Source organism: Aethalodelphis obliquidens, unplaced genomic scaffold (assembly GCF_003676395.1).
Source record: "Aethalodelphis obliquidens isolate GAN/ISIS:26980383/991018 unplaced genomic scaffold, ASM367639v1 scaffold47, whole genome shotgun sequence".
Taxonomy (NCBI): domain Eukaryota; kingdom Metazoa; phylum Chordata; class Mammalia; order Artiodactyla; family Delphinidae; genus Aethalodelphis; species Aethalodelphis obliquidens.
The window spans coordinates 4,868,251-4,939,406 of NW_020837991.1; the positions used below are offsets into that span (position 1 = coordinate 4,868,251).

General features: G+C 49.2%; 1 protein-coding gene and 1 long non-coding RNA gene across 3 annotated transcripts; one reads left to right on the forward strand and one right to left on the reverse strand.

Moving 5' to 3' along the window:
- Window positions 1-10,769: 10,769 nt before the first annotated feature.
- GYPC (glycophorin C (Gerbich blood group)) lies at window positions 10,770-54,522 on the reverse strand. Its single transcript, XM_027082568.1, has 3 exons — window positions 54,361-54,522; window positions 13,517-13,567; window positions 10,770-11,456 (listed from the first exon to the last, which is right to left on the reverse strand). The coding sequence occupies exons 1-3, from the start codon at window positions 54,401-54,403 to the stop codon at window positions 11,260-11,262; spliced, it is 291 nt and encodes a 96-aa protein (XP_026938369.1). The 5' UTR covers window positions 54,404-54,522; the 3' UTR covers window positions 10,770-11,259.
- LOC113607305 (uncharacterized) lies at window positions 18,418-26,881 on the forward strand. Of its 2 annotated transcripts, none has more exons than XR_003427871.1 (3): window positions 18,418-19,486; window positions 20,133-23,956; window positions 24,202-26,881. It is a non-coding gene; the product is annotated as an uncharacterized LOC113607305 (long non-coding RNA). The 2 variants fall into 2 exon arrangements; XR_003427872.1 differs by lacking the exon at window positions 18,418-19,486 and having other exon boundaries at window positions 20,086-20,240; window positions 22,618-23,956.
- Window positions 54,523-71,156: the final 16,634 nt, after the last annotated feature.

Sequence of the window (71,156 nt, forward strand, 5' to 3'; positions counted from 1 at the left end):
CTTCCTTGAGTCCTTTGGAAACTTCTCTCATTGGTCTTAACCCTGAGCAGTTACTGTTAATGTGCAGGTGAGTTTTCCCATCTTTTCTGTGCCTTTTTAGTGTGCTTGTGTTTGCACTGGGTATGTTGTGTATTTTAATGTTTTTCACGTAATGTCACATCACGAACATTTCCCCAACTTATTAAACATTCTCTGCAACACCATATCATCACTGCAGAATATCTAATTGCAAGTCTGCCTCATAATTATCTTAACATTCCCCTAATGGTAAACACTTAAACTGTTCTATTTTTTTCCTTACTGTAAATAGAGCTATTATGGGCCTTTTTAAACTGAAATCTTGGCCTGTATTTCAGGGTATTTTCTCAGAACAGACTTTTAGAGGTAGAGTTTCTGGGACAAAGAATGTGAACGTTTACAAGATTCTTGGTGCACTGCCAAAGGCATTGCCAGAGAAGTGATGGGCAGGTCTGCACTCACCAGCGTGTGCCCATTGGATGCTTAGTGGCTTTGGGTAAGCTTCTTTTAGGTAATCTCTGTCTTAATTAATAAGATAAAATGTGATATATATGCATATATATGTAAACGTGTGTGTATATTTTATATCTATATATCTATATATATATCTATATATCTATATATCTTTGATTAGTAATGCAGCTGCACATTTTTTTTCCCTCTTACAGTCATTTTTTAATGGCAGGTGATTAGTAGTGGGTAGAATAAACAAGTTAGAGAGCTTACTTCTCCTTCCCTGGGGGGTAGCTGCTGTTAGCTACCAAGAATTCCAACTCAGCTTGGCTGTTTAAACTCTCCAGCTTGTTTTTTTTTTTTTTAATCAAACTTGTCTGTAGGGGGAAAATCCCTCTGTATAAGCAACCAAAAATAACTTTGTGATGGCACATTTCAACAGGCTGTTGACAGGGGTGAAAAGACCTCTTCATCCTGAGCATCTCCATGTCCCAGGGCACTGGCTCATTGTAAAAGTTTCATGAAGAAAGGATGGTAGGACTCTTCATCCCCTTTTAACTAATGAGGAAATCAAGGCTCCAAAAGGGGAGCCTCCTGAATCTGCCCCATGTCGTCTCCTAGGAACCAGCTCCTCTTCTTCAGTTAGTAACAATCAACTGAAAGACCCAACGGGTCCCTTCCATTGTCAGACCATGGCTGGATGTAGGGAGCGGGGCAGGGGTGGGAAGCCCAGTCTGGCTTCAGTGGAAGAGTGTCATCCTCAACTGGCAATGCCTGCCAGGGACACAGGTGTGGGAGGACTTTCACAAGTACCCAGTGCCGCCTAGATGCCCAGTACCACCCAGGTGCCCAGGGCCACCCAGGTGCTGGTATTTACAACATAGGTGGAGCCTGCCCCTCTTGTGTCTCTAGGATCCCATTTTTTCTTCTAGCAGAGAAATTAGAAGGTTGGACATAAGTACCCCTATTGGTTTCTGTGACCTTATCTGGACCATGTCCAGTCATTTTGCCTGACTTCAAGCATAGCCTCTTTTCTGTATCCTAGTCCTATGTGGCCGGGATGGTGTTCTGAACTGAGAAGGGTGTAAGAGCTGAGCCTTTGCAAATTAATGAAATGAGAGACATCTCCCTTCTGTGCCCTCTTGTCTCCACCGTGCCCTCCACCACACAAATATACCTCATCACCTTGTGCTGCTCTCCTGCCTCCAGGCTCTGGTGCCCTGAGTCCCCCACACAGGGAAGAGGGGATGTGTACAGCCTCGCTTTCCCCTGTTTCCCCCATGCCAGAAAGGATACGTGTGGCAGAGAGATTTGCAATGTTTCTTCCTAAAGAATAAAACTTGAATTATGGCATTTCTGACTTCCTTGGGATTGAAAGTTTAGGTAGAAGGCCTTCTGTGGGCATCTCCAATGCTGTATAGACAGGCTTTAAGAGGTAGCCCTTCTGAATCCTTTGTTTTTATTTCCCCTCTGGGGTTCTAGCCAGGTATCTTTTGTCCCAACGGAATTGCAAACATGTCTTTAGGAAGCTGAAGACCTTGGTTCTTTCTGTGCAGATTTTAGCGACAAAGGTGGATGAAGAGTCTTCATCCATAAACCCAACGCATATCTTTTGAATTTTTGTTCTGGGGTCCATAGTGTTCTGTACACGTTGCAACCTACAAAGCAATGCAGAGACAGGTAGATTCATAGTTGTGTCCAAAGAGGATTTTGCTTCCATCCTGAGGGATCTGTTATAACGTGCTTCTCCTTATTCAAGCCTCGACAATTTCTAGGCCATCTTTCTCCTCACAGTACACCTCTAATTCACCTCAACATTGGCCACCAAAGTGTTCTGCAAACCAGACCATATCCACACCCTGTTCCCTCCCGTAAGTACCTCCGAGGGCTTTCCACCACCTTTGGGGCAATAACCAGACTCCATAGTACGGCAGCCAGGCCCCTCATTACCTGGTTCTTTGCAGTCTCCGGGTCCAGCCTCATCCCTGGTCACTTCCACACATGCCTCAGCCTCCAAAAATAGCAGCTTACTTGAAGTTTCTGGAACTCACCTCTATTTCTCTGTATCTTTCATCTCTGCATTTGGCTGACTCCTTCAGAAGCAGGCTCAGAAGTCCTCCTTCAAGAATCCTTCTCTCAAGGACTTCCCTGGTGGTCCAGTGGTTAGGACTCTGAGCTTCCACTGCAGGGGGCATGGGTTCGATCCCTTTCGGGGAAGTAAGATCACGCAAGCTGCGTGGTGAGCCAAAAAAAAAAGAATCCCTCTCTGACCTCCCACAGGCCTTTTATTTTCTAATTGAAGTATAGTTGATTTACAATGTTTTGTTAGTTTCAGGTGTATAGCGAAGTGATTTAGTTATATATATATATGTATTCTTTTTCAGATATTTTTCCCTTATAGGTTATTACAAGATACTGAATATAGTTCCCTGTGCTATACAGTAGGTCCTTGTTGTTTATCTATTTTATATATAGTAGTGTGTGTATGTTGATCCCAAACTCCTAATTTATCCCATCCCCCCTTTCCCCTTTGGTAACCATAAATTTGTTTTCTAGGTCTGTGGGTCTATTTCTTTTGGTAGCCTTCCACTGTGGGCCCTTCACAGCTTGAGCCGATTCAACACGCTTCCTGTGGTGGTGGGCGTCCTCCAGAGCCGTGGGGTCCTGATAGCCTCAAAATCTCTGGCATTGTACCTGCAGCGTAGTATAAACTCAGAGAACATCTGTGGAATGAATGAAGGGGTTTCCCTCCCTGGATGGTGGGGTCTGGGTGCTCACCATCATTTTGTCCTAACATCTCCACTTGTCACCCTTAGAAAACAGTATCTGATGAACAACGGCCGTGGACTAAACGGTCCTTCCCTAGATCACAGTGTATTTGCCTCTGAGGCATCGAAGGGGCCCACAGGGTGCATTCTCTTGACAGGGTGAATGCAGAACTCTTCCCTAAGTCCTTTTGAGAGAAAAAGAAGAATTCCAGCTAGTTGAAAAATAAGAGTTGGCTGAAGTGTTTGGCTCGAAGTTAGAGACGGGAAGGTCTGTATATCTTAAGCATCCTTGGAGGTCTAGCATGTTGGCAAGAGAGACCTCTCCATCACAGGACGACCTCAGAAATAGAAGCTGGCAAATTTCATCCAAGTTCATTGCCAGGGCTCTGGATTTATGAATTCACCCATGAACTAAGACTTCCCACCGTGTCTGCCTCTATTTGTGATAGCAAAGCAGCGAAAGCAATCACACCCTCAGCCATCTCCCTCATACACTAACAAAGAGGGGCAGAAAAGTCTTCTACTTTAAACTCCCTCACGTGTCTCAAGAAGCAGAAGATGCTTTCTGGGAATCCCCTGGTGGTCTGGTGGTTGGGACTCCATCATGCTTTCACTGCTGTGACCCGGGTTTGATCCCTGGTTGGGGAACTAAGATCCCACCAGCCACGCAGCACGGCTTGGGGGGGAAAGAAAAAGAAGCGGAAGTTGCTTTCTGATTTGCTGCTGAGAAGGCAGCAGTCCAGCGGTTATTTAGCTCGTTGCTAGGGGGTCATGGATGTGCACACTTATTCAACAGGTGTTTACGGAGCACCCTCAGTCCCAGGCACGGGGTTAGGCAGTGCTTACCATGTTGAGAGACAGTTCTCCATGGGTCTCTCTCATTCCTCACTTCGTGTCAGTGAGGCACAGGCTGTCCTTTGTTCTGGACCATCTTTGCAAGGATGTTTGTGGAACAAGTGGTCTGGGAGGATGGAGAAAGTGTTTCCCTCCAGAGCGGAGGGTGGGCATGCTTACTTCCCATTATAATGGACTCAACTTCTCCTAGCCAGCACTTGCTTCCAGAACTTAACCCACTCATGTGGACATGCAGCCATCTGGGACCATTCACATTGCCATGTGGGATTTGGGGACAAAGAGAACTGATGAAAAGATGCTGGAATTCATGTCCCGGTTGTGCCATGAGTGATGAAGCCCTCAGTCTCTGAACCAGGACTCCTGTGCCTTCTGTCCACACTCCTGGAAGTGTTCCAGAATGACCTGTTAACTCGAAAGCAGGTAAAATCTCAGCGCCTTCACCGTTCCCGACAAGCTTATTGCCATATTGAATTTTATATTTAAAACACTATAAAATTAAAATATTTTTATCTTCACTTTGTTCTTTCGAACTGAAACAGAGAAGTTAAGTAACTCTTCCTGGGTCGCAGAGCTAGTTTGTGTCACAGGGGAGATTTTTGTTCAACTCTCTCTGATTCCAGAACCACTCTCTCTCCATAACATGTGGAGCTGTTACACTGAAAACATTAAAGTGTCTGTAGGTTCATTGTGGCCCTGGGCCAGTTAAAATCCTCTTGGTCCCTTAAAGCATCCCTGTTGCCATGATGATAAAAAATACTCAGAGAGGAACGGCAAACAGTTGAGCAGCCTCTCCTCCAAAGGAACGTAAACAAGATAAAATCATCATGAGTTCCTTCCATGGCAGAAAAAGTTCTCCTCTAATATTTACATAACGATTGGCTCGAAGCCCTGACCTACTGCCCTTTCTTCTGGTGAGAGGATGAGATCCATTTCCCACCCAGCAGGATGGGTTGAGTCATGTGAAATTCAGACTAAACAACAGCGTAGCCGGAGTGAAGGGTGTGCTCAGGGTGACGGACATCTCGGACCCTGGGCCGCATCCAGACCTTGATATGCCCTTAGAACCCTTGTACATTTCCACGGTGCATTGCCACATCCTTATGATGGAGACTGACCTGTTCCTTCAGTGGCTCCTTTTTGCCCATGGGACAAAGGCCACGGTCCATCTCTGGTCTACAGTGCAACTGACTCAAGCCTTGCTTTCCCTCTGAAGCCTTTCCTAAGTCCATGCCATCCCCCAAGTGGAACTGGCCCCTCCCCACTTGGTGTCCACATTGTCTATATCATTTCTCTTACAGCATCAGTAACACTTTTCCATGTACACTTATGGGCTTATCTCCTCCACAAAGCCACGCACCCTTAGAGCCAGGGCCTTCTATATTCAGCTGTGTCACCCTCACACTTAGATAGGTACCTGTTTGCGGGTCGCAGCTATACACTCTGACACATACAGACATATATGATCCATCTGTTTCTGGGTCTGAAATGTCATCATGAAATATGCTTATTTTTTAATTGAATACTTTTTAAAAGCACAGATCACCCAATAAGGGCGTGTATGAATGACACGATGTCATCTAGTTGGTCATTTTCCTCTTGATAAGAGTGACCTGGGTGGCAAACTTCGGGGATGCTTGAGGTGTGGGTGAGGTATGATGGACCTGAAAACACTTACTGTCTCTGTCTTGCTAATCGTCCTGCCCAGGGCCAGCTCCCATGGCTCTGAGCTGCCTCTGTCCTTGGCCAGTCCTCAGTGGGAATGGGGATGCTGGCACGGGAGCCCAGGCCGTGGCTGGTTGGGCCTGCTGGACGGCAGAGAGCCGGCCTGGGTGCCCTGGCCCCGTGGCATCCCTGAGTCCTGCTGCCACCTGCTCTGCTCCCAGGAAGAGCTCCCGCTGATTCACCTCAGCCTGTGGAGGGCAGGAGGCTCCCTTCCCCAGTCTACTGGCCAGACAGGCCTGCGTTCAGATGCTCCCTTGGCCTTTAGAAGCTGTGTGACCTCCAGCAAGTCCTTCCAGCTTTCTGAGACTCCGCTTCTACAGGTCTAAAGGGAGGATGAGGCGGCCCTCCTGTGAGGTTATGGTGAGGATGACGGAGGACCATGTGCAAAGAAGCTGGGGTTCACATAAGAGTGTCCCCTCTTCTTCCAGCCCTCCCCCCTTCTATCCCCCCTCTCTTCCTTCCCCCTCCACTTCCCTCCTTCTTCCTGGACAGCCCTTGGAGACTCGGGGTGTGCATACTTGTTCTTATTTGTCCTGATTACCATCTGTTGCAGGCCCGCTGCATGGAAGCTCCAGTGCATTGTTGGGGGATGGATCAGAGATAAAGCAAGCATTCTCCCTGCCCAGTGGGAACATTATTTATCTGCACATTCGTGTGTACTGGTTGCTGCGTGCACGTGTCCGTGTCCATGCGCTCACTAAGCTGCTCTGCTCCTTGGTACGGCAGCCTCACCTATGCAGTCAGCCTGTGACCTCTCCCTCCTGGGTGGCGTCTGCACTGAGCCTCCTTGGCCAATCCGGCCTTGCAGCTTCCATGTCACTGAAACAGGAGGGAAGGGGGCAGGGCACAACCTCTAAAAGAATGACATAGCCCTTGAGGACACGACATAAACTGGTAGAACCAATTAGGTCCAAGATGGCAGAAGATTTGACTTCCAGTGGACCTTGAGACTCATTTTACGCTCATTGTAATACATCACCATCTAAATGACACACCCACAGGAGCCATGACAGTTCTGATGCCGACCATAAAAGGCCAAAAAGTGGGTGGTGGCCCAGTTCCTGAAAATCTCTGCCCCTTCTCCAAAATAGTTGGAATACTCCTCCCACTCATTAGCCTATGAAATTACCCAGCCCGTAAAAACTAACCCCCCCCCCCCCATATTTTGGGGCCTCTTGCCTTCTGAGACAGACTGCACTCTGTCTGTGGAGTGTGTTTCTTCCAAGGCTGTTCTCGCCTTTTGAGATGAATCACATTCTGTATGCGGAATGTATATCTCTCTAAATAAATCTACTTCTTACTTATCATTTTGTCTCTCACTGAATTCTTTCTGTGATGAGACATAAAGAACCTGAGCTTCATTAAGTCCTGAGACCAGGTGTGTGATTTCAATTAAAAGACAGTGGGTGTAAGTCCCAATCTGAGCTGTGCAGTTCCATCACCACTGCATCTTATTCTGGCTGGGCCTGGGACCCGGTGGGCTGGGGAGCAGGCTGTGCTTCCATAAAGTTTTCCAGGACACTGGGTAGGCCAGGGGGATGAGGCTGAGGGGAGGGGAGGGAAGAAGTGAGGTGCCAGGGAGCCCAGCTTCTGTGGGCCAGTTCTCAGACTGCAGTCAGTACAGTCGGACCTGGGGCTGTGGAGGGAGGGAGGGAGGGAGGGGTGACCAGTATTCCTCTTCCCACACAGGTACCAGCCCTCAGGGAGGCCCAGGGGCTCATCCTCTCCCTGGAGCCTTTTTAAAGGAAGGCACTTCTGAAACTGAGCAGGACCCTGTGGGGCTCCTGGGCATGGAAGCTTTTCTGTGTCCCCCATTTCTTGTTGGTAGGGAATAGACTCCAGCCTCCATGACCTTCCCTGAGTTCCAAAGGGCAGTTTCAAACAGCTGCTAATCAGGGAAGGGAGGGGATGCAGAGACAAGGGAGGAGCGGGCAAGAAACAACAGTGCAGCCTTGGGGCAGGGTCCTGGTTCTGCCTCATGGGATACACACAACAATATCTTTGAGCTGTTCTGCAGAACTAAAACCCCCAACAAATGGAAGATGCTAACAACTTGATGAAGCATTCTTCATTCCAGAGAGAAGGTCACAGTTTGATATCCTTGAGAACCACAGAAGCTCATCAGGAGACCACCTGAGGCCAGATTAAAGGAATGCAGGCCCTGCACACACCCTGATCCTGATCAGCAACCCTGGCCTTGAACCATTGCTGGAAAACTCCTCACCAAATCCTGCCACACCCCCAGGTTGGGGCACACAATTTTTGAGGGCAGGAGCCCTCTGTGTCCCCCTCTGCCTGGCAAAGCAATACAGCTATTCTTTTCTACCTCACCCAGAACTCTGTCTCCGAGATTTGACATGGCACCGGTGTACAGAGGCCGGGTTTCCAGCACCACTTCTGTGTGTGGGCTCTGGGTGCTCCCTCTGTGCCCACTGGACAGTGATCTGTGTTCAAACTCCTTGCAGACGAGGCCACGTGCCCACGTAGCCTCAAAAACCTAAAGTGACGTCACAACAGAAAGGAACGTTAGAAGTCATTTAGTGTTTCCTAAATGTGGGGGACTCTCGGCCCACAGCTTGCAACAGGTATTCTGGGAAGAAATGGAGTCTTGGCCAAATACATTTCGGTAGCGCTATCTGACTCTCCCTGCCCTGCCATACACACACTGGGATACCGGAGATGCTGAGGAGACTTGGCATTAGTTTAACTTCCCTTAATAGGCCGTTTTCCAAACTTATTTGCACAGGGAACACCCTTTTGGTTTGGGCTGTTTATCGTCACTTTGCCAAACTGGTGTTCTATAGCATTTTGGGACACGGATACAGCCAAACCTTTTATGTTATAGATGAGAAAGCGGAGGGCCAGCGAGCTTGGTCCTCTCACCCCCACCCCAGGGAAAGGCCTCAGCTTCTGAACACGTCTCTTCCATCTCTGCTTCTTTCCTTCCCTCTGCTTCTCTCCCTGCGACTTCCGGCTCCCTTAGTTGGCAGCCATCCCTGCCTGAGCTTGGATCCCATTAGTTCTCTAAGGAGAGTCATAGGAGACCTTTTTGCTGACTCCTTGTATAGATGGCTCCGCCTCAAGGAACCTGAGCCCTGAGAAGTTCCTGGCCACCTGGGCTGCAGTCTTTAATCTTGGAACTGCTGGTCTCCAGGTGAGGGATCGCTGAGCTGCTGGGAGTCTTAGAAAGACTCTCATGCAAGAGGATGGTTAGTAAGTTCACTTTAGCTCACGGTTACTCCTGAGGAAGTGTTTAAATGTGACGCACTGAGGACATTTCATTGACTGATACATACCCACTATACATCCAACACCAGTTATTGACATCCGAAGACAATTAGTGCAGAGCACATGACACATTTGTTCCTGCCATCAACCCTGGGAGTTGGTCAGGGAGGTCAAGCGAGTTGCCCAAGATTCCAGGACGAGGACAGGGGGAACCAGGGCCCAAGCCCAGGGAGCAGGGCCCTGCAGTCTGCACTCCAGCCTCTGGGAGCCATTATCACTAATGTTAGCATGGGAAGGATGGGGTGACGCTGTGATTCATAAGAAATATATATTTCGTCATTCAGATGACCAAAATATATTTCTCATATGTATTTATTTGGTCTTTGTACACTGTTCCTGGCTCATAGCTTCCAAAACCCTTGGAATTTCCTAAGTGCTGAGAGTGATAAAGGTGTCTTTTGTTATTTGAATGAGGTGATTTTTGGAAGCCCCTAAGGTTGGGGGCTGGTTGTCAGGGGAACCAACCACCTGACTAGAGGTTTGTAACTTTCAGTCTCGCCCCCTTGACTTCCAGGCGGGAGTAGGGCTGGAGGTTGATGGTCAATCATCATTGACCAGTGATTTAGTTAATTATGATTATGTAATGAAGCCTCCATAAAAACCCAAAAGGACAGCCTTTTGGCCCTTTTTCAGAGAGCTTCTTGTTGGGGGAGCCAGAATGCTTCTGTGCCACTGTGCTGGGGCCCTGTTCAGGACCTCACCCTACACTATCGCTTTACCTGGTTGTAGATTCCTAACCTTTAATAACCTTACATATATATATATTTTTTTTAATTGAAGTATAGTTGATTTAAAATGTTGTGTTAATTTCTGTTGTACAGCAAAGTGACTCAGTTACACACATATATTCTTTTCCTCAGTTACACACACATGCTTCTTTGTATGCTTTTATGTGATGGTTTATTGCAGGATACTGAATATAGTTCCCTGGGCTATGCAGTAGGACCTTGTTGTTTACGCATTGTATACGTAATAGTTTGCAGTTTGGGGTTCAATAACTTTTGATAATAAATGGGTAATCTGTGAGTAAACTGGTTTTTCTGAGTTCTGCAAGCCCTTCTAGCAAATCAATCGAACCTCTGGAGGGGGTCGTTGGAACCTCAGTTTGTAGCTAGTGGGTCTGTCACTGACATCTGTGGTGAGCGTGATCCTGTAGGACTGAGCCCTCTACCTGTGGAATCTGATTCTGTCTCCAGGGAGACAGTGTCAGCATTGAGTTGAACTGCTTGTTGTTGTAGGGAAGCCTCCTCTGCACGTTAGAACTGGGCTTGGGAACCCTTTTCCGATGGAGTTCACTCGTATTTTTAGCAGGTCCATTCTTTCTAATACCAGGCATTCCGGAACCAATGCTTCAGCTAGTGCCCTGGGGGCTGGGGCAACCTATTTCTAGAGGGACACTGCACTCATGCATCTGTTTCCTGAAGCTGTGCGCAGGTGGGGAAGACGCATGCTGGTCACTGGGCCCTCCCTCTCTCCCTCCCTGGTGGGGGCCAGGAGCCATCTGTACAGACTGTGTTCTCTGACAACCGCCCCGTGGAGCCTGAAGTGGCCGTCCCAGTATCAGCGGGCGGAGTCGATCAGAGAACACAAAACTGCACGGATAACAGGTAAGCCCTGGGCAGCCTTTATCTTTCCCTAAACAATCACAGTCACGTCATTTGACTCTGAATGCTCCATTACGTTTCAGATTTATTTCCAATCACTGAGAGCTGCATCCATGGGAGACAAAGGTGCCTTTGAGCTCCGGCACCTGCTGTTCCCCCAGATGCCAAGGGCTGACGTTTGATGTCTTTATCCGCAGTCGGCGTGATGATGACTCACTCCTTGCTCCCCACTCCTAGGCCCACAGCCCCATTCACACCCAGCGAGGACTTCCATGCCCCACACGCAGGTGGCAACGTGCGCGGCCCAGGGGGAGCCGACCTCCTCCCTCTCTTCCCTCTGGCAGAGCCTGCCTGGGTCCCTGGGAGAGGCCTCTGCAGCTGGGTTCCTCCTTCGCTCCCTCCCCCACTGGGCGGCACCCAGTGTCCCAGGCGAGGTGCGTGTCTTGGGGTGCGGGGGGCGCTCGCGGGCTGCCTGGTGCTGCAGGTGGGGGGGTGGGCTTTCTCTCCTGGACGGGGAGGCGTTGGCGGGAGGTGAGTCCTGGTAAAGTCCTTCAGATGAAGTACTCCTTTCTGCTGCTGTCACCGTTGTCCTGGAGGGACGGGTCGTCCTGCAGGGCCGCGTCGGCGCTCTCGGCAAACTCCGTGCCCTTGGCCTCGTTGGTGTGGTACGTGCCCTTGTGCCGGTACATGTAGTGCAGCATGAGAAAGAGGAGGCAGACCAGCACGAAGGCCACGGCCGCGATCACGCCTGCAGGAGCGGAAGCACAGGGCTCTGTGTCGGGGGGAGAGGCCGGGCTGGGATGGGGGAGGACGTAGGCGGGACCCACAGGGTTGTGCTGGGACAGACACGCTGCCGGCCAGACACCAAACCCAGACAGGCTGGCTCCTTCCTGCCTCTCTCTTGCCCTGCCCAGGGCACTTGCCCCTCCCCTGTGCCCATCTAAGCTACCCCTGACCTCCCCTCTCCCTCCGGGCAGCATCCTCAGACTGAGGCTGGAATCTTATCCCAGCACTGACCCTGCTCCGAGGCGCTCCCCGTCCGCTGCGGGAGGCAGACCTAAGTGCGCCGTCCACCGAACGCAGCTCGCGGGTTTGCCTAAAACTGATAGGTTCACGGGACTTGGAACTTTCAGGGATTTTTTTTTTTTTTTTGAGATAAGTTTAATTCAAAGAATTAGGTATTTTATATATAGCTATTAAAAAGGTGGAAAAATTATTTTATAAAGACACAATCCTTTTTTAAAACCTGGCAAATTCAGAGAAACACAAATGGACGTTAACATGTCCTTAATCCTTCGGCTCAGAAATCACCGCAGTTAACAATCTGATATCTTTCCCTCCCAAGAAGCATTCATGTTTAATCGAAGGTCTCCTTCAATCTTCAAATGAATGGCCCTCTCTAAACCTTTGTAACACTTTAGCATTTAGAACTTGCAATCATTTTCAAACTCTTCTTACTGTAGTCCCTCTGGCCGATTTACGATTCTCCAAACACTTTTTATTTGACCAATTTTCCATGTCTTTGCACATGTTCTCTCTGCTGAAAATATTTTCCCCTCCCCTTGCCTTCCTGGTAAACTTGGATGCTGCCTTCAGAATCCAGCCTCTCCCACCTCCTCTAAGAAGACGCCTTTGCCTTACTCTCCTGGCCCTGCAGAGCAAATCACTCCATCCCTTAGCATTTCTGCTGTACTTTGTAAATCTGATAACTGAGTTTTAGAAGCAGGACAATCCCAGCTGAGGGGTTTCCTGGGCATGGGATTGAAGTGCGAAAACCGGGAAAGTGCCAGGAGTGGGAGGGGGCGAGGGCTGCCCCTGGAGAAGTGTGGTGTGTGTGCCCCTTAGCCCACAGCTCCCCTGTGCTCCGGGAGGTGGGGTCTGCAGGAGGGGCTGGGAGGTGTGGCTAGACGGCTGGTCAGAAGGAAGAGGTCACTCAGGCTTTGGAGTGATGGGGTGAGAGGGCAGGACCAAAGAGTTTGGGTAGGACTAACGGGTGGCGCTCTCACGTGGGGAGGTTCAAGTGCAGGTGTTTGCTTTGAAACCCCAGAACAAACCCTCTGCCTTGACTTAGAAGGTGGGTTTACTGGGGGAGGGGCCTTTGGAGAATATGTAGAGATAACAACCGTTCCCAAGTCCCAGCTTTGGGACAATTTCCTCAGCTCCCCGTGGCCTTTAGGGGACACTTTTGTCTGCATGATGTTAATGGCATTGTCTAAGAAAAAGAAGGTCCGGCCGTTCAGTGAGTAGGAGAACATCAGGGTGATTGCCTGCTTTTATTTATTTATGTCGAAACGTGAAGTTCCCTGAGCTAGGAATGAGCTAGGGAGAAGTGTGAAGGTCAGAAGGACACCGCAAGCTATAGCTCACAGACTTAGTCTGTCCTGAAACACAGTTTGGGTCACAGCTGTGACCAGTGGGGGCCAGTATGGGCTTCAGAGCAAGGCTAGGGCAGGGTTAGGATGGAGAGACAGGGGCGTGAGACCTACGACAAGAAGCAGTGTGGCTTGATGGAGCCGGGAGAGAAGTCAGGGAACCCTGGTCAGCCTCCAACCCCACCCCTCCCTTACCAGAGCGGCTCTCCCTCCAGCCCCGCTTCCCTGTGCATCTAGGGCCCTGACAGGCCCTGATGCAGATGCCTTGGCACCTCACCCACCAGGATGCTGTGTTGGACATTTTCTTACAGAGCCAGAGTCCCCCGGTCCACCTTCAAACCACCTTTGAGGGAAGGAAAGCAGGGCCATGGCAGGTCCTGCCCTTAGTGTTTCCTCTGACCCTCGTGGCTGTTTGAGGGGCCCCCGGACAGCGTACCTGCAATGACGGCGATGTCCATCTCCCTCGAGGCCATCCCGGGGTCGGGCTCTGTGGACAGAACAGAAGAGCCTGAGGTGAGAGAGGACGGCTGCCCATGCCCTGCAGTGTCTCCGCCGAGCTTGCACCCTCTGCTCACAGGTGCACTGGCCCAGGGTGCATGGGAAACTGCGTGGCACGCAGACAGGCCTCTGGCCGGGGCTGCACAGGGCCGGGCCCAGGCTCTCCATGTCCGCTGACCGTTGCTGGAGAGCATCGTGTCACTCCCAGGGCTATCAGACACCATTATGGCATCTCCAGGACTGAGCCAGCCATATGTGAGGGACCTCTGCTGCAACCCTGACCCAGACCCCTGCCCGCACCTGCAGGTGCTCACCAGACACCTGTGGGGGTGTGAGGGCAGGCACGACTGTGTTTAGTGCAGTGTCACCTGCCTCTTCAGGCCTCAGCTTTTCTCATGATGATGGTAAAAACAGACCACCTGTGGGGTGTCTACACATGTCAGGTGTTGGTTTAGTTGCCATCCATCTAGTATACCAGGTACATGGTATTATTAACCCATTTCACAGGTGGGACACTGAGGCTCAGAGACTGATGTGCCCACCGTCACACAGCTGGTCTGGTGGGCGAGCTTGAGGCCGGGACTTAAGGCTGTGCTCTCTGGGGGACACTTTCTCTCTTCTCACTTGAAGACGCCCTTCCCAGGAGGGCTCCTATCCAGGGATCTCTCCCTAAGACCCTCCACAGGCCTCTGCATCCTTCTTCTGAGGGTAGGGCTACTCTGTGGTGCTATCCAAGTTACTAAGTGCGTTTTTCAGAAGCTCAGTGGTCTAGCCAGAAGGCTACGATGTCCAGGAGAGCAGGAACCTCTCCTCTGGGATATGTGTGAGAGGAAGGATTTATTAGAGCACGGAAATATCAGTGTTCACATGGAAATCCCATGTTCCCATTACAAGGGCTCCACATATTAGAACAGAGAAGGCTGCTTCATAATAGTCATTTCCGCTCAGATATTCACTTTAATTATAGCGTGATGAGGTCATTCTCCCCAGCGCAGCTGCCAGATGCCTCTTTCTGATAAGAAGCTGGCTGGTGGTGGAGGGAAGTGGGGGCTCCAGGCTTGAGACCCGGAGGAGGAGAGCCAGGCTGGGGGCTCTGAGGCCAGCACAGAGCCTAGAGGTGGCGGAGAGGAGAAAACAAGGCCTCAAGTCAGCAAAGAGACAGAGCAGGTATCAGGGCAGGGAGAGGGAAGTACAGACAGGAGAAGGTCAAATGGATGCTGGACTTTGCAATCCAGGGTGGTCAAGTGCAGCCTGGGACTTAGTACTTAGCACACAGTAGGTACGCTAAACATTTACGGAATGCATGATCGAGGGGATAAATGCACACAGTAAATGAATGCATGCAGAGGCCAGAGTCCTAGAGCTTACTCCCTCACTATGCACCTCCCATTTCAGCAAGAAAGAATAGCCCCTTCCTTAAGCTGGCATGGATGGTTGTAGAAGCTCAAATACCCAGGATTGCTGTTAGGAATTTTCCAGGTGAAAGCAAACCTTTCTTAAGTCAGTTTGTCCAAGGCAGCCAGGATTAGAAAGTACTGCTATTTCTTCTTCTTCTTTTTTTTTTTTTTTGCGGTACGCGGGCCTCTCACTGTTGTGGCCTCTCCCGTTGCGGAGCACAAGCTCCGGACGCGCAGGCTCAGAGGCCATGGCTCATGGGCTTAGCTGCTCCACAGCATGTGGGATCTTCCTGGACCGGGGCACGAATGCATGTCCCCTGCGTCGTCAGGCGGACTCTCAACCACTGCGCCACCAGGGAAGCCCTGCTATTTCTTCTTTTAAAAACAATTAGCAATTGCTTACCATGTGCCAGGTACTGTTCTTAGCACTTAATGTGTTTTAACTCAAATAGTCCCTATGACAATGGCATTCAGTAGCAGTTATTATTGTCCCCTTTTTACAGATTTGGAAGCTGAGTTCCAGAAAAGTGTAATTGATTTCCCTGGGTCAGAATCTCTCCTGTTTGAGCCTGAGCAGCCTCAAGATGACATGCCTAACCCTGCAGGGCCCTGCTCAGTGGTGAGCCTGGGTGAGCTGGGTGAGGACCAGAGGCATTTGCCTTGGATCACTTGGGGTGAATTTCTTGGCTTGGGCGTAGGGACCAGAGCTGAATTTGTTCAAGTTGTACCATGCGACCGGACTCCAGGGTAGTGACACTTCAGCCTGGCCAGACCTGCCACCTAGGTCAGAACTGGCACAGAGGAGGAAGCTTGGGCATGTCTGGGAAGGTGGGGATGGTATAAGACAGTGGTTGTCAAAGTGTGGTCTCTGGAACAGCAGCATTTCCTGGGAGCCTGTTAGAAATGCACATTCCTGGGCTCCACCCCAGACCTACTGTACCAGAAGCGCTGGGGCTGGGGCCCAGTAATCTGTGGTAACAGTCCTGCAGGTGATTCTGATGAACGCTCAGGGTTGAGAACTGCTGGTGTAAGAGAAGGCTTCCCAGAGAGGGTTTATCAGGATGGGCCCTTGAAGGATGAATAGGAGTTTGTGGCACAAACAAGAGTATAAGCATTGGGTTTCCCTGGTGGCGCAGTGGTTGAGAGTCTGCCTGCCGATGCAGGGGACACGGGTTCGTGCCTCGGTCCGGGAAGATCCAACATGCCGTGGAGCGGCTGGGCCCATGAGCCATGGCCTCTGAGCCTGCGCATCCGGAGCCTGTGCTCCGCAGCAGGAGAGGCCACAACAGTGAGAGGACTGTGTACCGCAAAAAAAAAAAAAAAAAAGAGTATAAGCATTTCAGGCAGAGAGCTTAGCCCCTACAACAGCCCCTCACCTTTCTCTAGTTCTCAGTTTTCTCCCCAAATGACTGCTTGCCATCCATGGCACCTAGGGTCCTGAAACTTGGGCTTTGATCTCTTGCTTCTGGAGATGCTGCAGTGAGAGTCCTCACTGGCTACACCACCTCATGCTGTTTCAGCCAGCATCAATGATATGGGATATTTGCAGAAGGCTAGTTGGAGTAAGCTCGAATCCCTCCCAGGAAGTTGATGGGTTACTGTGCGATTGGATTACGAGCCTGGAATGAGAGTCCACCCCTTGCTGAGTTTCAAGGGTAAGTAGGAGCTTGGGATTAGAATCACTCCGAGTTCAGGAACTGGGATTGGGGGCCGATGAGCAGCTTGAGGCGGGTGGATTTTATGGCAAAGAAAGGTGTTATTTATGGCCAAGTGTGCATCTGAGATCAGAACAGACAGCGGTCTACTCCTGAGATTGGACAAGCATGAATGGCCTCCACCCTTTTTGTAGAGACCCAAAGTGCCCTGTGCGTTTCCGTCCTAGCTCTCCTCAAGATTGCAACGCCCCCGCCAGAGAGAAAGCTCTTCGAGTCCCAGGACCGCATCTGTCTTACTCACAGTCCTGCGTGGCTGGCACGGAGTAACAGTTGTTGAGAGTTATTTGAAAGCCTAGTCCTATCTGGGGAACAGAGGATGAAACTGCGCCCTGCACTGTCCACATCACTCTGATGACCCTTGGGTTCAAATCCTGGCTTGACTGACTTAATGGCAGCGTATTCGGTAAAATGCTTAATACAGACTGGCTTTAGTTTCTGTGTGTGTAAACAGGGATAACAAACCCACTTTGTGGTAAGTCTTAGAAATGATACACACACACGTGATAAATACTGTATATATGTTATATAGACAGTGACTATGTGGTACGTAGCTCAGAATAGGTGTTTCTCAGTTGTAGCCACCGCTTTGATTGTGAGTCATTATTACTCTGGTTTGCATGGAATTCAATGCCATTCACCTAAGGGACCAGTTCCCAGCTGCCGTGGGTCCAGGCAGATGCTGGATGCTGGTCGTGAATTCCCAGCATCGTCTGGCTGACAGTCAGAAAGCACCGGATGCTCAGTGCCTCTCTTTCCCGTATCACTGCAGGGACCAGGAGAGCTTCCAAGAAACAAAAAGTGAGTCTGTGACCCCAGGGTGCTTACAGTTTCCCTGGGTGGTGTGATTGTGATGGATGACTTATTTAGGGCAGTGTGTCCCACAGGAAGCCCCAAGTCACTGGTGGGTGACAACCAGCTAGAGAGAGAAAGAGGCAAAGAGAGAAAAAGGGAAGGAGAAATAAAGAAAGAAACCAAAACAGGAAAAGAGAGAGGAGACGGAGAAACTAGCATAGAAACCGCGAGGTCCGTCGTGGGCAGTCGGGATACTGTTTAGGGAGCTCTGACTCCTTTTGTGCACACACACCACAAGCATGTGGATCTGAGTCACAGTGTAAAGGGGGTTTCTTACTGAGGGCGGCATTTACCACGATTTTTGGAGACTGTGATTTAGACAACAACACGACAAGAGGGAATACACGAAACCCTTTGTGTCCTATAGTGTCGGGTTCAAGGGCAGCCCGTCTAAGAGATCAAGCAAGGAGCATGCAGATGGAGAACAAAGCACGGGCTCATACCAGTGAAAGCTGATCTAGGTGGTGGCGGCCGAATGGTCAAACAGCCCGATACCTCTGGGCTTCTGGACACCCCCGTGTGGCCACCCAGCTGCAGGCCTTGCCACAAGGCCAGGGCCAAGGGCAGGGACAACAGATGTTTCCCGTAGCTGTGGATCCGGAGAGGGAGAGGAAGGGAAGGGCTGTTCCTGCCCCCAACTCACATGCAGGGAAGTCACCACCTCCCATGGAGGCATGGTGGGGAGTGAGGGCAGGGATCGGGGGGGAGGCTGACGCTCTCCTAGAGGCCTTGGGCAATTTCAGGGGTGGGAAGAATGTTCCAGGACTAGGGAAGTTCTGACACAAGTCCTGGGGGCTCAGCCTCAGGGGGGGAAGCAGGGGGAGGACTTACTAGGCAGCAGGCTCTGGGTGAAGTAAGTGGCCACTTACATTCCTCACAGCAAGCGAGCCAGAGGGAAGTGTTTATCTCCAAAGAGCTTGAGCAAGTGGTCGACATCTCACAGCCCAAAGAGGCAGAATCTGTGTTGTAACCTGGGATCCCCGGCTCTAAAATGTGTGCTCTCTCCAGAGTGCAAGCTGCCATGGTTGGGAACGGCTTCTTTCCTGTGCCGTCTGCAACGCGGCAGCAGCCAGAGCCCTGCTGACTCTCTAGGTCTGCAGGGTGATCCGCTGCGTGTTTCCTGGTCAAAGGCAGCACCCCTGGGAGGTAGCAGGGTGCAGAGGTGCTGCCCCTCCGTGCAGGCGACAATCTCCACTCCAGCTGGCAGCTTGGGCACCGCTAATAGGATGCAGCACTTTAGCAGCAGCTGGATCCTCGGGGCTCCAGCGGTGCTTCTCAGATGTCAACAGAGAGCAGTGCTCAGGCACTGGCTCCAGGGACACAAGTCGACCCTCCTGTTGCCACCAAAAGCCTTGCTTCTCTTGTGTTTTCTGATGAAGCTGTGCAGGGAACTTCTTTTTCCTGCAAGGGTTTGTCTTCAGCACCTCCTGACCCACCTCTAATGGTTTTTCCTATTGCCTCAGGGGTCCTGGAGGAAGCACCCCATTCCTGTTTCCCATCTCCCACCTGGTCCAGCCAAGAGGAAGAATTCAGGCACGGGGCAGAAGACTCTGGGAAGAGTAAGATTATTTAAGCCTTAGTAGCACGAAGGGAAACACTTGTTGACCAACAGGTTTGTCATCAAGTCCTTGAAGAATTCATGCCATGACAACGGTGTCAATGCCAGCAATGAGCAGACGTGGCAACCACATCTGTTGCTTGATGGTTTGCTCTGTGCTACTTATACCGAGAGCCTTCTTTTTCAGGGGGCTTAGTGGGTGATGGCTTTGCGTGAGGCTGACTTGGGTTCAGAGGAAGGACAGGAACGTTTGTGGCCCTAGATAGTTCTCCTTGGCTCACACTGGAGTTTCTCCTTCCTTTTCTAGATTCTGGCCTCAAAGGCCTGATGCAAGTGAAATAGAAATCAGCTGACGATTGACGTTTACTAACTGACTTTCCTTTGTGGTAAGAAAAAGGTCAAAGACATTTACTTTTCTTTGATGGTCTGTTGTTATCTCACTGTAGCATTCAAGCTACAACAGGGGAAGAATGGGTCTCAGAATATAAGAGGCCCAAGGAAAGAAACGGATAGCTCGGTATCCACTGTCCATCTCTCTTGCAAGACAGCCAAGGTCGGCCGGGCAGTTAGCATTTGCCCAGCCCCAGGCTTCACCGGATGCAGAGAGGATGAGGTCTGTCCCCAGAAGGTTTAAGACTTGGTTGAGGAGACATGACACATTTACATGAAAAGTTAGACTCTGTGTGTTTAAGTGTCAAAATGAGCAAGAAAGACGTGCCCGGGAAACAGAGTCACAGATGGAGAAACCAAACTTATGGTTACCAAGGGGGAACAGGGGGAGGGATAAATGGGAGATTGGGATTGACATATACACACCACTATATGTAAAATAGATAACTAATAAGGACCTACTGTGTAGCACAGGGAACTCTACTCAATACTCTGTAATGGTGTATATGGGAAAAGAATCTAAAAGAGAGTGGATACATGTATATGCATAACATATTCACTTTGCCGTACACATGAAACTAACATAACACTGTAACTCAACTATACTCCAATAAAAATTAACTAAAAATAAACTTCCTTTAGCACCTACTACATCCCAGCAACGTGGTGGATAGTTAAGGCAAGGCCCCTGCCTTCAAGGAGCAGACCGTACAGCAGAGACAAGGACGTCTGTGGGTAACTTTGGAAAGGGTAGGTTTCTGGGTTCTCCCGAAGGCTTCCTGGAGGGGGTGGTCCCCAAGGCTGGCCTGCTGAGATGCTGAGTGGGTGATGCCAGCAGCAGTGGTAAGAGAAGGACGTGGAGGGAAAGCTCACGGTGGGTCATCGGGTGTCGGGGTCTGGGCTCCCGGCAGCTGCAGGTTGTATGCTGGGGAGGGGCGTTACCTGCCTGCAGCTTCCAGCAGGTCACCCTTCCTATCTGTGCAGAGAGCCTGTGTCGCCTTCCCCGGGCTTGCAGACCAAATTCTCCAGACAAAGTACCCGGCCAGGCGAGGCCAATGTGAATTTGACCTGCCTTTTATCAGAATGTGCCTGCCATTCTCAAGGTCAAAACTATTGCCCTCATGGTCCCTGTGTGTCACCTTATAAACAGTCTCCCCGGGCCCAGGGCTGCCAAAGTGCTGTGCAATGTTATTACACTGCTCTGAAACCCCATCCAATGATCCAGCCACGCTTTCCTCCTCCTGGCTGTGATGCTGCCTTCCCTGTTGCCCTGGTGCCTGATGCTGCTATATAAAAGCAGGCACAGATGTCTGGCGGGTACCGGAGCCTTGCAGGCTGCAACATGCCAGCCACATCAAAACACTGGTGGGTGAAGTACTGGGGCCTGTGAGGGGGCAAGGAGAGGTAGACTCCCTGCTCTGGAGATCAGAGCCATTCCCGGCATCAGTAAACTGGGGAAGATGCAGCCTGGGGGCAGAGGCAGGAGAGGGGGTCTTCCTGCCTCTGGATCTTTTGCTCAGGGAGTTTTCGTACTCAGGCATTGTCGTTTGGGGGATGTGCTCAGGGGAGGGGAACTGAAAGCTGAGGATGCTGTAACTCACAACCCAGAGTGTCCAGGCTTTCCTCCACCTATATGTCCCTGCTATTACCCCTGAGTTTTTTGTTTTTTTTTAAATAGAGCCTTATTCCAATACAAGGACCAGTCTGCCTCAGTTGAGCTACAGGGTCTAAGTAAAAGGAAACGCTGCTTTGTCTGTGTTCCTGGGGCCAGAGTATAAAAAATGGAGCCCCTGTCTCCCCAGCCCAGGATGGTGACAGCAGTGGGAGTCAGCAAGAAGCCCTAAAGGGGTGGGGGGAGGGCGCATCTGGGGAGACAAGGGTCTGCTGAGCAACATGAAGTCGCCACTGTCCACATGCGGACACTCCTCTGAGAGAGGGAACCTTGTCAGCTTGCGCTGTGTGGGGTTTGGGGCTTGCTCAGGAGGCAGCAAATATCCCCACGGCACAGAGTGAGGAAAGGGAACCACCGCTCCCTCCCCACACCCTGTGCCCACCGCCTCCTGAGGACCTGAGGGTTTCTAAGAAAATGGAATTCAAGAGAGACAGGAAGAAGGGGAGGAGAAGATCCAGTCCGGCTGCTGTGCCTGGTTCTGGGGAGGATGCTGGTGCTCGGTACCCGTCCGCTTCTCAGGCTGGGGTAGCGGGGGTGCTGGAGAGGTGTCTGGTTCAGCAGGCGTCAACAGAAGCTCAGACTTGAGACAATGCCAAGACCACGGAAAGGAGCTCAGCAGGTTTGCTCTTCCCGGGAGGAGGAGAAAGCCTGCCCTGGAAATAGCTGGTGTGGCTTCAGCTCACTGGGAGAGGAGACCCAACTATTTAACTTCTGATTTGCACCTGTCCCTTTATCAAGCCCACTGATCTTCACATTGAAAGGAGAACAAGTTTAAGAGGAAACGGAAGCTGAGGAGGAGAGGAGGCGGGTGTTACCCAAGAGTGAGATAGCGTCCCTGCTCTGACCAAGGTCGGGGTCCAGGCTCTGGAGGCCCTCACACCCCACCGGGAGAGGGACGGACTGGAGCTCTCCTATCCGTGTGTGCACAGGACTGCGCTCAGCCTCTGGGGTTTGTGTGATGTCCGGGTCAGTGTGTGGAGCTGGTGTCAAGGCCTTTTATGCCGTGGCCGTTCCCAGCTGATGGCCCTCTCCTTCATCTTACTCTGTCCAGCTAGGTCGAGCGACACCTCGGAGGTGGGATTTGTCCTCATGGGCAGTTCTGCAGCTCTGTCCCCGATCCCTACCCAGATCCAGCCCATATTCTAAGCCTCAGGCTCCCCAGGCTTGGCTGGGCTCAGAGGTCCCCAGACACAGTCTATTCCCAAGGCCCCATGTTTCTCCATCCTCCTGAGAGGGGCTCTGCCTACTCAGAACTCACTCCTCGACTCCCCTCTGGACTCTTACATGTGCTTCAGCAGCTCACACAGGGGTGACTCTCTGACCTCTGATCCCTACAGCAAAAGAGTGCCTGATCCCCAGGGCGGACACACATGGCAAGCCTGGCACGGAACGAGGGTTCAGTATGGCGGGTCCTCCAGGGAAACAACATCCTTCACGTCTCTGTTTCTCTTTCAGGGCTAAAGGGAGACTGGGAGCCTGGCAGCATTTGGGAGGAATTTGCTAAATTATGGATAAAGAAGGAACAGATAAATTACTCACCATCCACTGCGTACAAGACGCAAGGCCCTAAGGAGGGAAGGAATTAAACACCCTTAGGAGTCTTACTTGTCTTCTCAAATGGCACGTTACCCATGCTTCCCATCTCGAGGTAGGATGACATCCATGGCATAGGGCAGACTTTCACAGGCAAGTTACCCCACGTCTTGGAGCCTCCTTTCCTCTCTCTGTTACACAGAGATAGTAAACCCCCAGCCTAACAAGACTGACAGCTGAGGCCCTGGTCCTCAAACTTGATTGTGCATCAGAAGTGCCTGGGGCATGGGATCTGTTCCATCCCAGCTTCCTGGGTCACTCCCCCCGCCGCCCAGATTCTGAGTCAGCAGGTCTGGGTTGAACGCGAGATTCTGCATTTCTCACATGTTCCCAGGCAATGCTGCTGGTGCGGGAGCCTCCCTCTGAGAACCGCTGAGCTCATGACCGTAAGTGCTGCTTATAGAGCACGAGGTTCCATTCAAACACTGTTACACACCTCCCTTTGCAAGGGTGTGATATTAGGCTTCAGCAACTAGAACTGGGGGGGCCTGGTACCCCCTCAGCAACGCAAACAAGCAGCCACCGTCACAGCTGATCTGGTCACGGCCTGAGCTCAGCACCCTTTCTTTCAGGACCAGATGATGCAGCTGGAGACCTGGCACAGTAACACACTCTGAGAATTTGTCACCTCTGCTGGCTCCCCTGCCTGGCTGGGCGAGGGGACAGGGACACTGTGGCAGGGTCTGGTAGCTGCCCGCACCCTCTGACCAATGACCTGTTAGGAGACTGCAGCCTTGCTCTCTGGAAATTCTGAAAGGGCCCTCAGCTGCCCTGGATGCCCACGTGTGCACTTAATGCACTGAGACCCAGGGAAGGAAAAAGAGCCACTGTTGATTCAGCGGAGTACACCTGGGCTCTCATGATGCGGCAGGAAAGCGCTTCTCCAAAGGAAGGTGTCTGGGGCACCAAAATGGCAAAGGAAGGAAGTGGATTCTTGGAGATATGGGGCTGGCCAAAAAGTTTGTTCGGGGTTTCCCATAAGATGGTACGGGAAAAACCCAAACGAACTTTTTGGCCAGCCCAATATGTTGAGGCACCAGAAAAGGCACTGTGTATCTCAGTCAGCATCGCTGGGCTTCCCAGATCTCAGCTCCACCAGAACCGGCTAAAGCTCAGAAGACTCTGGACATGCTTTCTCCAGCCCCAGCTCCATCCGGATGTGGGAAGACCGAGAGTACACAGAAAGCTCCCCTGCCTACTGGTGAGCTGAGCACGGCGGCCAGGCACAGAGTGGACGGGGGCAGCACGAGGGGCCGTCCTGCAGGGCGACTGAATCCCCGCCCCACACCTAGACCACCTTGGGAAATGCCAACCCCAGTCTCCTCATGTGTCCAATGTGGTGGCGCTTCTCTGTAGGGTCCTTGTGAGCTAGTACGTGGTGAGCACCTAGGACAGCGCCTGGCGTAGACTGGCCATTTGACTGTCACTTATTATCCTTGTCCACAGTGTTGACACAGCTTCGGTCAAAGTGGGATTCTCACAAATGGGCAACTTTCATTCTCTCATACGCTCTATGGCCAATGTATCACCCTGAGCCTCAAACACTCCATTTCTAGTCATTGATCCAGAGAAATCATCTGAAACAGGAACAAAAATTCATTCTTGGCAAAGTGTATTGCCATTGGGTTTAAACTGGAAAATAAAAGAGGACAGTCTAAATGCTCCACGTTGAGAAACTCGTTCTGTCAATTACGATACACACACAGGACAGAATGTTCTGCAGTTACTGAAGGCAAGGGTGGGAATTCTGAGCGACAGGAGGAAATGCTTACAGTATGATTTAATGGAAAGGAACAGGACTCTAAATATAAACTATGTTAAACATACAAAAAAAAGGCTTAGGAAAAGGAATGAAAGGAAATATACTTTCCTGAGATGGTGGCTTTTGGGTGGTTATGGGTGGGGGCTAGGTTATGGGGGTATTGTTTTCTTCTGCTATACAGTTTTCACACACATCCACACCCACATATACATTAATGCACACACATGGCCTCCCGTGACCCGCAGCCCTGCCAGTGACCCCCCTGGGCTGACGCAGGGGCTCCTCTAAGGCACGGTCCCCAGCCTTCACTGGCGGGCCTGTGAGCATCTCTGGTTGGTGACAGTTATGTCCCAGCCAGGGCCAAGTGTGTGGCTGGTGGGTAGGATCCAGGTATGATGGAGAAGACAGTTCTGTAAGGAGAAGCTGTGCCTCCCAGTGAGATTCGGAAGCCCAGGAAATGGGCCAGCAATGCTCTTTTCAGTCCTCATTTCAGGCTGGGGGACCAGCGTGGCGACCAAGAACTTGACCTCTCCAGCTTAGGGAACAGCAGAGGCCAAGGTTCTAAAGCCTCTCCCTGGGAGCACCCTGGACATCTGGCTGCTATGACACTTTATCTGAAGAGAATGTCACCTCCTCCACAGCCCTGTGAAAGCAGGACCAGCCCCCTGCTAGATCTGTGTTTGTGCCTTTGTTTGTTCTCCCATTCACACCCCAAGGCTCGGCGCTCCCCTGGCCTCCACTTCTCCAGGGACCATATTGCCTGGGGCTCTCTTCCCTCTGGAAACCCTCCTTTCTGGATATGGATAATGATGTAATTGCCACCATTTGGGGGCTTGCTTCATAAGTGCATGTATTGGTGCGATTTCTTATAAGAACCTCCGAGGTAGATGCTATAATGCCTATCGCTTTACAGTGGAGGAAACTGGAACTTGCCCAAGGTCACACAATGGTGACAGGAGAGACTGGGATGGGGTCTGACCCAGAGAGAAGACGGCCGGCTATGAACCAGCAGGTGGGCCCCCCACCAGACACCACGTCTGCTGGTGCTTTGATCTTGGACTTCCCAGCCTCCAGAACTGTGAGAAATACACATCTGTTGTTTTAGCCCCCAGTCTGTGGTATTCATTATATCATCCAGAAAGGACTACTAAGGGCTGAAATAAGGGAGCCCTGCAGACATCGGAATGAGGAGTGTCCCAAGCAGACACCAGCCAGGGGATGTGCTCCTGGGTGACCCAGGGACCGTGTGGTTGCTGCAGAGTGAGTGAGGGGCAGAGTGTAGAAGGGGCAGTGACGGCACGACAGGCTGGACCCTACGGGCCTCTGCGAGGGATGGGAGGCCAGGGCGGGGGTCCAGAGGGAACTGTATGAACTGTGTGTGCTTGAGGCCCGTCACTCTGGCTGCTGTGCTGAGTGAGGACAGACCCTGGGTGAGGATGGGAGAGGTTAGGACCATGGTCCAGGCAAGTGCTTGGACCAGAACCATGGTGGTACAGGTGATGAGGGACAGGGAGATTTTAGATATATCGGGACTGTGGGGCAACTTGGGCTTGCTGACGGATTAGATGTGGAGTGTGCAAATAAAGAAAAAAAAAATAGAAGAGTCAAAGTTTGGGCCTGAGCAGGAAGGATGGAGTTGTGGTTCACTAGAAGGGGGGCCCGGGGGCAAGGTCTGGTGGGGGGCGACATCAGTGCTGGCTGAGGGTGTGTTATGCTCAGGGAGCCTGTTAGATGAGAAGTGCACAAAGGTTAGTTTCGAAGACTAGTTAATAAATCTATTTTCTTTTTCTTTGCACAGAAGCTGGTAATCTAGGACCTACGTGTGAACAACTTTATATATGAATATTTTTAGTGCTTGGTTTACTTGGGTTGGTATGATATATTATAGTTAAGTTCCTTGAACACTGTGGATTCCCCTAATGTGTATGAATGACTGAGGCTTTGTAGATCAAGGGACTTTTCCTCCCTTGCTTGGGGAGAGTTCAGGGAGAGGTGAGGGCTGAGGGAGGGGCTGGGCGGAGGCAGTCTCCAGCATCTTGATGGTATTCACAGAGCCCCGCGAGTGTGAATGAAGGAGAGGACCCAGAGCTGAGCCCTGGAGCTTGGACACGTGGAGCCCAGGACGAAGCAGGCAGAGAGCCAGGAGGAGCCCAGGGGGAGCGGTACCTGGGAAACAGGGCCACCCACCCCTGCAGAGGCTGGGCGGCCCCATCACAGCTTTCCTCCTGCTCTGTCTACAGCTGCCCGGTTCTCCCCGGGGCCTGTGTATGTACTAGACTCCACCTTGTCACACACTATATACATCACCACTGAGACCTCGCCCCTCTCTCCTGCGTCATCAAATCGCCCCCCCCCCCCAGCAGATCCCCCCTGAGCACGCTGTTCTCCAAACTGAAGAAAAGACAAAACTCCCTTCTTCACACCCTGTCTCTCTCCCACTCCTGGCCCCTTTCTCTGCCCCCCTGTACAGAAAAGCTCCTCAAAAGGATTTCTATACCTTCTTTCCATGTTTCAGGTACTTATTTTTTCAGTGAAATAAGCTGCCTTGATAATGTTGGTGCTTGGAGGGGTGAGTGGGGGAAGCAATTGGACAGAGAATTCAGGTTTGGGATCACACCAACAGGTGGGACCAGTCAGTGTGAGAATGTGTGTGTGTGTGTGAGAGAGAGAGAGTGGGGTGTGCTCCCAGCCATGGTCAGCTGTTTGAATTCAGGTACACAAGAGGGGGAAGAGCTGTATTTATTGATCCAAGCCTGGGCCAGTAGGAGAAAAGGAGAAAAGTTTAAGAGAGTTCATTGGACATTCAACAGAAACCATCTGGGGATACAGCAGTAAACAAAATAGCTGAAAGTTCTTGTCTCTCTGGAGTTTACATTCAAGGAGAAGGATACAGACAAGAAAAAGGAGCAATAAACAAGCTATGCAGTATACTAGATAGTGCAAGACAGAAAACAAAGCAGAAGAGAGGAGGGGGCTGTGAGTGGGAGTCGCAAATTTAAATACCGTGGCCAGGGAAGGTGGTATTTGACTTAGCCCTGAAGTGGGTGAGGGAGGGAATATCTGGAGAAGAGTGTCCCCCACGGTGGGAACAGCAGGTGCAAAGGCCCTGGGGTGGGAGCAGCCCCAGTGTATTTAAGGACCAGCCAGCAGGCCAGTGTGGCTGGAGTGAAGTGAGCCCGGGGTGAGCTGTAGAAGATGCAGTCAGAGACTTAAATGCGGCTGGATCATGGGCCTTGAGAGCACTGGACGAGCTTTAGCTCTTATTCTAAAATAGACGGGGGCCATGGAAGGATTCTGAGCAGAAGAGTGACATGAACTGACCGTCATGCTGTCAGGTGCTCTGGCCGCTGTGCAGGGGAAGGGGACCAGCTGGGGGCCACGGTACCATCCAGAGGAGAGAGGATGATGGCTCAGACTTCAGTGGGAGAGGCGAGAGGTGGTGGGTTTGGAATGTCTTTTCTAGGGACTCTGATGACGGGCTGTGGAGTCTAAGATGCTCAGGGGAAGAAGTGAGGCGATGGAGGGTGGTGGACGGCAGGAAGCGGTCAGGTACTGGATTCGCGGTGCCCACGTGGCTGAGAAATTGCCAGAGTGGAGATGTGAAGTCAGCAGGGGCCCGAGCTAGAAGTGCCAGGAGCTGTCGGGGAGCAGGGTGGTTGAAGTGGAGACGCTGGAAGTCTCCGGGCATGTCTCGTTCTGCTTACGACTGCAGGAGCAAGAGCTGATGCCCAAAGCAGGGAATTGAGGTAAGTGGAGTGTGTAGGGGGGCGGGATGCTGGAGGTGGTATCTGAGAGAGATGGAAGATGATTGCCTGGCGGTGGAGAGCATGATACGCGCATCAGGGAGAAAGGAATAACAGTTGTCTCCAAGTGGCCCATCTCCACGCTGCGCCTGGTGGCAAAGAGCGGGAGGGAAATGGTCACCACCTAAGAGGGCCAGCAGTGTCCTGAGGAGCCAGGCATCTGCTGCAGGAGAGGGAAGGTGTGCTCAGTGGGGCTGGGGTGGGAGGCTGGGTGGTGCAGCCTGTGGTCCCCGTGGGCTGAGATGGCAGGGAGATGGCAAGTCTGGGGATGGGGGTGACCGAAAGGCCTGGGGGTCCAGGTGTCCTTGGCATCTGTGTGCCCTTCTCCCTTCCCTGTAACTTTTCTCTTCCACATCATTCAGTCCCCAGGACGGACCGTCTGGGGATTCAAGGGCTAATAGCACTGGCGTCAAGTCCATGGGGCCTGAGAATCTGGGTTGTCTGTCCCTTCCCATTGCCTCGGTGTTGGGGACCAGCCAGCCACATCAAGTCCACGTCCCACTGCCCAACATTTCAGAATCTCTGGACTCTCCCAGCCCTCATTTCAGGTAAAAATCCTCTAAATTTGTCTTTTATCGTCGTTTCTTGTGTGTAGTGAGCCAGCTGGCCAGAAGGAAGCTCCTGAGAGGTGGAGGTGCTGCACCATGCTATAGATGCTCCTGCTTTGTCATGGCGTTCAGGTCACGTCACCTCCTCTGAGAAGCCGTCCCGGATTTCTGCATGGGGCCTGTGTGCTCCCTCCTCTATTCCTGCAGGGGCAGCAATCGTTTTCGTATATGTTTTAGGCTTTGCAGCCCACATATGGTCTCTGTTCCACATCCTTCTTTGTTTTATCAGTTCGTTTGTTTGTCTGTTTTTTTTTTACAACCCTTTAAAAATGTACAAACCCTTCTTAGCTAGTTGACTGTACTGAAATAGGCCACAGGCTGGGTTTAGCCCACAGGCTGTAGTTTGCCGAACAACTCGTTCAAATCATCATTAAAGTGCTTTGCTGTCGTCTGTCTTTGCACTCATTTTTGAGCTACTAGAGGGCGAGGATTGTATCTGACCCCTCACCATCTGACACAATGCTAGGTGAATGAATAAGTGATGTTGCGTAAAATATCCTCTGACATTTCCCAACTGACTCTTTTGTCATTATTTTTTCTACCTACCTGTCTCTCACATGTTAAATAAATAACCTCCTTAAGAGTCTCCAAGTCAGCTATTAAACAGTCACTCCACAGATGTACGCAAAGCTCCCAGTGATATAAATGGCTGTCATTTATTAAGTTCTTTGCTGGCTGCAGACTGTTGTAGAGGTGAAGCCAACATTGTGTGTGTGTGTGTGTGTGCATGCGCGTGAGCGTGCGTGCCTGTGCATGTGTGCACACGCACACGTGCTCACCCGTGTGATTCAAGTACAGACCACTGGGCCTCTGTGCATCCCACGGTCACGCTGACGTGCCCTCCGTGGTCCCAGCTCTCCAGCTGGATCAAGTACGCTAATCCTTACCACTTCTCCAAGGACTTAATTCACTTAAAAAATCATATAATTGCATTTTCAGCATAATTAGGTACCTAATTACATGACTAAATGTCCTCAGTCAGGCTGCATGTGTAAAGAATGAGGATGTAGTTAGCCACGTTTTGTTATGAGGTTTCCAGGAGGCTCATCAGTTGGTAAATAGGAGGTAGAAAATGTTTTTCTCTTCCCTTCATGGGGTTTGACAGGCAGGAAAATGAGCAGGACAGTGAGAGTGGTGGGAGGTGGCTGGGGACTTGTGCTGCCCTGGGATCTCGGTTAAAGCCTCAGGAGAGCCTGTCAGATGAAGGCATGGAGTACTCGCGGTCTACAGACAGACACTGGCACTCCCCTCCCCTCCAGCATGTGCTAACGGGAGGCCACAGTGACCTAGAGACACAGGACCTTCAGTTCATGGGCCCAAAAGGTGAAGATGGAGCAAAGGATCCTCAGCGGAAGGAAAGTGTGTTCCTCCTCCACTCCCTGGAATTCTTCTCCTCCCCTCAAGCCAGGGTAGGGGCTGCACTAAGAGTTGCTGCGTTCTCCCCACTCTGGGTGGAAGGGTCCTGAGCCTCAGCATTCCTATGGGTGCAATGGGGCCATGAGTGAGCCCGCCGCTGGGGGCGGTTGTGAGGATGACATGAGATGATGTGTATGATGGTGTGGGATGAGTCTGTGCGCCCTACACATGGGCTGATACTGAGTGACACCACTGTGATTTGTTTTTTCTGCTGAGATAGTGTTTGAAAAGGGTGCTGGGAAAGAGAGGGTGCATTCTGATCTAAATACTGGGAGCGTGTTGCTTGGGGTGGTGGTAGAGAGAAGGGCGAATGTACGTAAGCAAACTGCTCTTTACAAAAATTGTCTGAAAGTGCTTCAGGGGGGCACTTCTTGTGGGTGAAGGGAGCATGGGTTGCAGTGCCAGAGAGATATGGCTGTGAGTCCAGGCTCCTCCACTATGATGTGCAACCCTGTTGCATGTGACCCTCTCCAACCCTCAGCTCACTGATCTGTAGAGTAGGACACACCTGCCTGGCTCCCAGGGGGGTGGTACCCAACACATGACAGCTCTTCTTATTATCCACATTTATTTGAGAATAGCTCCTTCTCACACACACCCACACAAATACACATACACACACACTTGGCCTCTGGATGCAGGGTCCCTGGGGGGGAAGCACAGGGGAACAGTTCCTGTGGCTTGGGGGTCAGGGAGTGCTTATTTATCTCCTGAAAGAGTTGGGCTTCCTGAGTACTTCCTCTGTGCTGTTAGCCCTCTTCTGTCCTCTGGCTATCAGGGCAGGAAATGGGCTTCAGGAAGTCACCAGTTCACCTCCTCATTTTGCATCAGGCAATGGAGCTAGGAAGTTGCTCACCCCTGGCTCAAGCCCCTGTGCTGTCTCAGTGCTTGGGAAGGAAAAGCCATTTCTCTTCACTGTTCCTGCCCCACCACCCCTCTGTCCCATCCTCCCACTGTTTTCCTGGCTGATGAAGATACTCTATAATATGTCTCAATCCATCACCCGGGAACACTCCTGCTCCATTTTCCCAGCATCTCTCTCCCCTAAAGGTCTTGTGATTTATGTTTCGCCTACATTAATCTTTTAAAAGCAAAGAAGCCATAAACACACACATAACTCTTCCTCCTGTCAGTTGAAATCCCATGACACAAACGCAATGCCATCTAAATTAAATGTTTCTTTCACAGAAAGTGATAAATGCCCTGGAGACTAATCAAAGAAAGCCAACAAACTTAGAGTTTGTTTCATTTCAGAATTTTGTAGGTGGTTTGTTTAAAGTCCAACAACTGGTTAACATCTAATGACTGATGGGAATGGTGAGTTGCACCCTCCTACTGTTTTAATGCAGCCAATATAAACAGGATTCATTACCCATCTTGCCCCATCAGGGATCTTGGCACCTAAAAATTGGGTTTGAAATCTAACACGTATTATGGGGAGAAGGGTAAATACAAACACAATTTATTATTCTATTGGACTGGTGTACTAATTTCTTAAACAAACCAAGTAAGAGAGCAAGAACAGTTACCCGAAAAGACATTAGCCAGTTACAGGGTTGGACCTATTTGAGTGATCAGGACTCCAAGATAAGCCAGATGGTCTAAGACAATATAGATTTCAAATAACTTTATCCTTATTACTATGGATGATTTTACATTGAAACAAATGTTATTTTTAATTTTACACCTTTCAAGTAACTACTTGCAATAGAAGAAGGAAGGAAAATATGAATGACTAAATGCAGTACATGTCTTGAGTTTATTTTCCTCTCCTCCTTTTCCTTGTCTTATTACTTCTTCTAACATCACTATCCCATTCAATATCATTAATAAACTTTATCATTCATCTGCTTGGTGAGTAATGAGCAATGAACAGTCTTAAAGGTCAGGTTAGAGAAGCTGAGTCTTCTCTTGTAGGCAATGAACAGGTGAGAGATTATAGAAAAAGGGAATCTCTAGAAATTTTGTAGCACAGGTATGGAAAGGAGGAGAACTTTCTCTCTTCTAAGTTTAGAAGAGTCATTGGGACCTATCAAGAAAGGATCAGCATGACACAATGAGCAATCAATAGGGCTGAGAGTAGTGGACGTGGAGAAGGTGGTATGGGTGTGAAGTGGGGGCTCCAGGAAGGCACACCTGACAAGGCTGGGAGTTTTGAGGGTTAGAGAGTTTGAGGTTCTGGAAGGAGTGTGGTTAGCAGTTAATGAAGGAGACATCAGTGTGTTGGAGCATTATGAATAAGGATTTATTGTTTTGTATTTAAATATATCCAATTATTGAATCGTTTCTACAATTACATCATTTAAAGCATTACAAAATTAAGATGGGTTTCAGATTTTCACATGTACACAAAAAATAAGTTTTTCACTACTGTGGGTGGCATCCATGAGATAGATGGAAAGGATAAATAAAGGGGAAATCTCAAAAGGTTCCCCAAAGGTGTTTCTAAGACTGGAAATGCCCCATCTACTAGAAATCTTTGTAGTTAGGGACCTGGCCAGGGGCTTGAGATGGTGGGCTTGCTCACAGCAGTAGGAGCCTCTAACTCACGGTCCTCAGCTCTGGCTGGACATTAGCATCTCATGGGACCCTTTAAAAAACACCCATGTCCATGCCCTGTCCTCCTGGGGTTGCCAGAAAAAACACAGGATGCCAGTTAAATTTGAGTTTTGGATAAATAACAACGCAATTTTTAGTGTAAGTATGTCCCAAATATTGCATGCCACCTCCACGGACTATTCAGTTCTTTTGTCAACTTAGCAGATGCCCTGTGAGTTTCCTAATAGGGATTCACCCAGAGGAGAGCACTGGGAACTCCCGGGCCTGAGCCCAGAGCCATAGCCTCAAGCAGTCGGAATTCCCACATTGTCATCTCACACATTCACAACCTGCCTGTCCCTTGTCAGCCCCTGGGAGGTCACACGGACTCCAGTTCTATTTTACACCCCCAGGTACTGGCTCATGCTGTGCCTTCTGCCTGGAATGTTCACTCCACCTGGCTTATCTGGTGAATGTCCACAGGTCAATCCACTCTGGTCCAACACCACCCATGGAGGGTGTCTGTTCTGACCTTCCAGGAGGAAGTGACCTCCTGTTTCTATGGACAAGCTCATCAAACACATCAAAATAACTCTGGGGTACCGGGAGGGCTGTGGCATCTTCCTGTTGGTGTCTGGCATTTTGCAAGGTGACCAGCACATAGAAGGTGGTCATCAAAAGCTTACTAAGTAAAAGCTGTCCCAGCAGTCCAGTGAAATGCAGCAGGAAAAATCATCCAGACGAGCAGTTACAAAAGCAGGAGCGTGCAGGGATTGATAAACCAACCAAACTGAAGTGAGCACCTACGAGGCGTCAGGTGCTTACTTTTATCTCCCCACACTGCAGAGAACATGTGCACATGCTGGTCCTCTGGTTCTCATGATTACCCATCGATGCTTTGACTGATTTCAGGAGAGAGATCGGAGGGGCCCCACTCCTTCTTCCCCAGACACCAGCTCACGTGAGCAGCCAACCTGGCTGGTCCTCCTGGCCTGCTCCTCAGCCTGCCCTTTCTCTGGCCTTCAGCGTTTGTCAGCCTTGCTGTCTGGGAAGGCTGGTTTTTCGATATTTCAGCTCTAATCTCAGGCCTTTCAGGCCCTGTCCATCTCAGGGCCGACCACCCACAGGGTCCTGCTTCGGGGACTGAAAAGGCAGGAGCTGCTCTGCCCAGCTATGCTGCCAATCCTTTCCATGACGTTTGCTTTGACAGCACTCCTGCAAACCATCTGAAGGCAGCTGCACCCCTCTGCACCCATCCTGCGGGCCCCCTCGGTGACTGTACCTCCAATCACTAGCCCATAGTGCCAGGTGGCCCTGCCTGACCACCCTGCATGGAAGGCTACTGTCTCCACCGGGTCTTGGAGGGACCTTTAGCCCTGTATGCATCCACGTGCGTAACGGCCTGGAGCAGAGGGCAGCCAGGAGGTCGGCTGGGCTCCTGCCGCTGCTTTTTATGGGTCTGCTCTGTGCTGGGGCTTCACTCACGTCATCTCACGCTCAAGATGCTTCTCACTCAAAACCCGCTCTCATGGGACAGCCACAAATCACAAGTACCTCTCATGAGCTGAACTCCCCCGAACAACCTTGCTAGCCGGGCATTTCCATCCTTTCTTTCAATAAGAAAAGACTGAAGCTCAGAGACAGTAGCCAAGGACAGAGCCAGGATTCAAACCCAGACTAAGGCTCTACTGCTGACCCTGCCGCCAGGCCCCGGCCCAACCTTCCAACGTAGGGCGGACCCTGGTGGCCAGTCGTGGCGAGATGCCCTCCACCTGTGAAATCCTGGGTGCTCCCAGCAGGGCACTGGACACAGGGATGACCAGCCCATTTTATAGATGGGACAACTAAGGTCAGAAAGCCCAAGTCACTTTTCACAAAACAATCAGCTAGCCCAGTCTGTCCTACTCTAAGGACAAGGAAGTTTAACAGTGACCCAAGCTTAAAGGAAAAGAAGTTAAGGTTTGAAGGGAGAATTTCTGTCTTCTAGTGGTGTGTGTGGAGGGTCGGAGGAGGGATGAGCTCCTTGATCTCCTTCAAATCAGAGTTTCCAGGAGCAGGCTGGGCAGCCTGGGCTTTGGGGGCTGCAAACCTGCTTCAAACCCGATCACACCACATTAGACCAAATGCCTTAACCCCCCCCACACACCCCACACCCCTTTCCTAGTCTCAGTGTCTTATTGGGAACAGTAGTGCCTCACAGGGAAGGGCTCAAACCACACACTTGATCCCGATACGCCCCTGGGAGGAGCCGGCTCCCACTGCCATGTCCGGAGCCCTAAGGCCTCCTGAAGCCCTTTCTCTCCATCAGCCTCCACGCCAAAACTTTGTCCCCATCAGGTCCTGTGGCCTGTGGTCACTGGAAGTCGGCTCTCATGTCTAAGAAAGCAAAGAAGCTTCCTGGGTCTCACTGCCTACATTTCTGACGGGTTGGGCCCGGGGGGCAGGTTGAGAAAGCATCTGGTGAGCGCTGGGCCCAGGACCATTTTATCAGCACCAGGCCAGCCCAGTGCTGGCACCAGATCCCCTGCTGCTGCCTGATAAGAAGCTCAGCTCTGCTTTCTTGAAACCGCCGGAGCCTTATCGGAGGCAGACCTTGGGTGAAGGAGCCATTTCCATCAGCGTGAATAAAGGGAAGGAAAAAAAAAAGCCGGAAGAAATACAACGCCTTTGCACGCAGACACAGCCAAGCTATGTGCACTGCTGCTACAGGGCAGCACCACGGGCGACCCCGCTCAGGAGCGAGGCGGGACCTGAGCTGAAAGCAAAGGGGTGGGCTCCCTGAGCGTGCTGCCGGCCAGGTCTCCCCACCTGTGTGTGTGGAGGGGGGCAGTCCATGCTTAAGCATGAAGCATTTATCCCCTATCAGAGTTGATTTACAATGTTGTGTTGGTTTCAGGTGTATAGAACAGCGATTCAGTTATTATATGTATATGTGTGTGTGTGTGTGTGTGTGTGTGTGTGTGTGTGTGTATGTATATATATAAATTCTTTTCCAGATTTTCCCTTATAGGTTATTACAAAATGTTGAGTAGAGTTCCCTGTGCTATACAGTAGGTCCTTATTGATTATCTATTTTATATATAGGAGTGTGTACATGTTAATCCCAGACTCCTAATTTATCCCTCCTCCCTTTCCCATTTGGTGACCATAAGTTTGTTTTCTGTCTGTGGGTCTATTTCTGTTTTGTAAATAAGTTCACTTGCATCCTTTTTTTTTTTTTTTTTTAGATTCCACATATAAGCAATATCATACGATATTTGTCTTTCTCTGTCTGACTTCACTTAGTGTGATAATCTCTAGGTCCGTCCGTGTTGCTGCAAATGGCAGTATTTCATTCCCTTTTAGGGCTGGGTACAAAAGCCCCTTAGGTTTGTAGCACATAAAGTGCATGGCATCATGGGGGGGGAGGCTACTGCCTGCCTGTAGGTGAGCCTGTCAGGTGCAGAGTTTGGAATCGAATGACACCTGGATGTGGGCCTGCCTCTGCCATTTGCTGTTGGTGTGGCCTCGGGACAGTCACTTTATCCCCTTTCCAGGAACACTCAGGGGTTGTGTGATACCCCGACCCCTCTTTTAAGCGGTGTATAAGAGCACTCCCCTCCCCAGTGGGCACATGGACAGCCCGCCCTGGCACCTTGGCTTAGAGAGACTCAGGAGATGCTGACGCCCTCTCCACGCCCTCTCCACACCCTCCGGCCTGTATCAGGCTGCAGTGAGGACCTGGCGAGATAAGAAATGTGCTCCTGCCTCGGTATGTGTGAGCAGTTCCGAGTACAAACGGGTGCCCGGTGGCCCGACTTCCAGCAGGGCTGTTCATGGAGGTGAGAAGCCAGTCACTTGAGTAGCGCCTGGATTCTCATGCTGGGATCACGTTATCCGAGGACAGGAGGCGCCCAGGATGAGCTCCTGGGTCGTGTTTACGTGGCCCTCGTCACTTAACTGGATGACTCCTGGGGCTGCTCAGAAGACTAAACGCAACAGTGTGTAAATATAAAGCAGACGAGAATAAGCTCTCAACCTCCGTTCCTGCCGTATGAACCCGGCTGCTGGAAGAACCTGCCTCTGCAGAGAGTTGTATTAATTTGTGCCTCTGACATAGGGGTTGCAGAGAGACTGAGGCGGCAGAGTCCTGGCTTCCAATCTGAGCTGTAGGAGCCTGTGCTGGCCGCCTCTCCGATCTCAGGGAGAAAGAGCCTGTGTTTCTAGGCTGTTCTTTCATACCGCTGGGGATGCAGGCACACGTGTGCACACACGGACAGAGGCCAGCTTTCAGAAGCCTTTCTGGGATTGCCGGTTGTGTCTTCTGGGTGAGGCTGAGGTGTCTGTGGGGACGTCCTTCCCCAGGCAGGTGGCAGCATGGGCCCCAGGAGCCTGGGGCTCTAGACCACCCTTGTCCACACCCTTTCCTGGTTCTCTTCTCCACCCCTGCTGGCCAGACCCTCCACCCCTGGGGGCTGCTCCGTGCCCTCTGCTGGGCTGCGTCCCCGGGGTTTCTGTGCACTCAAAGCTGCAGGGGAGGGACCAACGCACGCCCCCTCTGGCCCTGGGTGGGGCTCTGTCCCATCTCTTCACGCTCCCAGCTGGTCCCCAAGGGTCCGGACTGCCTGTGACGGCAGGTACTGGGGACCCCACATCCACACTCATTCTCTGTGGAGCCCGGCACGGTCCTGTGGAAAAGCTCTACATGAAACATGCAACTAGCAGTTTCAGAGAGGCTCTGAAAGCCGGCCTCTGTGTGTGTGTGTATGCGCGTGTGTGCACACGTGTGCCTGCATCTGAGGCGTCTTTCAGGGCAGCTGAGAGCAAACGGGGCGCTTGGTGAAGTGCCCCCATCTCCCCCTGCATCTCAGGCACCCCTTGGGAGTTCTCCGCCATCCTCTTCCCTCCCTCTCAGCTCCTACCCCGTGTCACGGCTCACTCAGGGACTTGCTAGAGTGTTAGCAGAGATGCCGAAGGGCTCCTCTCTCGGGGTTAGAAGCCTTCTGGCAGGGGAGACTCAGGAAGATGCTACAGCGGGTACTGGGACACAGTCCCATCGTCCCTCTGCCGCCTTATCTGTCTGACTTCATCTCCTAGTTACCACTTTCCACTCTCCTCTCCTCAGGGCACTGGCCTCTGTCGGTTCCTTGAGCAGGCCAAGCCTGCTCCTACCGCAGGGCCTTTGCACGTGTTGTGCTCTCTGCCTCTTGCCTCCTCTCAGATATTCCTGCGTTTGGCTCCCTGGCTTCCTTTAGGTCTTTCCTAAACATCACCTTACCCAGTGGAGATTCTCTTTAAAATGGCAGCCCCTCTCGTCCCTCCACCCTCTGTCCTTTCCTGGCTTGATCATCCTCCCTGCACTTAGCACCATCTCACCTACTGAGCATTCTACCCACTTGTCTTGTGTCCATCTGTCTATCCGCACTAGAACATAAGCTCCCTTTTGGGATGACTGTTGGTTTGTCCACTGTCACATCCCCAGGGCCTGACACACAGTTGGTGCTCAAAACAGGCTCATGGACTGTGACGTCTGAGCTAAAAGCTTGCTGGTGCCGGTGGCAGAGGCAAAGAGCATGGGTGTAGACTCAGGGAGACTATTGTTGAACTCAGGATCCACTGTTTTATAACTGGTGAGGTGTGGACACACTTTTCCCCCCTGAGACTCCATAGACAATCTGAAAAGAGGGATAATAACCTCCTGAGATGTGGAGAGATGTCAATAAGTTTGATAAAGAAGATGTGGTACATATATACAATGGAATATTAGCCATAAAAAAAGAATGAAATAACGCCATTTGCAGCAATCCCACTCCTGGGCATATACCCAGAAAAGACAAAATCTCTAATTTGAAAAGATACATGCACCCCAATGTTCATAGCAGCACTTTGCACGATAACCAAGACATGGAAACAACCTAAATGTCCATCGACAGAGGAATGAATAAAGAAGATGTGACACACACACACACACACACACACACACACACACACACACACAATTGAATACTGCTCAGCCATAGAAAGAATGAAATAATGCCATTTGCAGCAACGTGGGTGGACATGGAGATTATTATACTGAGCGAAGTAAGTCAGAGAAAGACAAACATCATATGATATCGCTTATATGAGGAATCTAAAAAAACGAATGATACAAATGAACTTATTTACGAAGCAGAAAGAGACTCACAGACTTAGAGAATGAACTTACGGTTACCAGGAGGGAAGAGTAGGGAGGAGGGATAGATTGGGAGTTTGGGGTTGACATGTACACACTGTTGTATTTAAAATGGATAAACGACAGGGACCTACTGTATAGCACAGGGAACTTTGCTCAATATTATGTAACAACTTAAATGGGAAAAGAATTTGAAAAAGAAGAGATACATGTGTAACTGAAGCACTCTGCTGTACACCTAAAACTAACACAACATTGTTAATCAACTATACTCCAATATAAAATAAAAAGTTAAAAGAAAAAAAAGTTCAGGACAATGCTCCTGGCCCGACACCAGTCTGGGTCCTAGTGAGAAGCTCTGTTTTCTGATGGAAGCGGGAGAGATGGCAGGTCCCGGGAGAGCCTGTCTGGTGTGTGGCCCTTTTTCCTACACCTGCCTAGTTGGGGTGAGGATTTTCTGCAGGGCAGCAGGAGAGCCCCGGATGCCTGTGTCTACAGAGGGGGTGACAAGAGGTCAAGAGAAGGTGAAGGCCAAGAGAGGGATCCTCCCTTTGGCAGCTTGGGTGGATCAGGTCGGGGGAATGAGACACTCCGTCTGCACCCAGGTGAGAGCTAGGCCTGGCCTGATGGGCTTCCCTGGCTGCTGCCTGGTCCCTGGCCTCAGCTGCAGGTCTTTCTTCCGTGGCTTCGCATCTACCCATGAGGCTATGGTTTCCGCAGAGAGAGGTGCAATGGGGCCAGGTAGGCTCTAGGCCTAGAAGTCGAGCCATTGGAGATGTTCCTGCTGGTTCAAGACAGAGGTCAGAAAACTTTTTAAATAAAGGGCCACATAGTAAATAGTTTAGGCTTTGTGGGCTATGTGGTCTCTGCTACAACTCTGCCATCGTCCCATGAAAGCAGTCATGGACACGTGCAAACAAATGGGTGCAGCTGTGTTGCAATACAACTTTACTTATAAAAACAGGTGGCAAGTGGATTGGGCCTGTGGGCCTTTGTTTGCAGACCCCTGGCTTAAGTCCCTGTGTCACTGAGTCTCTCTCTTCCCTCTCAGGCTAACATTTGTATTGTGCCTGCCCCCTGCTAGGCCTGGGCCATTACCTACATCTTCTCATTTAAGGTGCCCATGGGGATGGAGCCATTGAGTGGCCGGCCTGCACCTTGAACCCAGGTCTGTCACGCTCGCAGCCTATACTTTCAACCTGTGTGATCATTAGCTGTTAGAACGCAGGCCACTGTCCACTACTGTGGCCACTTTATATAGATTCCAGAGTCTGGCCACACCCAGGGCTCACTGCATCTTGAACACCCCATGCGTTTGAGAGGATGCAGGCACCAGGGTAGTGGAAGCCAAAGAGGGTGACGTCACCATCCCAAGTTCACCTGCACTGGTTAGTGGTGGGGTTAGGACAGTGGTTGGAGAGGTGGCATGGGCTTTAAACCTTGCACGGGGTTGAGGCCATCTCTGCTGGTGAGGGATGTGGCCCGGGCCTCTCCGACTGGGCCCTGGGTACCTCCCCTGGCTGACTCCACTGACTGGCAAGGCCCCGTCATAGAGAGTCTCACCAGGGAATCCCGAGCCCTGAGATGTCAGGTCCCAGAACAAGATAAATGGCCTATCCAAGTGGTCACAGCCTGGCTACACCAAGGGCTTGCTCCAGGGAGGCCAGAGGAGGTCTGGGCAGCGTCCTGCTGTGGTACAAGGGTCCCTGAGCGGAGCTAGTTGGCTCAGGAGACGTCAGAAGCCGAGTCAGAGGAGAACTCCCACCCTCTGCTCATTTCTCCTCAGGGAGGGCCCCACTCAAGGGAGCTCAAAGGAGAACCATGGGGCCCCTGGGCAGGAGGCAGGGCAGTGAGAGGTCAGCCTTTTATCTGTGTAGACAGTCAGGCCTCTGTTCCCAGAGCCCCAGGGCAAGGAGGGCAGGAACTCAGATAATTGTGCCTTCAGGGCAGTGTGACCCCATGGCTTTTACCAAAAGCACAGAGGATGGTGAAGATTTGGCCATAGGCCAGAGCCTCAGGAAATAAACAGCCCTGAGGTGCCCTTGTGTGGGAAACACAGCCTTCCAGGGTGTCTGAACTTGGAAGGGAAACCATGGATTTCATCTGCCTTTGACTGCATTGTCCTCAAAGATGTATTCTGACTTTCTCTAACATTGTTTGCTTTTTCAGTGAGTGACAAACATCATTTCACTCAATTGAGTTCTTTAAAAATAGCATGTTCCAGAAGATCTTTCCAGAAGCTCCATGATTCTTAAATAGGAAATGACCTAGGGGTGGTGACCAAAGCCTGATATAAATAAGTGTAGTTTAAAAGTGCATTGGAACCAACTTTCTTTCACTCCTGTGAAAGAGAATTTTGTTCCCCTTTGAAACTCCCCATTTCCTACACATACAAATGGTGGCGGTGAGCAGGGCTTAAAAGGCAGCCTCAGGGTTGGAGCATCTGGGTTCAAATAACAGCCCTGCCACTCCCAGCCCGTCCTGCACCTGGAAGATGGAGGCTGCATCCACAGACCCAACTCACAGTGAGGGATGAGGGTGACGAGGAACGAACACTTCGAACCAACATTTGCTCACACCAGACCATCCATGCTCACAGCAGGTACCCCGTATACTTGCAGTACTTTTTGTATTTTTACATCCTTGCCACTTGTCTTGACTTAAGTCATTTCCCAGAGTTAGAATGTTCTCAACAATTGGCATTGGTCTGTGAACTAAATATTGCCTGTCTTATCAGTAAACAGAGGACGCTGCAGCCATCAAGCCATCGCATTACAGACGGTGAGCCCTGAGAGAACTCAGGATGGAACAGGATGCCCGCCATCCAGCAGTCAGCCGCTGCGGCCACCCGCAACGATGCACCCGGAGGAGACTCAGGATGGGAAAGCACAGGACACTGGCCCCAGGGAGCAGAGGTGCATATCAAAGGAATGATTTTAATGAGCCCGGACTCTTACCTCTTCCAATACGTAGAAAAGCGCTAAATTCATTAACGTGAGATGTCTGGTTTTCTTTGATTAACAGTAATCTTTTGATGTTCTGACTACCTGGTCTTTTGTTGCGAAAACTCCTATATATCCCGGCTCCCCACCTTGCCTCTTTGGAAAAGTTTCTCAGAATTAGCTGAATGCTGTGTCCTGGGCTTAAGTCCTCAGATTTGTCCACTGAATAAAACATAACTCTCAACTTTTAGGCTGTGCATTTGTTTTAATTTTATTTTTTTAATAAATTGATTGACTTTATTTAATCTATTTTTTTGGCTGCATTGGGTCTTCGTTGCTATGCCTGGGCTTTCTCTAGTTATGGCGAGCAGGGGTTACTCTTTGTTGTGGTGCATGGGCTTCTCATCGTGGTGGCCTCTCTTGTTGCTGAGCACGGGCTCTAGGCATGCGGGCTTTAGTAGTTGTGGCATGCGGGCTCAGTAGTTGTGGCTCGCAGGCTCTAGAGCACAGGCTCAGTAGTTGTGGTGCATGGGCTTAGTTGCTCCATGGCATGTGGGATCTTCCCAGACCAGGGCTCGAACCCATGTCCCCTGCATTAGCAGGCGGATTCTTAACCATTGTGCCACCAGGGAAGTCCCAGTTGTGCATTTTTTTCAGTTAACAGGTCACTGACAACTTCTTTAAGTACAAAGTCTTAATTCAACAAGATAAACCTATATCTGGTCAAGGAGAAATTCACCATAATTTAATATCAGCTGTCAATATTAGCTAGTTTTAGATAGCAATTTATATTTGAGAAGTTATCTTACTTTAAGTTATTCTTTAAATATCTAGATATCTTCTTTAAATATAGAAAAGACACAGGCAATTCGATCTGAAACCTGAATTCCTGTGATAAGAAATTTCTCACTAGGAGGATGGGATGATTTTTATTCCTGTCATGATGTGTGTCTTGCTGCCCCAAGAAGCCCAACGATGCTTTGAGGGCAGGGATCTTGTCTTTAGACTTTCTTTGTCTCCTCCTGCACCCCTAGGGCAGGTGACAAGACAGACACATCGTAAGCCTATGAATTTCTGCTGATGAACCACGGATGTACACGGTGGTTAGTAAACATTTGTGGATAAATTTTTTCCCTAATGGAATTATCCATCTAGTTTCTAACTTTTCAGATTTTCTTCATGGACTCTTGAAGTTTGATAAGAACCTCTCTCAGGGAATTAATTGGTAAAGTGATTGACAGCTGGGTGTACACTGCAGTCTGGCTGTAGGCAAATAATTGAACCACAGTGAAGGCATTTTATGGCTTCATGTGATGGAAATGTCTAATACGGAAGGATCCTCTGAGATGCAAGCCCCAAAGCATCATCACTGACGATGAATAGTGCCCGGACATCAGTTGACCGTCCTGGGAGGCACCAGCTAGGAGGCTGCAAACTGCGTTACGTGAAGCCCTCAATGTCCAGCGATGACTTGAGGGTGACCATCACAAGGGGGCCCTGGAGTGGGGTCACCAGGCCTCTTCTCCCCCACTCCACTATAACAGATGCGTTTTTATTGCTTTCATGTTTCCAGACTTCATCTAAGAATTTATTTTGTAGAAATGTCATTTCTCCTGAAAAGAACTGCAGTGGAGACTTGTAGCTGTGACATCGTTTTCTAACGTGTGTGTTTTTCGGGGTGGGGACCCCAGATGGGAAGCCACTGATTTGGGAGATTGAGGGATGTATGGCTTTCATTCCTTTTGGTGACTCTGCAGTCCCAGCATTAGCTCCTCTGCACCACCCCGTCCTGTCCCCACTTAAGAACCTGCTGAGTGAGTTTCCATGGCAGAAAGAGTGCACCCCCAAGGGAAGCAGAGACCCGCACTCCACGCACTGCAGCTGGCTGTGTAAACTCTCCTAACTTCTCTGAGCTGTGCTTTATTCACCTATCGGAGGAGGCGAGTGGTGCCTCTTTCTTTTTCATTTTATTTTTTATTGAAGTATAGTTGATTTACAAGGTTGTGTTAATTACTGCTGTATAGCAAAGTGAATTAGTTATATATATATATGTATTCCTTTTCTAATATTCTTTTCCATTATGGTTTACCATAGGATACTGAATATAGTGGTATACAGTGGGAGAACAGACTGGTGGTTGCCAAGGGGGAGGGGATTGGGGGAGGGATGGACTGGGAGGTTGGGGTGAGCCGATGTAAGCTTGTATGTAGAGAATGCATAAACAGCCAGTAGGGACTCTTGAATGAAGAAAGCAACTAGATCTGAAAGTGCCTAGCAGAGGAGAACATACAGGGCAGGAATGGTCCCATGACTGGTGATACTTCAACAAAAGACAATGCCGCCAGCCCAGGGGTGGGTCTGTGGTGGAGGCATGCCAGAAATTGGCCAGGAATTGGTGGAGGCGTTATTCTCTCCTGGTGCCCTGGCAGTGACCCTGAGAGGCAGCTGCCCGCTGCCTCCCCGGGGAAGAGTGGGAACTGTATGTGGGTTGGCCTCAGCTGGCTGCACTTGCCCGGTCACAGCCCAGCCCTCGTGAGCCTTTCATCAGCAGCTGCTGGGCCGCCAGGTGGGGGCCAGCAGAGCAGAGGGGAGCCGGCACAAGTGGCCTGGGGTGGGGTGGATAAAGAATGGCCTTTTCTTCTGAGGCAGGAGAGTGACCTGAGGGCCGCGTGGAGCTGCACAGAGGGGCAGGGGGTCGTGGGCAAACCACTCCCAGCACGGTGGGCAGCCACATCCCAGAGGCAGAAGGACACACCTGGCTCGAGGCTGGACAGTGCAAGTGATGCCCAGCGAGGTCCTGGGGGAATAACCTCTTTGAACCCCAGTTTTCATATTTCCATGGAGCTCATAATATCCATTCCTGGAGTAATAATAGCTACATCCAGGTAACATCTTCCGGTTGAACAAGGTACCATGTGTATCCTCCCCAGGTGTGGCCAAGAGGACTCCCCACACCGCCTCTGCACCTGTGCTGAGATCCACCATCCAGAGAGATCAGTGCGACCTCAGCAGGCTCTTCGTGGCTCCCCCCGGGCCCCTCGCTGTGTGGCCTCTGTACACTGAGGTCCTCCGTCTTTATCTCTGCCTGGGTCTCTTTCTGAACTGCTTTCCAGCTGTCACCTGGCTATCCCATGGGTACCTGAAAGTCACCTCTGCTCTAGAGAGAATCTTCCTATATCCCTCTTCTTGGTCTTGTATATATAATCGTACAGTGAACAGGAACTGCTTCTTTCATAATGAAACAGGGCAAAGGAAACTTACTTTTAAACTTTGAAGTGAAGAATAGCTTAGCTTCCTCACTTAAAAAAGCAAGAGGATAAGAGAAATACAGAGATAGACATAGAGATAGAGACAGAGATAGATAGAGATAGAGATAGGAATTCCCTGGTGGTCCAGTGGTTAAGACTCTGCACTTCCACTTGCAGGGGGCACAGGTTCGATCCCTGGTTGGGGAACTAAGATCCTGCATGCTGCGTGGCCAAGAAAAAAAGAGAGAGAGAGAGAGAGAGAGAGAGACCCGGGCGCATTTCCTTTGGATTCTCCCAATCTCCTGAGGGTAAAGGCAAAGAGCAGGCACGGGGCAGACACTGCAGCTGACCAGCCCAGGGGCCCTGCCGTGGTTGGGCTGGGCAGCACTGCTGGGGGTGGGGGAGTGTGCGGATTTGAGATGGAAGCCACGCAGAGGAGGGTCAGGGCTCTGGGCGCTGGGCAAGGAGAGCGGCCTGGCCGTGCAGGGACCAGCGGGCACCCAGCCCCAGGGCCTGGATGGGCTGAGCCAGGGCCACAGGATGGCCTTCGTGGGCCTAGGTGGTCTGCCTTCCTGGTCTCTTCTCCCCCCAGATATTAACAATTGTATTTTAGAGGGGCATTGATATAAAGACAAATGCAAGGTTTAGTCTTAAAAGTTCATTTTTCCCGTTTGATTTTAAAAGAACCAAAGCTTTGTTGTGGTTCTCTGAAAGCTCTAAGTGTTGTGCCTGATGTGTGAGGCGGCCCTGGCTAAGCCCCTCCTAGAAACACCTGCCGTGCACGAGTGAGGGGTCTCGGCTGTCGGCAACGCACATTGCCTCTTGAGTTTCTGTATCATCACATGCAAAATGGAGATAAAAATACTTGCTGTAGGGCTGCTAGAGGGTGAAATGAGATAACTTAAGCAGAGCACAGCCGACTTTCTACGCTTTGAGTCAGGGAGACAGTCGGTCAGGATACTTTACAGAATTTGTAGAAAAGAAAAAAAAAGAGAGACTAAAATTTTAAAAAAATGACAGCTTGGGATTTTCAGCCAAAGCTGAAATGAATTCATTAAAATGAGAACTTTGGCAGGAGCTGAAGGAGGGCCATTCAAATGACAAGTCAGTCCCACGGCACGATCAAAGGAGAGAAGGCCCAGCTTCCTTGCAGGAGTTCGAGCACGGGGAAGAGGCTGGAAAGGGAGAGAAGGGGCCCCTCCCAGGAGAGAGGAGAGGCCCAGCTCTGCACCCATCCAATGGCAGCATCAAGGGAAAGAGAAAAACGCTGGTGAGAGAAGACACTGAAAGATGGAGCGTCTGCGGGCCAGATGGGAGGGAAGGGGCTCCATGTGCACACAGGTTGGGGTGCACAAGACATGCCAGGTGGGGAAAGGTCAGTGGGCTGAGCCAGAGGCCACTGTGGGCCACCGAGGGGGCAGGGCTTACACAGGATTGGGAGAGGACGCAGGTGAATATGGGACCAATAGCACCAGGATTGTCTACACTGGTTGGACCTTCACATCCCTCCATTCCTCCCTCCATCCATCCATCCATCCATTCCTCCATCTATCCATCCATTCATTCATTTTTTTTAAACATCTTTATTGGCGTATAATTGCTTTACAATGGTGTGTTAGTTTCTGCTGTATAACAAAGTGAATCGGCTATACATATATCTCCATATCCCCTCCCTCTTGCATCTCCCTCCCACCCTCCCTATCCCACCCCTCTAGGTGGTCACAAAGCACCGAGCTGATCCATGAATGTTTTTAAGGAGGCTACTCTTCCCCAAGACAGCCGAGACCCCTACTGTTAAGGGGCTGGTGTTCAGGTGCGGCTGAGGAGGTGGGGCTGGTAAGGAGACTGAACTGCAAAGGGTAAAAGGTTTGCTCAAAGTCACATAGTTGGTGGGAGAGGACACATGCTCTCTGCTGCTCTTTGACCACCTTGCCCACTCTGATAAACGCAGGAAGGAACAGAAGCCTCGGAGGCAGCCGTCCTAGCTCAGAAGGGAACAGCATCCCAGGGCTATTGCAAAGGCAGCTCCCCTGCTGGGTCTGAGGGCCTTGCCCACCTGGAACCCAAGGACCAGGGCAGACTATGCCTCCTGTCCTTGGTATTATTTTCAGTGGCAAATGAGCAAACAGGGACAGGAGGAGGGCATGCGGAGGGAGCTGGGCAGTGGGGAGTGAGCCTGAACTCACTGAAAACACCCTCAAGCACTCAGGCAGGGGCAGTGGTGAACTCGGACCAGGCCCTATACTAGGAGTTTTATCTATGAGCTGAGACGCCAAGGGGCTGGCGCCATGTTCAAGACCACGGCCAGGTCAGAGCTGGTCCTCATTCAAGACCAAATCCTGAGCTCTAAAGCTGGTATTCTAACCTCCTCATCACTAGCCAATTGAGGCCAAGTGTATTCGCACTAAATGTCTTCACAAAGTACAGCAGGGGGAACTGAGCTTGAAGCCCCTGCTTGCTAAAGGCTGTGTGTATTGTGTCCGGTTCCAGCGAGAGTGCTTGGGGAGCATCTCAAGCGAAAGGGCCTTTCATAGCCAGTGGACTTTGCTGCCTGGTGAGCACAGAGGTCACAGACCGGAACCCAACGCAGAAGGCAGGCAGGCAGGATTGTTTACCTGGTTTTGATCTGACAAACCACAATTCCCTTCACTTTAAGACACTGCTGAGAATACATGTGCCCATAGCTACGGGTAAAATAGGACGACTCCCCATTCCAGGGTCCAAGGGGGGAGTGCTGGGGCCCAGGGTCAGCTGGCAGCCACATACGTGAACCCTCATAAAAGTGGGCATTGTATGAAGGAGAAGGAGGGTAGGAGGTCCCAGCTGTGCTCCCTGCAAGTGGCATGCCAGTCTGTCCATCACTGTGGAGCTAAAATACCTCCATCAGGTGTGGTGGGTGCAGTGAGATGATGGGGCAACCTTGCCGAGAGCTTGTCCCTCCCAAGGGCCCCCAAATGCGAGCCTCCTTCCCTCAGAGACCTGGCAGGGGTCAGAGGTGTATCCACTGAGCCCCAGAGAGTATGCCGACCGCAACGTTTTGGCCATAAGAGAAGGGATATGTGGCAGATACAAGACAGGGACTATAATAAAAGCATCATAAAGAGTTATTCATCCCAGTTGTTTTAAATTCCCAGTCTGATAATTCCCACATCTCTGCCATGTCTGGTTCTTGTTCTGACTCTGTCTCTTCAAACTGTGTGTTTTGCCTTCTAGTACGTCTTGGAATTTTTCTTGGCAGCCAGAGGTCATATACTGGATAAAAGGACCTATTGTAACGGGGCGGCGAGATGTGGGGGAGGGGAAGCACCCTATGGTCCTAGGATGAGATCTGTAGCCCATCCCTCTGGAGTGTGAACTTCACAAGTGTTCCTCCGTGTTTTTCTCTCCTTGCAGGTGGGCCCAGATGGCTACAGTGAGCTGGAGTTGGGTATTTTTTTTTTTTTTTTTTTTGGGTAAGTGGGCCTCTCACTGTGTGGCCTCTCCCGTTGCGGAGCACAGGCTCCAGACGCACAAGCTCAGCGGCCATGGCTCACGGGCCCAGCCGCTCCGCGGCATGTGGGATCTTCCCGGACCGGGGCACGAACCCGTGTCCCCCGCATTTGCAGGCGGACTCCTAACCACTGCGCCACCAGGGAAGCCCTGGAGTTGGGTATTTTCCTTCGCCCAGGTCAGTTATGCTCTGATAGTATCCCATCGGGTTTGGCTCTAGTTAACTAGCTTCCCTGAGGCCAGGCTTTGTTAAGAACAGGTGCACCGGTCCCCTCCTTCCTGCCGGAAACTCAAGAAGTCTTCACTCCGATATTTAGCGTGGGCGCCTGCTCAGACTCCAGGAGGTGGATCTCACAGTATTGCGGGGGGCCCCCAATGACTAGGTCCCCTTGCAGTTTTTAACTCTCAGAGGAGTCCACGCTGAGCCTCCAGCAATCTGTCAGTCCTAAAGAGTCATGAATGAGAGCTGCAGGAGATGTTGGGCCAGGAGGAAGGGAAGGGATGCAGAGTCAGGCAGCCAATGATGCTCTGACACCAATCACCAGGCGAGGCAGGCGGGTGGCTGTCCGTGAGCACAGGGAACCAGAACACAGGCTCTCCGGTGGCTGGAGGGAGGGTTGGGGGCAGCTGTGTGAGGCCGGGTCTGTGAAGGAACCTAGCACCTTGGGCTCAGGCTCTTGCTGGGGTGAGAGAGAACTGGCCCTTGACAGTATCTGCCTTGGCTAAGATGCTGCACACTAACGTTCCTTCTGAAAGGATGTACCCAGATTAAAATTTATAATGACTAAGGGCAGGAAGTGGCGCTCCTGCAGAGGTTCAGATTACATAATGATCTGAAGAAAGCCCTAAGCAAAGATGGGGGAGGCCGGGAGGGGGAGGGGAGGGAGGAAGGAGGGAGAAGATGAAATACCCGATCAGTGCTGAGCGGGAAGGAGAGCTAGGCTGTGATGGCTGGGGCCCATCAGCGTGTTCTGAGAATCTGTTTTGGTTTGACTCTTTGTCCATTTCAATTTATTTTATACTCTGCCCTCCAAGTTCTGGAATAGGAGCTATTGAGCAGATGATTTTTAAAAGGGGGCCTTTGGGCTTCCTTGGTGGCGCAGTGGTTGAGAGTCCGCCTGCCGATGCAGGGGACGCGGGTTCGTGCCCTGGTCTGCGAGGCTCCCACATGCCGCGGAGCCGCTGGGCCCGTGAGCCATGGCTGCTGAGCCTGCGCGTCTGGAGCCTCCGCAACAGGAGAGGCCACAGCAGTGAGAGGCCCGCGTACCACAAAAATAAATAAATAAATAAAAATAAAAAATAAATAAATAAAAGGTGCCTTTGGCCTTTGGAGCGGACATGGGCCTGGAGGTGCTGACCTTTGGGTTGTCTGTGCAGCCACCTGTTCGTGTTCAAGTTGCTGGCTAAGCACCTCTCTGAGCTAGGCCCCAGTGCGGGGGGGACAGGTGGGGTCACAGAGCTTCTTGGAAGTCAGAATTCCTGGAAGGCAACAGACTCAGAAATCTGTCGGGGCTACAAAGTGTCCCCAGGGCCAGGGTGGGTGGTTTTCTAGTGTCAGGAGGGCCCAGGGAGGCCTTAACTGACCAGTAGGTGTATGTGTGCAGGGGGCGGTACACAGAGAGCCCAGGGGCCTGAAGCGGGCAGGCATGAGGGTGAAGCTGGAGGGACAGGGTGATCCAGGCACAGAGAGGGGCTCTAGGGGATGTCAACCTGAGCGAGCTATGGAAGGCAGGGTGGAGGGCAGCAGGTGGCCCAGTGTGGGTCAGGCCCGACCACAGAGATGAGAGTGATGGCGGGCAGCCACAGGCCAAGGTTAGACCACAGGCCTGGCTGAAAAACTGTGGAGTCGTTAGCGGGCTCTGAGTGTCTGTGCAAAGCCACAGCCATGCTTTCCTGGGCACAGCTCTCACAGTATGTGGGCAGCAGAAGGCCCCGCCTGGCACACAGGGCCAGCAGGCCCACATGCACCCTAACACCCCCCTTAGTTTGGCCTCTGTTGGCTCTGGGGCCTCACAGCCTGTGTTCACAGCCTGGCTGTGCCCTCAGGACCTGGGAGCCCTGGGGAAGGTCATCATCCTCCAGCCTCCAGGGCTTCATCTGCAAAACAGGGGAGAATATGCCTGTGAGACCAGGCTGTAGAGGAGTGACCCATGCAAGGTGGGACCACAGGCCTTGGCATAGAGGTACTGACGTTGTTCTTACATTATCCAAAGCAAACCCAGCTGCCGTCTGCTAGGGAGACTTTGGAGGTGACTAGCACCTGCAGGCTAGGTTTGCTTTGATGAGTTCTGTTAACAACCATCGCAAATAACACTATCACTGGGCACGGTGCCAGGTCCTTAGTCTCTTGTTCATCACGTGACTCCTGCCAAGTCACTGTTATCCTTCCCACTAACAGATGAGAAAACTGAGGCTCCGAGGTACCGTGCACCTCCCCAAAGCCAGTAAGTGTTGGGGATGAGATCACATCTGGTCTGACTCCACAGCACAGCCCAGTGTGGGGCTCTGGTCCACTCTCTTACTCATCATGAGAGAAAGGACACATCATTTAACTTCTGGGGTGTGTTTCCTCACTGGTTAGGGACCTGGTAGGAAGTGGGCAAAGGCCATACAAGGTATTTCCCAGCAAAACAAATACAATATCTTACAGAGGTACAAAAACACGTGTAATTACAGAGGCGCACTCAAAGGTGACAACATGGTTTACTCATCAGATTGGCCAAGATAAAAACCACACAGTGTGAATGAGGATGTGGGGAAATAACGATTTTCATTGGCTACCGGTAAGGGTTAGAAATTTATGTGACCTTTTGGAGGGTAATTTTTCAGTACCCACTAACATTGTAAATGTACATACTCTTGGTCCCAGAAGTTAAATCCTGGGGGAATTTATCCTAAAGGTATACAAACACATGCATGCAAAACCCTACTTACAAGGGTTGTCATGACACTGTGGTTAAAAAGAGAAATTAAAGACTGTACACAACCCAGATGTCCATTTGTGGAGGAATTGGTTAAATAAAATAACCAATTCATTTATACTATTCATGCTGTGCAGCCCCAGAAGGATGAGTCTATATATGGTGATAAGGTATCATCTGTAGGATATGGTCTTATGAACAACAAAGATGAAGTCGGATATGTGTTTCATTTGGCCAACGAAAAATTAATTGTATTACATATAATACTTCTAGAAGGAGTCTCATAAATAAATAAAGTTACTGCCCTGGAGGTGGGAAGAAAGTTATTCTTTTCTATTATGAACTCTTCACGCATTGTTTAACTTTGGTTTGTACCTTGTGCTTACCGGGCCTGTTGTGTTTGCTCACTCTTTGAAAGGTGTTTTGGTTGGGGTCTCCAAAGGGCATTTGATGGACTATATATCTGCCCCCCAAAGAGGCAAACTGACTTTACTTGCCAGCCTCTCTGTGCTAGTGAAGGGCCTCCCTCTCTCTCCCCATAGTGAATGGGCGGATGCGCTCCCACCAAACACAGAACACCTCTTACCCCTCACTGCTGTTTCCCAGAGGGCACTGCAAGTCCCCAGAAATAACTGCGCAACTCTGGGCACCCTTGGAAGGTCCAGCTGCTGGCTGTGCTGAGGCCATTTGACTCCCAAAGCCACGGATATCTGAAGGGGTTGCGCAATGGCTGTGATGGAATGTCATCTGGCACTGAACGAAACCCTCCCTGCTTTTCCCAGAGGTGGCACATTCTATATAAAGCTGCCAGACCTGGCCATCTCCTTGCTGAGCCTGACCCCTTCCCTCCAAGGGCGAGGCAGTGGATTTCTGCACAGGACTCCTCCGCAATAACTGTGGCCTCTGGGCTTATGGCAGTTGGCTGAACCCATAAGCCCAAAGGCTAGGCTAGGGGAGGCCTGGCCGGGAGGGAGCAGAGGGTCCTCTCTGTTCTAACGTCTGGTTCTGAGGGGCAGTGATGTAAACTGAGACAGGATATAGACACATCCTGCCTGAGTCAGCAGCACGAAATAGGGCCCCGTGGTTCTCCCATGGCAGAGATCCTGCCAGAAAGTAAATCCTAAGGGTAATCTGGAATGGTATGCAAGTAAGGGCTGCATCCCCATCAGTTCCGCAAGGGAAGTATTTGCAGTCATTGGTCAAGGTCTGAAACTTGAATCCTGGAGAATTGCTGTAGGGGGAGGACGGGGCAGGGAGGGGGGGCTGCGGTCGGGGGCAGGGCAAGGCTCCCTGAGCAAGCCTGTCCTCTCCAGACAGGAATGGCTGTAGGCCTGCACTTCCTCTGTCCCTGAACTGGAATAATTACAGTGCCTTGTCCCCTTAACCCTGGTCCCGACACACACACACACACACACTCACCCACTAGGGTCTGACTCACCCTCACACACACATACACACGCGTCAACACTGACTCACACAAGCTCATGGATCCACAGTATGACGTAAAACGAAAATAAGGATGCCCGACATTTCTCAAGCACTTAACATGTGTTCATCTCTGCGCGGAGCCACTGACATGCCCTTAATTCTCACGACCCGAAGAGGCACACTATCCTGTTATTCCCACTTCGCGGATGATGAAACTGTAGCTAAGAGAGGTGGGCTTGCCTCCTTGTGACAAGAGGTCCCGAGGCAGGCAGCGAGGCCCTGACTCCACAAGGAGCTCTGTGCACACCCAGATGGCGCCGAGCACCTCAGCCACCCGTACACACGTGGCCGTGTACACACAGAGGCGCCGAGCGTGCAGATACAGACCCAGCGGCGCTCACCCAGGCTCAAGTTTGCCGCCTAAGGCCACACAACCTTGTTTTTTTTTTTAAAGACGTATAAACCCATACCAGGATCATATTAATTACGTAACGTGATTACATGATAGACTCAGAATGTCTCCTCTCTGACAGTTCCATACGATCAGACCTAACCAGGGTGGGAACAGGAGGGATCATCATTCTTTTTTTTTTTTTTTTTAATAAAATTTTACTTCTTTATTGCAAAAGCCCTGTGGCGGGGGAGGCCCAGCAGTGTTTCGGAACGTCGCTTTTGAGATTCACAGAGAATCTCACGGCGATTTCCTTTCCGCAAGAAAGCATGTGCTGGTTTTAGAAAGAAAGAAAACAGCCTCTGAAGAATTGCAACCGCTCAAATGGTCACGGCGAGCGGATCCCTGCAACATGGGCGTGGGCGTGTGGCTGGTTCCCGCCCGGCCCGGGGAGAGAGTCGGGAAGTTGGCGGAGTTAACTCAGAGTTTCTGCGGACGCGCCTCCACCGTCCTGCCCGGGCAGCTCCGGCAAACAACTTGTGCTTTCTCTCTGCGCTGCTTACCGATCTGCCTCTCTCCCTTTATTCTCTTAGGGGAAAAGTTCTGGCCACACGCACATCCCCAACAGCACACAAAGAAACAGAAAGCCAGCGGATGGCCGCGGGGGCGGTGGTGGCCTCTCCAGGCCCAGGGCGCGCGGAACCCGCGCACCAGGCTCGGGGCTCCGGACCGGGACTCCGCGATGCCCGGGGCGCTGTGATGTCCGGGGCCCCGCGATGCCCGGGGACGCGGCCGGGCGGGGCCCTAGTCCCCCAGGAGGCCGGGCGCGGCCGGAACCCCGGGGCTCCTTGGCCCCCCCCTCCCCGGCTCGGCCTCCGCGGACCCGTCCCCGGGCGAGTACTCACCTTGGCGGGGCGGGGGCGGCGGTGTGACCTGGGGGCTGCTCATCGCCGACCAGTGCGGGGCGCGGCCCGGGGGACGGTGGTTGACCCTCAGCAGTCGGGAGGAAGCGGCACCTGTGTCACACTCCTCGGCGCGGCCCGAGGGGAGGGGCTCCGGCCCCGAGATAGGCAGACTTCATTTAGTTTTTTCTGCAGACTTGGCTGGTGGGGTTTCCACCCCCTTTTTTTTTTTTTTTAACACAGACTCCCGCCCACTTCTGAACTCTTCTGTGCTCCGACTTCCCTGCGCAAGAATCACATTTTTCTAACTAGTTTCTGTTTCCATCTGAAGCTACCACATACAGAGGTTGTGGTTGAGATTTACCCCACGTGTGGGCTGAAAAACTCCCAGATGTGACATAATGCCTGCCCCGCCACCATCCGGGACGGTGACCAAATACAGCCAGACCTGCGTTTCAGTCTTGGCTGGTCCTCGTGAGGCCTCTCAGATCCGCGGAGCCTTTGTGGCCTGGGAAGGGTTCCCGGCTTGCTGGCCCCTTCTGGCGCACTGTCCCAATCCATGGGCTAATGTCTGAGAAAGAGTCTTAGGAAAAAAGGACTGCTGGACAAAGGCCTGTGACTTATTTGGACCACCTTTGTTTGAGGCTTCCAGACAGTGTGGAGTTTGTGGAGAATTCACTTTATTAGGCAATTAAAAACTCGACCTGGATTTTGACACTGGTTAGTTAAAGGCAGTCTACCCATCTCAGCCAAAAAGAATGGTATGTGATATGCAGCATTAAGTTCTCCTCGCCCTGCAGAGAGAAAGGCAGGGAGCTTGAGAACATGTCAACCTTGTTTCAAATCCCAGTCCCAGGAAACACCCTGTCCTTCTCCTGTCTCATGTCTGATCTTTCCCGTGGTGCTTTTCATTGCTGTTTACCTGAGAGTCCTCATCTCTGCTGCAATCCCAGGGCACCATTCCAGCTGTCTGTACAACGTGTGTGCTGTTGGGAGTACCCTCTGGATTGAACACAACTCAAGGCTGCCCCCTGGAGGTGTGCGATGCAGGTGCTCTGCCCAGTGCCTCCCAGGCTGGACCACTCCAGGCATCTTTATTAGAGCTGCCTGTTTGACACAGTGGGAAACTGTTCCTGATTCTCTTAAGTTAGATATTGCTTATTGATCTTTAATCAGACTTCCATGCTCAACATGTCCATGTTGACGTGAACTATTCACAGAATGTCTTTGGCCAGGTGTGGAAATTTTGAGTCTCAGTTTCCTCATCTGTAAAATGGAGACAAGAACACCTACATTCCAGAATTTTAGAGAGACAATGTCTATAAAATAACAGTGGGGCAGAAAAGGCATTTAGTAGAGGCTGGCAGTGATTACTGTAACCATGTAACATTTTATTTTGTAATAGATATAGGTCCATGTTGGATAATAGTATCCGCTGTGTTCAGAGTTCATAAATAAAACAACTTCAATTATCCGAAATGCAGCTGGGGAGCTGAAAGGAAGCCAAAGACCGGCCAGGTAACTGAAGAATGAGTCTCTAGGTCATCCCACCTCACTTATGGGAGAACTTCTCAGAGGCTCACTTACAGTTAACTGGCCTTTAGACATAAGCATAAGAGGTTTGTTTAATTAATTTCTTGGGGTAGGACACATTAAAAGCACCAAAAAGTAACGAGAATTCCTTATAGACAGGAAGCCAAAAACTAAGCAACTAACTAAACGACTGAACAGCAAAGGTAGAAATCCAGACAAACTATAGAGCCCAGATACAAGAACAAAGTAGCATTTGTTATACAACTAAAAACATCTTCGCTCCATCCTTAAGTGGAGGATGTGACTTTACCGTGGGGTACCGAGGAGCTAAGGCTTTGGGACTCCATCTGGGTTTGAGTCTTTATCGCCTTCTAGCTGAGTAGCCATCAGTACTTTACTTAACTTCTCTGAGCCTCACTTTTCTCATCTATGAAACTGAAGCGATCTGCAAAGTTGTTGTGAGTGATACATTAGACAATTAATCATTCATGGGATAGTGCGATGTCTTCCTCAGCACATAGAAGTTAAAGATATCGGTCCCCACCCCCTTCACAGGAACAGTCGGTTTATGTTAAGGACCCCAGGCCATTCTGAAAAGAAGGTAAGTAGTATTTAATAGTGAGTAGTTCAGCTAGCAGGGACACACTTGGTATATTTTAGAAGATTTAACCATGGAAGTGTCTAATTTTAAAGAAATGAGGGCTATTTTAAAAACGTAAAATAATTATATGAAACATTAGATTATATGGCAAGAGTCTGACATTGAATCGCAGAAACACACTACTAGTGTGTCTTCATGTGTAGGATGTTTATTAATGGAGTAAAGAACTCAGCTACATCTTGTAACAATAAAACAGTTCTTATCTCACTTAATTCCCATAAATACCTTCAAAGAGGATATTGCCAAGAACCCATTTTTAAGGTGAGAAAACTGAGGTTGGGAGCAGTGACAAGAACTTGTCCAAGGCAGTGGAGCCAGGATTGAGACAGTATAGTACCTTGAAAAGTACAGCAGTACAGTACAACTACTGGCATCCAGGGCTGGCATCGAGTAAAAAGGCAGGAAGAGTTACTGACTGGAGGAGGGAGAGGAGGTGGGAGATGGTAGAGCTGAAGGATCCTCAGCAATAGGAGACGGAGGGCAAGCTGCCATGTCACTCACGCCTGACGTGTATGGCACAGGTTCTGGTTCCTTGCTGGATTCAATTCTATCTACCCTCTTGAAAAAATGATCCACTGATGTCTGGGTAGTAGCTCTTTTCTTCTCATCATAGATGACACGGTAGCACTGGATTGCCTTTTGAACAGCTGCTGCAAACTTCGTGTACCATTCTAGGTTCGGGTCCTGTGCCTGAAAAACTAACAGTGCCTCCTCAAGTCAAGAAAATCCCCTGCCATTTCCTGTGTCATGAATCTCTTTGATTCTTCAGTTACTTCTTCCTCTTGTCTCTCTTCATCCTTTCTCTGGGCACGTTTGCATCTTTGAAAGTTCGCAACTTGAAGGTTCCTATGTAGGGGACTTACTGTATTGCAGATACAGTAAGTATTTTTTCCCTTTGGGTCTTTTTCTGGTTCTTTCTCACTGGCACAGAAATAGTTTGACTTATCTGATTGGCAAGTTGGCAGCTTTTAAGAAAACTAGACTGCGGCTCTGTATATTTTAAGAAGAGTGGAGAGAAGAAACAGGGGTTTGATTCCATCACAAACTGTGAGGAATGTGTGTGGGGAGCGGAGTGGAGAAGGTGGGGTGCAGAGAAGCACAGAGAGACCTAGGGTGGCAAGATCTGCAGCCCCCCAGGAAACTCCCAGCAGCACACAGGTCTTTCTGAGGAGAATCCTTCAGTGAGACAGTGTGAAGGCCGAGAGGGAGGACACCTAAGGTGGGTCGCTAACACTGAGCTGCTAGCCCCCTTTGGTCTAGACTTTGCTAAAGGCTGGCTCTCAGTTTTCCAGGCAGAGAGGAGTGCGCCCCATGTTCAAAGTCGGTGAGGCTGCAAGACCCTGAGCTACAGCCCATGCCCCTAACTTACAGGGCCTCATCCAAAGGCAGATCTTTACGCATCCATAATGGCCTGTCTCTGCAAGTTTCCAAACCATACCTAGAGAAGAGGGGCAGCACAGAAACCCAGCAGGAATACCAGGTGGTCTGGGATAGATTGAAGTGACCCTACGCAAAATCTCATCCATCAGGGACACATCTAAAGGCAACCTGTCATGGGCTAGGATGGAGATGCTAGGAAGCTTCAGGCTGGGAACAAAAGCAAAAAAACAAACAAAAAAACCGACAGAAAGAAAGAGCACAGAGAAATGTGGGCGTGAGGGGCTGGCTTGAATCTTAGAAGAGTGCATGAAAAGGGCACAGCCTGGAGGTCAGCCTGGGTGATTCCCACACTGTAGGGAATGTGTGAATTTCCAGGGAAACATATCCCAGCGGGCACAGGGACAGATAGGGACAGTTTCCTGAGCACCTAGAAAGTACCAGTCCTGATGCTACGTGAGGGCCTCTCACATGTGATTATCGCTCGTGTCACAGCGTCCTTCCAGGGCAGGTGGCGCTTTGCTTTTGTTTGTTTTTCCTTTTCCATCTTCTTCATTTTACAGGAGAGGAAACCGGAGACCAGAGAGGTGAAGAAACTGTTCATGCTCACACAGCTACTCAGGGATGGCTCTGCTGTGGTGGAAGGGCTGCCAGGTCGCCCTCCTCAGCACCCCTCCTGCTCAGCCCTGTGTCCTGGTGACTCCCTGGTTTCCTGCTCAGTTTGATGGGGATCTTCGTATCGGAGGCCCCAAGACACAAGGAAAGAGGAAGAGAGTTGCTGGACAACTTTCCAGTGGGTCCCATCAGAACATAGGGAAATAGAATCTTCCAGCACTTAGTGAATTACAAACTTCCAGGGAGTCCTGTTTGGGTCACAGCCCTTTCCCTCCAGATATAAGTTGTTGGTATGAAACTGAACTAAAAAATGACTTCTCCAGTTGCTCCCAGTTGAGCTCTTGGACCCAATAAGGGAAGAGACAGCTTCCTCCTTTGACTTTTTGTTGTGGCTTTTATTGTCTTGGGCCAAGAGGAGGGAGGAATTCTGGGCATGGAGCTCTGTGACTGGGAAGAGGGAACTGGAGTGGTGACGCTACTTGGCAAACGTTTGCTGTGAGCTGTGTAGTTTACCTCATTTCATCCCCAGAGCAATCTCACGAGCAAGGAAGGACCAGGACTGGAAAGGTGGCGACATGACTTCTCATTTGTGGCTCACCACTTGCCACTTTGCTAAGTGTCTGTGCCTCCAAATTTTCTCATGTGCAAAATGGGGCTAGTGATGCTTACATCTGGTGTGCTTCTAGGGAGTTGGTGCAGGTCCCCTTTGGAAGCTCACACATTCATTAAGATAATAAAGACAGGGCTTCCCTGGTGGCGCAGTGGTTGAGAGTCCACCTGCCGATGCAGGGAACACGGGTTCGTGGCCCGTTCTGGGAAGATCCCACATGCCGCGGAGCGGCTGGGCCCGTGAACCATGGCCGCCGAGCCTGTGCATCCGGAGCCTGTGCTCCACAACGGGAGAGGCCGCAGTGGTGAGAGGCCCGCGTACCGCAAAAAAAAAAAAAAAAGATAATAAAGACAAAGGACTGTAGAAAAAAAATTTAAATATCATGTGAAGTAAACACACACATAGACATAAATGTGCCATGATCACTGCTAGATATAATTGGTCCAATTCCAGATGGGAATGGTCATGGCAAGGCCCTGCAAACATGGGTTTATCTATTTCTCCCCTTTATAAGTTTCTTCAGGAGGATGGCTCAAGACAACCAATTTAGCATATTTTATACTCTCTCACTTTTGATAGCCCATTACAATTATGTGAAAGGAATAATAAAAGAAATTAGCTTCCTTGCAAACTATTCTATATAGAATGGATAAACAACAAGGCCCTACCGTGTAGCACAGGGAACTATATGCAATATCCTGTAATCAACTATAATGTAAAAAGAATATGAAAAAGAATATATATATATAGGTATAACTGAATCACTTTGCTACACAGCAGAAACTAACACAACATTGTAAACCAACTATACTCCAAAAAAAAAAAAAAAGAAATTAGCTTCCAAAGTGAAGAGACTTTAAGGGGGTCCTTCAGCATGTATGAGATTTCAAGAATCCCGGGAAGTTGGATGGGGTGTGAAGCATGTTGAGGGGAGGAAATAGGGAGACGGAAGCTCCAGCCCAGAGAAGCTCAGGGGGAGGCTGGCGGGGGGGTGGCCATGGTGGGGTGGGTAGGATGGAGAGGGTGTGTCTAGGTCTTCCAGAGACACAGAGGTTTAGGCTCAGAGTCAGCAGGCTGGAGGGTGGGAGTTAGAAGTGGGGTGGAGACACGGAGATTTGTGGAAAGTCTATTTGGGGTAGGAGCAGCCCCTCCCCCTCCTGATCTCAATCACCCCACAGAGCTTTGACCCAGGGGCAAAAAACATGTGGCTGTATTTAGGAATATTAAGAAACCGTGTAGGGCTTCCCTGGTGGTGCAGTGGTTGAGAGTCCGCCTGCCGATGCACGGGACACGGGTTCGTGCCCCTGTCCGGGAAGATCCCACATGCCACGGAGCGGCTGGGCCTGTGAGCCATGGCCGCTGGGCCTGCAGGTCCGGAACCTGTGCTCCGCAACGGGAGAGGCCACAGCGGTGAGAGGCCCGCGTACCACAAAAAAACAAAACAAAACAAACAACAAAAAAAAAACGTGTAAGTGAACCAAGGCTGCTAATGTGGGAAGGAGTTTTTTTTCAGTAAAACCCTCCTCTTTCTGGGATTTTGGGGACCCATAGCCTGTCAGGAAGCTCCTTTTCCACACACTCTAAAACAGAGACCACATAATTCAGAATCACAGATCTCACAGCCAGATTTTTCCTCCCCAAAGAAAAGCTGATCAGGAAGCAGATAGATTCAGCAATAGAAGAGGAAGTTCTTAACAACCCTTTGGAATAATCAGCCTGGTCTTTCATTTTTAAATGTTGATAGACAACTGTATATGACAACCAAGTCACATATAAGAGCCAGAACGTGGAAGAAAAAGGCCAAGTTGAAAAAAAGAAAAAAACTAAGCTCAGCTAATGAAACAGAAATAAATAAGAAAATAATTTAAAACAAAGGAACAAGGCAGAATCTTAATATGTTCAGAGATTTGGGAAAATATTAAAACTGTAAGATAAGAGTAGTGTGCTATGAAAAGGAAAAACAAATAATAAGCAAGAATTCTCAAAAATTAATGTATAATGGCCGAAGTGAAAATTCAGTTAAAGAATTGAAAGTTAAAGCTAACGAAATTCTCCTAGACTCAGGGCATAACAAGAGAGAAAAGATGAGCCATGACTTAGGAGGTCCAACTAGTGTGAATTTCTCAAAGACAGAACAGGGAAGATGGAAGGGAGAAAATTACACATAAATTACGTGTAATGAAGGAGCTAAAGAAAGAGGAAATAGTCCAGAGCTAAAAAAGGAATATAGGCCTTCAGACTGGAAGGGCTGAATTTAAAAAATGCATATATCTCTATTTTATATAATTTCAGAGCAACAATGATGAAGAGAACATTTTTAAAAGCTTTCAGAGACCAGTGGGTGTGGGGTGAGCCCTAGGGGCACCTTCTACAGAAGAGTAAAATCAGAAAGGCATCAGAACTCACATCAATAGTACAGGATGCTAAAAGACAACAAAGCAGTGCTTTCAAAGTTCAGGGGGTGGAGATGCCCTTGAACCTTTACTCTTACTCCTGGCTGAAAGAGCAATTGACTATGAGAGAAGAATAAAGACATCTCTGGATACAAACAGACTCAAAACATTGAGTTCTTAAAAACAGAAGAAAGTTCTTGGAAGATAAAATTTGCCAGAAAAAGGAGAACGCCACGACAGAGGAGCCCTAGGATCCAGGCGATGGTGGGTGTGGCTGGAGGGCAGGGAGGTTCCAGGCTTTCCTTTCTTTCTGGGGGTTCATGAACTTCAGGAGGGGTAACGCAGTAGGAGAAAAGATGCCTGAATAGCTGGATACACCTTAAAATGTCATGAAAATGCATACATAGCTTCTCCACAAGGAAAAAAAAATGTTGGCTGAAACCCCAGTGAAACAAACAAAAATCTGTACAAATAAGTCCAAATGTGTACAAATGGTCCAAATATGAAGCCAACTAAAATATGGCATCATTTGGGGTCATTTATGGAAGATGAGAAAAGCTCATTCATTTTGCCACAAGTCTGGGGACATTCTCTTTTGAAAAATGCTGGGACCAAGATGTTGGACCCCAAGCACAGGAGGCATAGATCACCCACACCATAGGGCTCTGCAGTGGAAGTGATTCTGTGGCTACCACATGAAGGCATTGTTCATTGGTATTCAGGTTCAGAGTAAGCCTATAGGAAAAAAATAACATAGGAAACAATTGGGGTCAGGGCACAGACGGCAGTTTTTGATAATATTTTGCAAGTGCATGTCAATCGGTGATGGAGGTAGAGGGGAAGGATGCTGGTATTTTTGATTGACACAGAGGGCATGGGGGTGGGGATTGCATTTGATGACACAGGAGTGCACCCTACACATTTCCTTAAAAGTTGCAGAGACAATCAACGAAGAGAAAACCAAACATAATGATACAACTATTCGATTTTTGGAGAAAGAGGGGGAAGGAAATGGGGGTGGTGCCACAGTGCTAACCTACCATTGTTCTCAGGACCCTGGAGTGACAATGATGAAAGGCGTGGGCTCACAGAGAATTTTGAGCATGGACTGGGTTAAGGGCCTCACTCCACCTGCCTCATGTGGGTGCCTTCTTTGGCTGAACCTAAATGTACACTCTGCTGATAAGCCCTCACAGGCAGGGCCCTTCCTCTGGGCGTGAGTAAGGGGAGGATGGATCTGGGGTGGGCGTAAATAAAGAGTAACTGGCATGAAAAGTCAATATGCGTTGTCTGAATTGGCGAGTGAAAAACTGAGATAATTAATGTTTTATCTAGGAAAATGAACTCACCCACTGCAGACCTCCTATCAGTGATGGTGAAAGAGCCTTTTGAGAGCAGGCCTGTGGGTGGGGGAGTATGTGGTGGGAGAGGGCTGCTTTTCAAACAAAAGCCCTCTGTAGTAGTATTTGAATTATTATTATTATTTTAATTTTGGAAGAACACTTGGGAAAACCTAAAATATCAAAAAAACTTCAGCTGGCTGAGAAAATGGGCTTGACTTAGCAAGATGAAATTTAGCAGCAATTAATCTGAGTCTCTGAACTTGTTTCAGTAAAATGCACAAGGAGGCATAACTTAGCTCAGTCTCCCAGCTTCTCCTCTGCATGATTTACGGGGAGGGGTCACCGGAGGGGGGTTCACTGTTGGGGAGGGGAGTGCCATGGGGGTGGGTCTCAATCTCTGTGATCTCCTTGAAGGACTGGTCCTGAGCCTCCCCACCCCCCAAGCAATTCCAGGTGAGGCTCTAAGTAGAAATGGTAACCCACCTTCTCCCAATGGACCATCCAGATGAATACCATTGTGCATTCCTGCTTTACCTGAGTCATCACCCAAAGTTCAAGCTTCCCAGTGTCTTCATCCCATCCAGCTCTTAATGTGACTCTGTTGCCTATTCCTTGTGATTCTCCAACGCCTTCCACCAGCGCTCCAAAACTCACAGTCCTACCAGCCAATTTCCCTGTATTCTGTAAATTTTTGTTAAATGTTATCTTTATTTTCTTGCTTCTTCAGGATCCAGCCTTTCTTTAAGGACATTTCTCCCTCTTTAGTCCTCTCAAGTCAAGATTTTTTTTTTTAATATTGTTTGCTTATATATCTACGTGTATGTCTATGCCTATATCTGTATCTATATCATCTACATCTATATCTCTATAGATCACATCTATACTTGGGAAGATGGCTTTCCAAAGTGCCCATTTCCATGGTCACTAGCAGTGTTTGGAGTTCTTGACACTCTACATCTTGAACACTTGGTATTTTGAATCTTTTAAATTTAGTTTTCCAGTTTGGTGTGTAGGACTATTTCATTGTGTTCTTCACTGGCATCAGTCAATCAATCAATCAGATAAGATGAGCAATAAAACTGAGTGCCCTAAGAAGCTGGAAAGGGCTCGTGGGCAATTAGATGGGCTGCTGGAACTGGGCTTGCCGTCTATCTCTGGCATGGACTTAGTGACATTGGATTAGATACTTCCTCTCTTTGATCTGTAGCTTTCTCATATGTAATGTGGGCATAACAACTCCTACCTGACATATCTGTAGTGAGAATTAAAAACAATACATACATATATAAAGTGACAGGGAAATACTAAGTACTCAATAAATAAGCATGCTTTTTCTTATTATCTTTACTCATTGGGTGGTAAAAGCCACCAAAACATAAAAAATCAGGAAGAGCTCCAGGGGACTGTGAGAAGGCAGCAGGGGCCTTGAGAGTTAAGTTTTGAATGACCCCCTGTGATAGCTTGTACTATTATCCAACAAATATTTACTTTTCCCTTCCCCAGCGTGAACCCAGTGTACTGCCCTGCCCTATGGGTATTGGGCTGGCTGTGAGATTTGTTTTGGCCAATGGAATGTAAGTGGACATGACCTCAGCCACATCCCAGCAGAGGCTTGGAATGTGTGCACATAGTTTGACTTGGCCTCTGGTCCTCCAGCCCTCCACCATGAATGAGCATGCCCCAGGCAGCTGCTGCTTCTTCAGTCTGAGCCGCGCTTCTGGAAGCCTCACTGGCTCTTCCTGTGCAGTTCTGATGCCTTGATTCAGCTGTGTACGATAGTTGAGAATTGCTGGCTGTGATGGCTGTCTGAAATGTATCAGGATTTCATTGTCTATGGCAATAATAAAAAAAGATAAACAGAATAGATTTTCCTTACAGATAGAAATTAATATGACAGTGGACAGATCATGTTCCTTGATAAGTATATTTATCCTCGAAGCTGTTAGTGCTTGTTTTCTCAGAAACACAAAACAATAGATAAAAACGATCTGTTTTGAGAAGAGAAAAAGCAGTTAAAGTAAATGGCACCGTTTTAGTTGTAGTTTTCTCTGTACTGGTGAAGCTTACAGAGTAGAAATAAATTCCACAAAACTGGAATTTTAAAGGGTGGAAATAAGCAAGATGAGAATATAGAAATATTTGTAGAACAGTAAACTTTAGACATCATCTAGTGACACCTTCTCATATACATATAATAAGGAAAGGGTTAATAGTAGACCCTGCCATCCACCCATCTACTTGCCTATTCATCTATCCATCCATGGGTCCAACAATTCATGTATTCAACAGCCATTCACTGACTGTCCATTGTGTGCCAGACACTGATAGGTGTGGAGGATACAGAGAGGAATCAGATAAAGAGGGGCCTCGAAGAAAAACAAACAGTGGAGAGAAACACTTGACCGGAAATTCCCACATGGTGCTCCAGATTCTGCCTAGATATCTGGGCAGGGCTCTTTCTTTGGGAGGCTGGAGCAGAGTGGACAGTGTTTCTACATGATGTCCAGACTCTTTGAGATTAAGTTTTGTGGTTCTTCCCCAAGCCCCACAGCAGTTGGCACTGTGGAGCCCACAGAGATGGAAGGTGATTGAAGATACTTGGTGTGAATGTAGTGGAATCTTCTCCCATAGGTAACAAATTTTACGTGACTAGCACAGCCCTGTTGCTTTAGCCATCTGGTTCCATGTTATGACCCTTGACCCACCTGGGCAACACATTCTGATTTATACCTCATCTCCTTCATTCAGTCATTCTTTTTTTAAAAAAATTTTGCCTCTTCTATGTAGCATGTGAGGCAAAACAAACACTATATTCCTTTTTTTTTTTTAAGCTTTAATTTCCTACTTCAACTATCATTCAGACTGGGATATATCTATTACCTCTATGTCATTTGGAGAATTATATGAGTTAATACACATAAAGCACTAAGAACAGAAACTTAGCTAATATATCTTTGTGTGCTTTTATGAAAATTTCTGAATGACAGAGTCTTAACCATGGGATTGCTGAATCAAAGAATAAATAAATCTGAAACAACACAGAGAGAGACCTGCCTATTAACAATTTTCATTCCCAAGTCCTTAGGATATGAAAGTCCCATTTTTGCCATCATAGATCAATGATGTATTAATTTGTAACTTAATGCAATGTATAAAAAATAGCATTTTATTGCTATTTTAATTTTGCATTTCCTTGACTAAAAACAAGCCTGCACATCTCCAGATATATTCTTATATTTGTGGTCTCTTTGTGAATTGTCTTTTAGATCCTTTGTCCATTTTTCCTTGGTGGTGATTCTCTCTATTCTTATTGATTTGTTAGAACTCTTTATATATTGTTAATAATGATTATATCTTGTTCTGGGGATTACATGAGGGTATACGCATGTAAACACCCATAAGGATGTACTCTTAAGATTTGTGCACTTTACTGTATGTTAGCTATAATCCAGTCAAACACTTTAAAGATAGAAAATCAGACAATAGAAACAGACACACAGAAAATTCAAGTATTGGGCTTATTAGACATGAACTCTATAATTATATGTTCAAGGAATCAGCTAAAGTGGAGATTTTTATCAGGAAACTACAAAGAAGATTATATGAACATTACAGAAATAAAAATACAACAACCTATATTAAAGAACCCAACAGATGAGTTTCACAGCAAACTGGACAAACAACAGAATTAGTAAGCTGGAAATCAGGTCAATAGAAAATGAAGAGAAGCATGGAGAGAAAAAAAGATGCAAAATACAGAAAAAGAATATGAGCCATGTGGAGCATGGTGAAAATATGGAGCACAGAATTATAATTGGAGTCCCAGAGAGAGAAGAGAATTAAATGGTAAAGAAGATATGCTTGAAAAGTCATGGCTGATAATTTTCCCCAAATGACAAAAGACATCAAGTCACAATTTCAAAAAGTGCTATAAAACTTAAGTAACATAAGTGCAGAAATAAACCTATGTCTAAATCTATCGCAGAAAGGCTGGTAAGAACAAAAGACAGAGAATCCTAAAGGCAGCTAGAGGAAAAGGACATGTTACCTTCAAAGGAACAACAATTAGACTGAAAACTGACATTTTTTTTTTCTTTTGGCAGTAGGATTAAACTGGATTTTCTTTTTGTCTGTATACATTTTAAATATCAGTAGAAAATAATATAAAGCTACTATATAGGGGAAAATCCAGGTGTAGAGGTTAGAACTATATTTCAGTGATATGGCTCTTCATGGAAATGATTTTTCCAAATCATCTCAACTTTGCAAATTGTCTGTAGATTAATTTATATGCCACATAAGGAAAACCATTAAAAAGTCCACAAATAGCAAATGCTGGAGAGGGTGTGGAGAAAAGTGAACCCTCCTATACTGTTGGTGGGGATGTAAGTTGGTGCAGCCACTATGGAAACAGTATGGAGTTTCCTTAAAAAACTAAAAATAGAACTACCACATGACTCAGTAATCCCACTCCTGGGCAATATCCAAAGGAAACCACACATTGAAAAGATGCATGTACCCCTGTGTTCATAGCAGCATTATTCACAATAACCAAGACATGGAATCAATCTAAATGTCCATCAACAGATGAATGGATAAAGAAGAAGTGGTACCTATATACAATGGAATATTGCTCTGTGTTAAAAAAGAATGAAATAATGCCATTTGCAGTAACATGGATGGATTTAGAGGTTGTCATACTAAGTGAAGTAAGGCAGAAAGAGAAAGACAAATATCCTCTGATATCACTTAGATGTGGAATCTAAAATATGACACAGGAGGACCTTCAAGATGGTAGAGAAGTAAGGTGTGGAAATCACTTTCCTCCACAAAAATACACCAAAAATACATCTACATGTGGAACAACTTCTACAGAACACCTACTGAATGCTGGCAGAAGACCTCAGACTTCCCAAAAGGCAAGAAAATCCCCACGTACCTGGGTAGGGCAAAAGAAAAAAGAATAAACCGAGACAAAAGGATAGGGATGGGACCTGCACCTCTGGGAGGGAGCTGTGAAGGAGGAAAAGTTTCCACATACTAGGGAGCCCCTTCACTAGCAGAGAACGGGGGGTGGGTTGGGAGGAAGCTTCAGAGCCACAGAGGAGAGCGCAGCAACAAGGGTTCAGAGGGCAAAGTGGAGAGATTCCTGTACAGAGGATCAGAGCTGACAGGCACTCACCAGACTGAGAGGCTTGTCTGCTCACCTGTCGGGGTAGGTGGGGCTGGGAGCTAAGGCTTGGGCTTTGGAGGTCAGATCCCAGGGAGAGGACTGGGGTTGCCTATGTGAACACAGCCTGAAGGGGGCCAGTGCACCACATCTAGCTGGGACGGAGTCTGGGAAAAAATCTCGACCTGACTAAGAGGCAAGAGATCATTGTTTTGGGGGTGCATGAGGAGAGGGGATTCAGAGCACCACCTAAATGAGCTCCAGAGATGGGCGTGAGCTGCAGCTATCAGCTCAGATCACAGAGATGGGCATGAAATGCTAACACTGCTGTTGCAGCCATCAAGAATCCTGTGTGCAAGCACAGGTCACTATCCACACCCTGCAGGAGCCTGTGCAGCCCTCCACTGCCAAGGTCCCATGATCCAGGGACAAGTTCCCTGGGAGAACACATGGTGTGCCTCAGGCTGTTGCAATGTCATGCTGGACTCTGCCACCACATGCTTGCCCTGCATTCCAATTATAACTGCTGTACCCGCCCCCCCCCCCACCATGAATGAGCCAGAGCCCACTAATAAGCTGATGGTTCTGGGTAGGAACAGATGCTTGAGGGCAACCTACATGCAGAGGCGGGGCCAAAACCAAAGCTGAAACCCAGGAGTTGTGCAAACAAAGAAGAGAAAGGGAAATCTCTCCCAGCAGCCTCAGGAGCAGCAGATTAAATCCCCACAATCAACTTGATGTACCCTGCATCTGTGGAATACCTGAATATGCAATGAATCACCCTAAAATTGACACAGTGGACTTTAGGAGCAACTGTAGACATGGGGTTTGCTGTCTGCGACCGATTTGTTTCTGATTTTTATGTTTAACTGAGTATAGTTTTTAGCACTTGTTATCATTTGTTGATTTGTTTACTGGTTTGGTTGCTCTCTTCTTTTTAAATTATTATTAGTATTTTCTTTTTTTATTTTAATAACTTTTAAAATTGATTATTGTTCTTTTTTTTTGCTTTCTGTTTTTCTCCCTCTACTTCTGAGCCATGTGGCTGACAGGTTGGACAGGCCTGGTGTCAGGCCTGAGTCTCTGAGCTGGGAGAGCTGAGTTCAGGACACTGGACCACCAGAGACCTCCCAGCCCCATGTAATATCAATTGCTGAGAGCTCTCCCAGAGATCTCTATCTCAATGCTAAGACCCAGCTCCACCCAACAGCCAGCAAGCTTCAGTACTGGACACCTCACGTCAATCAACTAGCAAGACAGGAATACAACCCCACCCATTAGCAAAGAGGCTACCTAAAATCATACTAAGTTCACAGACACCCCAAAACACACCTCCAGATGTGGCCTTTCCCACCAGAAAGACAATATCCAGCCCAACCCACCAGAATACAGGTACCAGTCCTCTCCACCAGGAAACCTACACAAGTCACTGAACCAACCTCACCCACTGGGGGCAGACACCAAAAACAACAAGAACTATGAACCTGCAGCCTGTGAAAAGGAGACCCCAAACACTGTAAGTTAAGCAAAATGAGAAGACAGAGAAATATGCAGCAGATGAAGGAGCAAAGTAAAAACCCACCAGACCAAACAAATGAAGAGGAAATAGGCATTCTACCTGAAAAAGAATTCAGAGTAATGATAGTAAAGATGATTCAAAATCTTGGAAATAGAAGGGAGAAAACACAAGAAACGTTTAACAAGGACCTAGAAAAACTAAAGAGCAAACAAACAAAGATGAATGACACAATAAATGAAATTTAAAATTCTCTAGAAGGAATCAATAGCAGAATAACTGAGGCAGAAGAATGGATAAGTGACCTGGAAAATAAAACAGTGGAAATAACTACCACAGAGCAGAATAAAGAAAAAAGAAAGAAAAGAATTGAGGACAGTCTCAGAGACGTGTGGGACAACATTAAATGCACCAACATTCAAATTATGTGGGTCCCAGAAGAAGAAGAGAAAAAGAAAGGGTCTGAGAAAATATTTGAAGAGATGATAGGTGAAATTTCCCTAACAAAGGAAAGGAAATAGTCAATCAATTCCAGGAAGCACAGAGAGTCCCATACAGGATAAATCCAGGAGAAATATGCCAAGACACATATTAATCAAACTATCAAAAATTAAATACAACAAAATATTAAAAGCAGTGAGGGAAAAACAAGAAATAACATACAAGGGAATCCACATAAGGTTAACAGCTGATCTTTCAGCAGAAACTCTGCAAGCCAGAAGGGAGTGGCAGGACATATTTAAAGTGATAAAGGGGAAAAAATCTACAATCAAGATTACTCTACCCAGGAGGATCTCATTCAGATTCTACAGAGAAATTAAAACTTTTACAGATAAGCAAAAGCTATGAGATTTCAGCACCACCAAACGAGCTCTACAACAAATTCTAAAGTAACTTCTCTAGGCAGGAGACACAAGAGAAGGAAAAGGCTTACAATAACACACCCAAAACAATTAAGAAAATGGTAATAGGAACATACATATCTTTAACTACCTTAAATGTAAATGGATTATGTGCTCCAACCAAAATACATAGACTGGCTGAATGTATACAAAAACAAGACCCGTACACATGCTATCTACAAGAGACCCACTTCAGACATAGGGACACATACAGACTGAAAGTGAGGGGATGGAAAAATATATTCCATGCAAATGAAAATCAAAAGAAAGCTGGAGTAGCAATGCTCATAACAGACAAAATAGACTTTAAAATAAAGACTATTACAAGAGACAAAGAAGGACACTGCATAATGATCAAGTGATCAATCCAAGAAGAAGATATAACAATTGTCAAAATTTATGCTCCCAACATAGGAGTACCTCAATACATAAGGCAATTGTTAACAGCCAAAAAAGAGGAAATCGACAGTAACACAATCATACTAGGGGATTTTAACACCCCACTTTTCCCAATGGACAGACCATCCAAAATGAAAATAAATAAGGAAACACAAGCTTTAAATGATACATTAAAAAAGATGGTTATTGATATTTATAAGACATTCCATACAAAAACAGCAGATTACACTTTCTTCTCAAGTGCTCATGGAACCTTCTCACAGATAGATCATATCTTGCG

Bases quoted from the DNA above. Each gene is read 5' to 3' on its own strand.
- GYPC (XM_027082568.1), bottom strand. From the start codon at position 54,403: ATGAGCAGCCCCCAGGTCACACCGCCGCCCCCGCCCCGCCAAG. The intron at 13,568-54,360 runs GTGAGTACTCGC...TTCTGTCCACAG, and splicing joins GCCGCCCCCGCCCCGCCAAG to AGCCCGACCCCGGGATGGCC. The intron at 11,457-13,516 runs GTACGCTGTCCG...CCGCTCCTGCAG, and splicing joins GGACATCGCCGTCATTGCAG to GCGTGATCGCGGCCGTGGCC.